The sequence below is a fragment of the Zosterops lateralis genome (assembly GCF_965231275.1).
Source record: "Zosterops lateralis genome assembly, chromosome: 3".
NCBI classification, from domain to species: Eukaryota; Metazoa; Chordata; class Aves; order Passeriformes; family Zosteropidae; genus Zosterops; species Zosterops lateralis.
In genome coordinates this window covers 26,146,968-26,218,278 of record NC_139764.1, presented here as the reverse complement: position 1 = coordinate 26,218,278, position 71,311 = coordinate 26,146,968, and the positions used below count along the sequence as shown (strand labels likewise).

General features: G+C 45.0%; 2 protein-coding genes across 2 annotated transcripts; one reads left to right on the top strand and one right to left on the bottom strand.

Moving 5' to 3' along the window:
* The first annotated feature begins 32,047 nt into the window (after positions 1 to 32,047).
* On the top strand, positions 32,048 to 46,201 carry CCDC167 (coiled-coil domain containing 167). Its single transcript, XM_083857691.1, has 4 exons — positions 32,048 to 32,103; positions 39,380 to 39,474; positions 41,859 to 41,911; positions 43,969 to 46,201. Exons 1-4 carry the CDS (start codon positions 32,065 to 32,067, stop codon positions 44,070 to 44,072), a joined length of 291 nt encoding a protein of 96 aa, XP_083713817.1. The 5' UTR covers positions 32,048 to 32,064; the 3' UTR covers positions 44,073 to 46,201.
* Positions 46,202 to 46,305: 104 nt separating this feature from the next.
* On the bottom strand, positions 46,306 to 70,618 carry CMTR1 (cap methyltransferase 1). The gene is made up of 24 exons (XM_083857690.1): positions 70,503 to 70,618; positions 69,632 to 69,775; positions 66,225 to 66,367; positions 65,321 to 65,479; positions 64,836 to 64,928; positions 64,020 to 64,091; positions 62,675 to 62,769; positions 62,499 to 62,571; positions 62,104 to 62,302; positions 59,521 to 59,639; positions 59,164 to 59,260; positions 57,814 to 57,946; positions 56,690 to 56,869; positions 56,222 to 56,278; positions 55,207 to 55,264; positions 54,492 to 54,560; positions 54,197 to 54,328; positions 53,612 to 53,734; positions 52,810 to 52,901; positions 52,140 to 52,208; positions 50,672 to 50,719; positions 49,978 to 50,090; positions 49,332 to 49,440; positions 46,306 to 47,675 (listed from the first exon to the last, which is right to left on the bottom strand). Exons 2-24 carry the CDS (start codon positions 69,759 to 69,761, stop codon positions 47,543 to 47,545), a joined length of 2,496 nt encoding a protein of 831 aa, XP_083713816.1. The 5' UTR covers positions 69,762 to 69,775; positions 70,503 to 70,618; the 3' UTR covers positions 46,306 to 47,542.
* Positions 70,619 to 71,311: the final 693 nt, after the last annotated feature.

Here is a 71,311-nt window from a genome sequence, read left to right as displayed (position 1 = left end):
TATATCTGATGAGATCTCCCTTTCCTTGCTAAAGATGAAGCTCTATAGGGTGACATCTGAGTCCAGAAAATTGAAAATCCTAAAAGTGATGGGCAATCTACAACTTGCAAGCTGAATGTAGTCTGAGCCAGCCCTTAGACTTGCCAGGACCGAGGGTAAGCCAGGCAGCTTTCAGTGCATCTGCCAAAGGCAGAGATATTTGCTGTCCCTTCTGCCACCAGTACTAGGGGGAGCATCAGAGGCAAGGGGGTGGTCTGAAGCCAGAAAGAAACAGTGGTTCTTCGTGCAGTGCTTTCTTAGGCTGTAGGACTCCTTGCCACAGGATGTTAGGGATGCTCAACATGGATACAAATGGCAGTGGACCAAAGTTAAGGAAGACAATGGAACAAAGTTAAGGAAGACAAACCTATCAGTGGCTTAACCAAGCAGCTCTGATCAGAGAACTTCTGAATTCAGATCTCTGGGATCTGAGGGAGTATTTTGGAGACTCTGCACTGCGCACTTGTCTCTTTCTCACACTTATCCCAAGCACATATGACCAGCTGGTGAGATGCCAAGCTGGACAGCCATTTATCTGGGTCCTGCCCACCCGCACGGCATGTGAACCCATATATGTGCAGGGCATGAACACCCTGTTGTGCCTCCTTCACAGCAGCCATCAGTTCTGTTCTGTTGGTTGGTCCTGCATTCAGTCTCCACAGGAGTCACACATCCTTGCAAGCCTGGGGCAGACAGGACAAACAAATGCTCCAGGATTTGAATTCAGCCAGAAGTGTGTTCTTGTTTCAGCTGGGATGGAGAGTTTTCTTCCTAGTAGCTGACACATTGCTGCAGTTTGGATTTGGGATGAGAATAATGTTGATAACACACTGATGTTTTAGATGTTGCTAAATAGTGTTTACACAGGGTAAAGGGCTTTTCAGCTTTTCACCTCACCCCATCAGTAACGAGATGGGAGGGCACAAGAAGCTGGGAGAGGACACAGCCAGGACAGCTGACCCCCACTGTCCAAAGGATGTTCCATACCTTATGACATCATGTTCAGGATATGAACTAGGAAGAAAGCTGGCCAGGGGCCACTGCTCAAGTATTGTCTGGATATCAGTCAAGGGGTGGTAGGCAATTGAATGCAATTGCATCAAACAAGTGCATCATTTGTTTTGTATATTCTAATTATTTTTTCCTTCTTTTTCTGTCCTATTAAACAGCCTGTACTTCAATGCATGAACTTGTCCAATTCTCTCCCCATCCCACTGAGGGTCTGGAAGTGAGCAAGGAACTGTGTGGTGCTTAGTTGCCAGCTAAGATCATACCACAAAAAGTGACAAGTTTATCAAACCAGCTCTGGGCAGCCCAGTTGACAGCCCTGTGGTCGCTGCTGTACTCTTCACAACATCCATGACTTACACCATGAGCAGGGAGCAGAGGACTGGGAGAAGGAGAGGCAGAGGGATGCATTTCTTCCATGCCCTGGTTGCTGTAGGTGGTACTGCCCACTCCTTGGGCTTTGTAATGATTTGCACTCCCTTCAACAGAGATACTTCCTCTCCAGCAGCCAGAGTTGCCTGTTTCCAAAGGTAGAGGTAAGGATAAGCAGGGCTATCCCCTGCATCCCAACCTTTGCCAGATACTTCATTTACTGCTAAGACCTTTGGCTACCACCATTTTAGGACAGAGCCATAGCTTTATAACAGCATCCCCGTTGCAATTGCCTGATTATTCTGAGTACCATTGGCCTCTGTTTTGGGCTCACAGCTCTGTCCCTATTCCAGGAAAGTGACAAGTGACTTGTCAGCTTCCCCAAAACACTGTACTTTTCATTTCAGGACATAAACATTGAAAAGAAATAACACCTACAAATAAACATGCCAAAATCTCATGACAAGCCATGTACTGCAGATCAGCCCCAGCAGAATCTGACATGAATACCTCAGTTCTCTGTTCCAGCTCTATGTGTTTTTCAGTCAGGGCTGTTTCTTTAAACCCATTACCATGTTTCTGTGTCTGCTTTTTTAAACCAAGGTAATTTCTCCCATGAGAATTTTCTCCTGTGTTTGCAAATTAGAGACTTGCATTAATAAAACAAGGGTGGACTTACTTGAGAATGGCATAGAAAAACGATGCAGAGCTCTTAGCCTCCATTACCCTGCACATTTCTTGCTGCAGGTCGTAGGAGAGGAGAAGAGCTGTGCAGCCTGTCTCCTTCCCTAGTTTCAAGCCTGCTGTCCCACTCCCTTCCCTCTTCCCCCAACCCACTGTGTCCATCCCATGGGGCTGAGGAGCCCCATGACATGTGGCACTGAGGGTAGCGAGTATTTCCAGACACTCTGTGTGTGCCTGGCACAGATCACATCTCAGGGTAATCATCTTTGAAAGCTCCTTGCTTCTAAGGTCTTGCATCTGTCACAAAGGAGTATTTCCCATCTGCTGGGATTTACTCCAGGTTTCTGGGACCCAGCTGATTCCTGCCTACCCATCTTCAATCAAGAGTAGTCACATCAATCTCTAGTGTGGCTTCAGCTAATATCCCCAGGGCAGCAGGGAGCACATGGGTTTGCACATCAAGAGTTTCAACTGGTAACTCTGCACGTGACTTTGCAAAGGCCATGGCAGTCTGAAGTTACACTAGGGGTTCCCCCTGCTCCAAGACCTGGTGTTTTGGAGCTAGGGGGTTCCCATAACCCGAGAGAGTGGGTACATGCAATGCAGAGAAAGCCAGGCTCTGAATTGTGGGACTCCCTGGGACACGTACTGGGAAATGTGATACCTGCAAACCTTTTGACTCCCCAGGATGGAAGGATGACATTAAGAACAGCCATGTTTCCAGACCAGGCCCAACCCACCCCTGTACAGCCACTGCTGAGGAAGCCAGTGGCACAGGCAATGCAGATCAGCAATGATTTTCAGTAAACCTTTAACTCCACCAGGTTTAGCCACAGTGACCTTTCAGCACCCATCCCAATCCTTCCTAGTTAGCTGATTCCTCAAGGCTCACTGTCAGCCATCTGAGACAGCCTCCATACCCTTATCCTTATTTTCTGGAGCCCAGGGAGGAAAGAGAAGGCCCCTCTGAAAGTGCAGCTCCCTCCAGACACTCCGGACTTGTAGGCTTCCCTCTGTGAAAAGCTACGTTGGGAGACTGTAGGCATGCAGCAACATCTACAGAAATTCAGGGTGTACTGCAGGCTTTGGGAGAAACAGAGCCAGCAGCAACAGGGAGCCAAACCAGCACTCTTTAAATATACATCAGCTTTCCACATCACCACCTTCCCATGGCAGACAGAAATGTGAGAGACACATCTCAAGCACTGAGCAGTAATTAGAAAAGGCGAAGCTTGGATTTGTTTCCATATTTTGCGTATCAAAGCTCTGAAGCAAGGGAGGCTTTGGTGCAATGAGTCTTGAAATATTCTCTACAGTCTCCTGAATCCTAAGAAGCGGTAACTCAGCCTGCTTCCTTAAAAAAGAGAAGCTGATGGGCTCAGCATGACCAGTTCTTGGCACTGGTTGGTGCTGCACTTTTCCAAGGGAAACAGAAAGAAACCTGAAGGTATCACATATCCCTGAGGAGGTTTCTCCCACTCCAATCAGCCTATATTACATGCTGTGAGAAAAGCAGTTAAGAGATTTGTGAGGGTTGTGAACCCTTAAGGCACTGTGATCCACGTGTTTTTGCTCATGGTCCTGCTGGTAGTTCAGGCTTCAAACACCTGCAGTGCCTGTGGGAGGTACCAAGCTTGGGACATCCCTTGTAGCAATATGGGCTCCATTTATCCAGCATGTAATAGCAGCCTGTTGTCTATGCTGAGGCAGTCTCCCAGCCCAGGCTGGACTCTACAGTGTAGATAGGGGACAAGTCAGGGGTGGCTTAGGGCTACAGCTCGGGGAGGCACAGACAAATTCCAGACTCAGTCCATCGAAACATGATTTGCCTGCAAATGAGAAGCCCAAACAATGCTCCTGTGTTGCTCTAGTGAGCACCAGTGAGCCTCAGGGTACATGGGTGAACTTTTGTTCTTCAGTTAAGCTCCTTCTGAGATAAGCCAGGAGATGCAGCAGCATCATAGGCTGTTTCCACAGTCTTTCTTACCTGGAAAGCTTTTGTGTGCTCCTATGCAGCAGCCAAGGATTCAGACAGCTTGCAGAGGGATGCTGAGTACATGGCTCTGTAGTGCACCCATCTTCTGAGGAGCACCCCAACAGAGTGATACCCCCCTCACCTCCATGCTGGGTGCCATGCTGCCTCCACAGGCTTCTTGGACCAAATTACAGCCCACTGAAGAGGAATCCAAAGATTGCTGGAAGGCTGTGCTGGGTGATCTTCTACCTGTCACTGGCACTTGCTTGCATTAGGGTAGCACTTTGAACAAGTCAGTCAGCAACACAGGCAGGAGTGAGCTCTGCAAATTGGAAACAGTGGGGGGGAACAAGAGGTAAATAAAGTATTTGCTAGTGGACCCATTATCCTGTATTTTTCTGACTGGGCTGGCACAACAAATGTGGCTGCCAGACCTTGCTCAGGGAACAAAAATTAGCCCAGGAACACAAGACCTCAAAAGCTCCAGCTTTTTCCAGAAAGCAAACACTGCCAGGCTCTTGGGTTGCTTGCTCTACATTCTTGTGATGCACAGGAAAGAATGATACCTCTCAGCTTTAGGGATGCATTTCCCACACCCAGCAAGTGTTTTCCGTATAGAGAAAAGTTTAAGACTCATCCCCTTAAGGTAAAAACCCCAGAAACTTCGATAGGTTGCTGACAAAGATTGGCTCGGTGCCAAGAGAGAAGCATCTATTGGATCTTGTTACCATTCTTCAAACCCTGTATCTCCCTATATTGGCTGCAAGCCAGGTAACCCCTCCTAAAACATTCAGTATTTAGGAAGGAGCACAAAAGGAAGTAAGGGCTTTTTGGAGTGTTTGTAGCAAGGTGCAACAAATTTCTCAGACACTTGTGCTCAGCTTTATCAATTTGTTTTCTGTAACATTTGTTATTTTGATATTTTTCCCTATTAAACCTTTTGATTTACAAAACACCTCCAAAGAGCAGTCTCTCTCAAATTAATATTAGCCACTTCTCTGCAAAGGCTGCTCCCTCAGAGATTGATACATTACCACGTTACTTATTAGACTCTGGCCACGTGTTAATCAGTGTCACTCAGCCCCCTCTGCTTCAATCCCAGCTTTGACAGGGTTCCCAGAGCAAGGCAAGGCTGGGAAAAGCTCTCAGCATTGACTACAAAGAGAGCTCCATCTTGCAGCATCTCTCACCAATGTGAGCCTGGCCAGGTGGGACTTTGACCAGAATAAAAAATGCCATTAGTGTCAGGAGCAACATGAGCCAGATCCTTTCTCATTTTTCAGTTTCTGTGTGTTCCCAGCAGCACTAGAAAGCTGAACCAAAAGCCATGTTCTCAGCCTCTCTAAGCCTGCCTCGCCAGCTGACCAGAACATGTACCACAGCTGGGAAAGCCTGAATGCACACAGCATATTCACAGAAAGGAGAATATCTCTGAGTAATAGTTATGAGTGCAATGGCATCATTACTCTGGGCTGCAGCAGCTTTTGTGGTGGTGTTTCTGTTTGGCTGTGGAGATGCACTGTGACATTACTGTTATCTATGATGAAGGAAGCAGAGAGGCACAGATCCCCAGCATGTCACAGATTATGGTCCTGTAGCACAAACATCTTTCTGCTGTTCTTTTACAGCTGAAACTGTCAGTAAAATACACAACAGACGTTCCAACAGAAAAAAAAAAAAAAAAAAAGAAGAAAAAAAGAAATTACCCTTCTCCACTGACAGATCCAGCAGTGTTGTGTTGTTCCCTATGGCTTGCAGTGAAGTCTATGCCATAGCTCCATCATTGGCCCAAAATAAGATGTTATCACTGACCAGCACCTGAGTGCAGGGCTGGGCACTAGGACACACTCATCACATGCTTGCCTGGATGGAGGTACATGAATTTCATCTCTCTTCTTCCTGTGTTTAGAAATTTCTAGCATTGTGCAGTGGGCTGGGCTATAGTTCATGGCAGAGGCAGGAGTGGGTATGTGCAGACCTGTCTGGAATCAGCTTTTCTCAAGGAAATCCTGTCTCCCTAATGCTCTGAGTACTGAGTACTGCAAGGCTGGTGCTCAGGAGGCCCTGCACTGCAAGGCAAACACCAAGGTTCATGTCAGGCATACACAGAGACACAGCAAGCAGAGGGAGGCACAGGACCGTAGCTGGGAGTCAGCTTGCAGAGATGTCCCTGACCATCCTCTCCCCCAGCTTCTGTCACCTGTAAGTGGCACAGACCTACATGCCTTCACCTCTCTTCCTGCCACCCTAGCCCCCTGGCAGGCTAGTGACAATTCCAGGAGAGCAGAGGCAGACACAGAGCAACCCATGAAGGATGTGAGCCACCATGACTGCGCAGGAAAATTCAAAGTGGGAATGCAAACATTTCCTGATCCAACGTGCAGAATGAGGGCCTTGAGCTCACTGTTCATGCCCTTAAACTGCTACATTTCTTAGCAGGTGTCCCAGAAATGTGAAACTGCTGAATGAAGTAATTTTCCCAGAGTGCACTGTTAAATATATTTGGAATATTATTATAAAAGATGACCCTCCAATAACAGGAAATACTGCACAAATCTCTTGTGCAGAGCAGGGAGCATCAGGGAGACAGCCCAGGCCAATTATAGTGACATATTTGACTTTCCAAAACCCAGGCTTACAACAATCTAGAAAAGCACAAAAGATTGTATTTTAAGTCTGTGATGCCTGTACTTTTTCCCAATTTAGGAAGCCAACAAGAAGAGGTGAACTTTCAGCAAGGGCTTAAAAATTATAATCTAGAAAGTGGAAGAATATATAACACTGGTCTGCTGATACCAAGGGACCCTCTGTGAAGCTTCATGTTTGGCAAAATATCCTAAAAGGTGGATTTGGCCTTTCTGGCAGTTTAGAAACACAGGCTTGCACGTGTAGTATCTGAGCCAAATCCCCTGCTCCCTCTGGCAAGCAAATGACCATACTCTTCTTATATCTTGACAAAATCCTTCTTGGATTCCACTGGAGCTTTTTCTCCCCATTATACCAGCTGAGAAACCATTCCAGAACCTCACTGCTTTCTGATGCCCACAAAACCTTTTTTCATCCTACTCTTATTTGTAAGCAGCCCATCTGAAAGCAGGAATAATTCCCAGCAGTAGTCATTCGATTTCTTTGCAGGAAATGCCTTGTTTGAGAAGACTGCCATTTGCCTTTCTCCAGACTGTATCATTTTTGCACAGATTCATGGAAAAGTTGTTTGGAAGAGTGGCCCTGGTCTGTGTTCAGACAGGTTCTAAACATCTGCAAGATAGACACTCCACCACATTTCTGGAAATCTGTGCCACTTGTTGGTCACCCTCATAGCAAAAAAAAAAAGTGTTTCCTGCAGTTCCAGAACGTTCTGTGTTCCAGCGTCCACTGCCTCTTATCCTGCCACTGAGCATCACTGAAAAGAGTCTGGCTCTGCTTTCTCTGCAATTTCCTTTCAGGTACATATGAGAAACCAGTCTTTGTTTTTGCCAGCCAGTATGATGCAGTAGCACTCCCAGGATCTCTGTCTTCAATGACTTTTTCAAGGACATAGACCCACAGCCAATAGCTGAGCTTTTCATATGCAGTTTCTCAGACTTTCTGACACTGCAATTAGTAGTAGCAGACAGTAAACTTCTCTAGACTTGAAAGTAACCTAATTTCTTCTGCATTATATTCTGATCCTCCTCTGCCCTGCTGGTTCTCCTGTCTTTCCACAAGTATCAAATTCTACCACAGGACACCACTGCTTCTGTTCATGAAAACATTAGACCAGTCCTTAGATTCATCCCTAAGAAACACCTCTAGACCCTTAAGCCTGGTCAGTACACTCTTGTGAAATACACTCTACTGTCATCTCCTCTTGAGATAGCTTTTTACCTTAATTGTCAACTCTACTGATTTCCAAATACTTCAGTTCCACTGCTTTCTCAGTGGCAGCCTATCAAATTTGTATTTGAAGCATAAATAGATCCTCCACATATCTTTTGTCTAGAAAAACAGCAGTCTTCTCAAAGAAAGATATCGGACTGCTCTGTCATGATCTGCCAAGGGCAAAACTCATATTTCATTTTATGACCTTTTCCATTTACCTCTGCTAATTTGTCCATGCTTCACAAGTAGCTCAAAAGCTTTAAATATTGCTGAGGTCAGACATGGCCAAGTACATGCCCACAGAACACTTATCACCCTTATTAACTAGAGACACTACCTTTGCTAATCTCTAATACGGTGTCATTCACAGTTTGAAGGATGTATCAAAGCTGCATGCCAGATGCTTGTCATTTGCATGCAAGTCTTTCAGTTTGGAAATGCAAAGTACCCAAACTGACCACATCCAGCATTTGAAGTCTGCTTCCACCCTGATGTGATCACTGACTGCCTGGTACCTAATGCTCTCTCTCAGCTGGTCATCTAAAGAGGGAGAACAAGCTGATGGTGTAATACAGCTGCTTCAAGCTGAAAAGCAAACTGAGAAGGGCCAGAGTGAGAATGAGATGGAAGCAGCCGCCAGTGGCTTATGCCCAGAGGGTGCAAGATGCTCAGAGCCTCTTCCAGGTGGCACCAGGACTGCTTTCCCTACAGGCATCATCCACAGGTTTTGTCTAGGGCTTTCGGGAACTCCAGCACAGAAAGAGATGTTTTATTTTATTCCCTGCATTAAGAATGGTTGTGCAGCTGGCAGATGGGTAACTGTTGTGGCAAAAGGTTGTGCTAGAAATAAAGTAGGTTAGGAGTAGTAGATCAAATTAAGAGAAAAACATGCTAGTAGCTCGGCTGAGGAACAAATGAGGACAGCATGTAGCATCGACAGTTAAAATTAAACACACTGTCCTCATTTGTCCCTTAGTTACGCAGGCAAGTTTCTTACATGTTGCTGCCAGATTATTTTCTATGCACACACAGAAAGCAAGTCCATAAAGTATCTGTGCAATAATCCATCTCTCCAGAAGCTGTGTCATCAGTATATGTCCTCAGGACACTGACTCTGTGTAGGGATTAGGTGGATGGGTATAAAAGAGGTATCTGGCACTTTGCTGAGGATATCAAAACATGACTTTATTTTATGGCTTTCCCCCCCGCCTCTGAACTAGAAATCCTGTTGAAAAAAGAAACAGATTCTGATGCTTGTCCAGTGCCTGAAAAAATGTGTTTCTACTGGCACTGATAAGGACTCTCTTTTTTAAGTTTAAGAGCTCCCTAATGTGCATTTTTTTGAAAATCTTTTCCTCTCCACATCCAAACCAATTTGACATAGTGCAGCAGGATGAAGATGTTCAGATAACGTTGTCTGAGTTGATACCCTGAGATTATCTGAATGCCTTCTGTCATTATATCAATGCCTATGACAACTCATTTTCCAATCTCAAAATCAGTCTGAACCCAGCATAAGAGTTCAAGTTAGCATGTTTCCCACACAGTTGAGCCATTCACTACTTTAGCATAATGACTCTGTGGACTTCCAGCCTCCCTCAGCTGCTCTTCAGGGGGCTCTGTGTCCAGTGAGAACATCCTGGATGCCCCAAGGTGTCTCAAGCAGCTCAAGCACCCATCCATATTTCAGCAACTAAATCTTACCTTTGCCTATGCAGCCCACAGAAATGCATGGCTCACTGTGTGGCACTTTCCTCCAGACTGTGCTGGCTGCCTTTACTCCATTTATTCTGGCTGAAATGGGATTGCTGAGCCCCTGCTTGGCACTGAACAATTGATGTCTTCTCCATCCCACTGATAATCATTGGACAATCCAAGGTGGATCAGCAGGTTGCCTCCTGTGGAACACAGCAGATGATACCATTAAACCATGTTTGCCCCATCACCAGACAGCACTGGGCCCAGAGGTTTGACACTGCTGATGATCATGGTGTGATTTAGATGTGCTATTAGTCACCACAACTTATCTTGTGCTAGCAAGACTGAGTTTATGCTTAGATGTCATCCTCAGACACACACACTCAGGTCTCAGACACATATACTGGAGTCCCTAGGTGTGACATCACCAAGAAAGGCCAGGAGAAAATTCAGCCAGAGGTCACCCGAGTCACTGTCTATAAACCACCATCAGATCTGCAATTTCTGACAGCACTTTACAGAAATGGAGAAGGCTGTTGAAAGGCAGATGCATACATACACAAAATCGGTATATTAAAAGGCAAAAGACCCATTTGACAGATAGTGAGCATGAGAAAATGAAAAGCAAATGGGATGCTAAAATATTTTATGCTACATACTCATCACAGAGAAAGGGAGTTGTGTTTTTAATGAGCAAAGATGTATCATTTCACTTACTGAGCCTTCCAGCTGATGATAAAGAGACTTGCTTTAGAGCAGCAGGATTAAACAAGGTGCAGATATGAGTTATAAATTGCTATGTACCAAATGTGAACAGATTGCCCTTAAATGTCATTCTTATGTAAATAAATCAATGCTAGTTGAAAAGAACAGTTCAGCATGGGAGGAGGTAAAAGAAAAAGCAGTGTACCTGCCTCCCCTTGTGCCTCATAAAGGATTCAGCTTTACTAAGAGATCTGCTCCAGGCTTTATTCACCTGTGAGGTTATTCACAAGGCCTCAGCATGTGTATCATCCCTTTGTAGTGCTGAGGGAAGTTGGACAACAACAGACTCTGCTAAAGCTTGACGTGGCCGATGCAAAGCTTCTTTAGCCTCCTGCACCTTGGAGGTACCATGGACCACCTCAAGCCCCCAGGAAGCAAGACTTCTGTCTTACCCCACAGGCATTCACAGCACAGCCTTTGCCCTGGCTTAGAACCCCAGCAAGCCCTTCAGCCGTTCACAGGAGTCAGGCACCAAACCCTGAAGTCTTCAAATCATGAAGACCTTTTCTTCTGTTGGACTCCTTACCTCAACTCTTGAGAACTTGGCACAACTGAAGGAAGCAATAAACAAGACAGCAGCATCCTGAAGACCCAAAAAGTGATGAAAGCAGATTATCCTCTCTTTGCTTCCATTGTCTGAAATGTAGATCCTACCTTGGCACCAGCCCACAGCAGTTCTGCTGCTGTGGGGAGCTGACATGAGGAAGTGCTAGCACCAAAAGTTTGCAGAGAACCATGGAAGTGATAGCAGAAACTTCAGCCTTGAAGAAATGGGATTTGCAACAAGGCAGTTTCCCCCTACAGCTTTTGTGCCTACTTTGAGGATGTAAAGAGGAGTAAGCAGTGCACACTGGCCACCTGAGCCTTTTATCTGCTGGGTACTGTACCACAACTGAGGGACCACAAATGTCCGTCCATGCATCAAAATGGCTGTGAAATCTTTGTTCAAGGCACTGCCAGGAGGAGGAAGCATTACCAGGAGTCAGCTGCAAAAGACCGAGAGAGATAGCTAAAGCAAGGAAAGACACTGCAGGGAAAGAAGGTGATCTCTCCTCAGCATCCCTCACAGCACACATTTGGAGGACAGGGGAGTAAGAGGATGAGGTTAGTCCAGGATCACTGCTTTTGAGCAAAATGGAAAAGAGATTGCAAAGGACTGAGAGACTCAGAGAGTAGATGTCAGAACAGCCTAATGTATCCAGAGATCAGGAAGGCACAGAGCCTCAATGCTTTATCCAGGTCTTTTAATGCTTACGATGTTTCATTAAAATAAGCTACTGTATTGGAGGAGGATTAGAGGGCAGTAAAAGCATACCTATCTTTAAAATTGGCAATTGTGATGATCCTGGGAATTACAGACCAATGAGCCTTACTCTGAACTAGGCAAATTAGCTGAAAAGATAATTAAAGCTCAAAGAATAAAACATCTAGATGACAGTGGTGATATAACAGGAACAAACCAACACTGCTTCAGCAAAAGTATTCATGCCTTACCCAACTTCTACAATGCTTTGTGCATGTCAGCAAAACAGAAGATAAAGGAAAAGTGAGGTGGTTTATTTGGACTGTCAAAAAACCTCCATCTACACTCCTCAAGCTGACTGGCACTATTTGAAAGCAAAGCAGTCAAAAGCAAGATGTAAGCAGCTATTGAAGATCAAAAACAGGTTCAAAGAACTGCTAAAACACAATCAGTGGTCAATCTGGTGAGTGATTTCACAGGTAGCAGCAGCTGTATGGGCAATAGAATTAACAAATGATCACAGCTCAAGGAGTCTTTAGCATTCTCCTCCTCCCTTTGTGTAGCTCTATTACAACAGCACCTCTGCCACCTCTTCAAGATCACACGTAAGTGTCTGTGTTCGCCTGTCCTGGAGGAAACCATGGAAAGCTAGTTGAGCCAGTGTTATCAGCCTACCTTTCTTCCATAAATCTTATACTACTCAAAGGGTAGGAAAAGGGGGAAGTCTCAAATCCTCACTTCCTGGTGGCATACCATTTCCTGAGCATCTCAGCTTGTCTCATCCCTCTATAGATTTTCAAACCACACAATTACAGAAACAGAAGCTGGAAGTTCCATTTGCTAAGCATTTTAAAAGCCCAGATAAAAGAAAACTCAACAACAACAAAGTACAGCAACATGACTTTGAAGCCAACTCATTTTGAAGCTGCCTCTTGCCTTGTGATGTGTTAGGGGGACCACAGCTGGGATGATGCAGGACTCTTAATGACAAACAGAAGTGGAGCACAGCAAGCAATGCTGACAGGAATCACCTTTCCTTGACAGATGTGGCACCCCAAAGGGTGTCCACAAGGCAAATGCCCTCTGGGCTGTGTGTTGTCAAGGTCAACACAGCATTTGGGTGCGTAAAGAATGAGATACAAAGAACAAAAACCTGATAGACTTAGACTAGCTCCGTTGGTGGAGCCTGGCACTAAAAACACCAACGTTGTTGGTTCAATCCCCATATGGGCTATTCACTTAAGAGTTGAACTTGATGATCCTCGTGAAACTTGGGATTAGTTTCAACTCAGAAGAATCTGTGATTCTGCTATGCCTGCTCTGCAACTGTGTCACACAAGTGCAGCCTTATTTGACTCTGGGGTTGAAGCATGGGACACACAAAGGTGAATCCCATTTTCTGGCATTGTCTGTGACAGCTCTGCAAAACGACACAGTAGGAAACAGAGAGTGTAGCAAAAACTATTAGAAGACAGTAGAGCCCTCTGATGGGGAGAGATAGGGAGATTGAGGTGGTGTAATATAGAAAGAAGATGAATGCAAGGGATGGGAAAAATAGGTAGAAAATAACCCCTGGACAGGCAGAAGTAAATTGTTCCCTCATATAGACTGCCCAATAATACCAGAAGAGAGGACATGCAAATAGAATGAAAGACGATGAATTTCGAACTGATAAAAGGAAAAACTATTTTTAGACAATGAATACTTAACCTGTAAAGTTCACTGCCATGTGATTTTACCGAGGACAGAGGCTTAGCAGCATTCAGAAGAGAAAAAGCTATTGATGTAAAAAATGAAAATATTCACTGTTACACTTAACAGAATAAAATCTCTCTGGAAAGGATTTTAACTCCTCCAGGCCCAGTGACAACCTCTGCTGCTTGACTAGGAGGGGACAGGAGAGATGTCTCCTGGGCATGTTTTCTGTTCTAAATTGTGAATGTCCACCACAGTGGCTACCACCTTCTTTACAACTCTCAGTGCTGGAAAGAGAGAGAGGACAGAAACCAGTCAGAGGGACACCAGAGATGCTCTCATATGATAATTCCAGCAATCTGGTAGAAGGGCTTTTAATTGCTTTTCATTTCCATTCCTGCATTGTTCAGCCATCTGCCTGTTCCCAAGGCCAAAGAAGCAGCTTAATATCTCTCTGTAAGAAAGGAGAATTCAACCTGCTTTCTGCATTCTGCCAGATGAGGCTATTGCTTTAGCTCTTGCAAATCTGACCAAAGATTCCTTCCTTGGCAGAAGAGTTGGCTGGTTTTCACCTAATCGTCTTGATATTGCCCATAACTTCAGTATTTCATAGGAAAGCCAAAGTTATAAAATAATTATGCCTACCTGAAGCTGGAGAGTAAATACTTAGGTGCTAGTGATTCTTTAAGGGATTTACAGAGGAGACTGGCCTTGTCTCGGTGTCACTTTGCATTCAGTATTTACCCTCACTCAGAAGAGCCCAGCTTCACTTACTGCTGGCCACTGAGATCAGCATTGATGGTTTCCCATGAGGCATGTTGCATTATTATCCCTTCTTTCCAGAAGAAGCAAGTGTGGCAGAGGTTTGCCATCTGTCCCAAGGAGAAAACATGTAACCAATCTTTTAGGCCTTCATTCTTCAGCCACCTTCCCGTGCCTAGAGATGATCATGTTAACTCTTTTCTCTGTGGACCATCTTCATCCCAAGAATGCAAAAGATTTCATTAAGATTGCCTCAGCAGCCCAACACACCAAGGAAGCAGGTGGGTGAAAACTGCCTCCATTTGGACCTGAAAAATTAACATGCGAATTAAGCAGCCTCTGTGAGCACAAAATGCAAATGCTTAAAACATCCCTGCAGGGCCTATAAGGAACAATTATTGCTCCGTGAGTAGCTGAGAGCATTGCAATACATCAACCAGGCAACTCTCCAGCTGCTGGCTTCCCCTTGCTAGGCCTGTTCAGAGCATGCTGCCAGAGCCAGCCACTGTGCAGAACACAGCTGGGAAAACTCTGCTCCACTGTGCCTGCAATGCCTTAGCTCAGCTCTGCAGGTACAGGCACAGCCAAGACACGACAAGCTCACTTCTGGCTTCTTCTTCTCTCCCCAGAGAAAGCCTGAGGAATGACCTATTGCCACCAGCCTTGGTGTTCTACCAGGCAGCTCCTACTGGGATTTGGGCTTGATCATCCCAAGCACACCACTAGGAGCTGAACCCATTTCCCTTTTGGGTCAAGGACTCTAAGAAACATCCTGAAACTGGCTCAGCTCCACCAAAGTCCATCTAGCCACCAGGGACCTATCCAGTTTTCTCCTGAGTGTAAGTATAGTTTAAGCATACACAACACCCTGTGGCAAGGACTTCTACTGCTAAGATACACCATGTGTGAAGAACACGTGGTTCCTCTTTTGAACATCCTAGCTGTCAGCACATCTTGATGAGCTCCTGGATCTTGCATTGGACAATTGATAAATAAAAAGCTGGTTAGAGGAGAGGTTGTGTTTCAGGCAGTGTTTCCTGCCCTCAAGGGAGGATTGCAGAGGCTGAGGTGGATGCACAAGTCCTAAAAGAAGGCTTGGTTACCTATGACCTTCCCTCCCCCTATCAGAAAGCCAAGGTGCCTAATCCAGGGCCCTGTGGGTCCAGGTGAGGTACCAGTCAACTTGTCCTTGCAGGTCCAGGTGAGTGACAGATGTTTGCTCATTCTCATGCACCATGCACAACTGCACTCAGTAGCCCTTGCTCCCAGGTATTTTTGAGAGATACACCAACTCACAACCCACAGCCACCCCCAGGGAATAAATCAAATCTATGTGATACTAGAGGGAAAAATAGGTAAGAACTGAGAGCAGAATGCAGAGCAAGTAGTAAACAACTGTTTGTGATGGAGTGCTAATAAAATATTGTAAGTGATGCTGAACTTAGCATCAAAGAACAGTACAGTCTATACCAGGCATGAGGAATAGTCTGGCACCTATGGGGGTTGTGATAAACTCAGGAAACCATTAATCTGTCTAAAGAAAAAGGAAGAAAGAGATAAAAAAGTTCTTCCTGTGGAGGATAAAGTGGATTTTTATTACCCATGAAGCAAGGTATCAGGACTGTTTTTGTGAATTACTTTAGGTGATTATATACATGGCTAAGTAGGATGAAGTCAGAAGATGGTTGATCGTCTTCTGGGAAGACATGAATTAAAGGGATTTTAGAAGATGAATAAAGAACTCCAGATAAGGCTCTAATGGATCAGAGGATACTGCAGCCATGCTGTTGCTACATTAGGGTAAGAGCTGCCTGGGGGAGGATTTTCAGCAGCAATTAACCCATAGTCAGTGAACCTTTCTAAAACGGTAGCAAAGGCATGGTGTCAGTGAACTGCTCTACGGATTGTGCCTGTCAGACCTTGAAATGCCTCTTCTTCCCTTTCTTTGTAGCCCTAGACAAAGGCAGCCAGCTGAAACGTCCAGAAAGCCTATGACTTGTCTGCAGAGATGCTGAGAAAGAACACTGCCTGCTTCTCTCCCTCTGCCTTGCACTACAATTGATTTGGCAGTTCTTAAGGTCCCAGATTCCAAAGGCTGCTGGATTCCTCAGTGGCCACAGCCAGGCAAGAGACAACTCCTGGTTTCTGATACCTATACTTTACAGTCTAGGATGTGAAATAAGCTTGCCAAACTCATTTCACACAGTAGCTGCCATGCATTCACCAGGCCTTAATAACAATAATTGACAAATATTTTTCTAAGTAGGAAATACACTCTTCCAAGAGAATCTCTTCTCACTTGAATAAAGTAGAGGACGGCTAGCCTTTTCCCCGAATGAAAAGTCACCTTTACTGAACTTAGATAAGACCGCAGAAAAGTAAAATAAATAACTTCCCATCTTCTTCCTGTGCTCAAAATCCCACTGCCCTTCATAGCAGGGTTTATGCTACGTCTTGAGCACACCCAAGCAGAATCCCTGGAGAACAGGTCCTGCAGAAGCAGTGCTCGTTAAAAGCGCAGGAGGGAAACACCAAGCCTGTCACTGCAGAGGCAAGAAAACTAAGAATAAAATGCTGGGAATGTTTCTGCAGGAGACAAAAATCCCAACTGGCAGGGAGGAACAGAGCTGAGTGGAGAGGAATGGGGGAGTGGACTTCAATGGTTAATGTGTGTGACTTTTTCCACAGCTGGACACAATACAAGGGATCAGCAGGAAGTTCTGTAACCTGTTTTATGCAGGTGGGATGAGCTACCGGCTTGGCAGGCCTAAAAATTACTGGCTGTGCCTATAAAGCTCTGAAAGACCAATCTCCAGTGTGGCCACAAGAGTTATTGCTTATGACCCATCCACACATTCCTCTCACACTCAGGCTGAAGCACAGGCTGAGTCAAACTCAAGCACACCCAGCCCCACCTAAAGAGCAGTGCCTGGCCACCTCGAGAGTAAAGTCCTTCTCCCGGAACTCTTCCAATCAAAAGCACTCCTTTTGGTGTCTTTGCTCGGTAGAACAAGGGAAAATTGACTGCTGCTTGTCTGCTGTTGAATGTGCTGGGTTTTGGCCACGTTGGCAAGTCATGATCTTCTGATATGAAAAGCTTGCACAAAAAACTCTGGAGAGGCATCAGTCACCCAGTGACAGGGGTATTGTCTCTTTCTCACTCCTCTTTTCTTCTTCAACCCTCAGCAGAGAAGCTTCCAAAACATTCTCGTAAGTATTCAGTTCAGCCTGTCTTTTAACAGACAAGACAGTTTTACTCATTTCTGCTTCCATCTTTCTGCCAGAGCAGGGCAGACAGCTACTGCAGTTCAAGCTGAGAGGCAGACAGCAAGGGTCAGGATCTCCTATTGTCCTGCAAGCTGCTCCTGCAAACCCTGGGACAGCTGTCTCAGGCAATGGCTGCAGATTGCCTTGTGCTGTCTGTCCTGTGTTCCCACATTGCCCTGCTCTGAGCAAACAGGGCTGGTTGTTTTACACACACACAGATTCAGACGCCCCCTCACTGTGTCTCCAATGTAGTTACCTGCTGCTTTGTGCCCTCCTGGGCTCTTGTAGGAAATACCTTGTCCTTCTTCCTCAGTTTCCCCAGATGTAAAAGATTAAGTTTTTGCTGTGTTTTCCTAAGGAGTTGCAACTCAGTACTAATTAGTGCCTGCAAAATGCTTTCAAGCTCCTCAAAGGGAAGATGCAAAAGAAGGACTAAATATCATTAACAGCTTTATTTTACACACAGCACAAAATTAATGAGGGGTTGGCTCCTTGTGAACTGCAACTACCATCCTGCTGAGTAAATTTTTCTTTCATAGCAGATATTGTGCACATTGTGTTCCTGGAACACTCCCGTATGGAATATTAACCTCTGAACCAAACTGCTACCAGCTCCTGTCGATCAGAGCCATGCACAGTTTTTCCATTCACATCCCTGGAGATGCCCAGGCTGCTGGTGACAGGAGATGGAGACTAGAGGGGGAGAGTCAGGAAATATTTCGAAGGGGTGAGGTGTCTGCTTCCAGGCTCCTAATAAAGGGCACAGGAAAGCAGAAATTAGCTAATACTAGTCTCTGAACTGAATTGCTTGGAGGGTTTCTCCAACAAGCTCATCCAGACTGTTTCTCTTACCACTTTGCCATTGTCAAGGCTTTCAAATGATAACCTGGGGTCCCTGCTGCTTTCAGGGCAGGCAGCCATTCAGGGACTGTGAGAGAAGTCACAAAAACACTGTTCTTGATAATTTAAAAGTCAGGTCTCCTGTTGAGCATTTTTGAAGTTGGAAGGAGCATTTCTTCAATGCAGTTCATGGAACGAGTCTTAGCTGGTGTACCTGCTGCCTTCATATGCCAAACATATGTCTGCTGGGGGAAAAGCATTTCCCTCAGCAGAGACAAGGACATAAAAGGTCCCAAGCAAACCCTAGGCTCCTCCAGGCACCTGGCACTGGGTGTTAGGGACTCCTGCAGCTAGGCTCTGCAGCACCCTCTGTTCCACAGGGGTCCTCTGCCCCTGTGGTGGGGAAGCACAGAGCCAAGGGGTTCACAGCCACTGCTGACCCTGTCCCTCTCTTTCACCCTGACATCAGGTCACCTGCATTCCCCACTACTCCCCACATCTCTCAGGACAGTCAGGGAAAAGCATCCAGGCTCAGCACAGAGTTAGAGCTGCCAAAAGCTGGATTTTCTGTCACACTGTCTCTTTCTTGCCCACACACTGGGTTATGAGTGGACACAGAGCTCTTGAACAAAGCTGTTAGCTGCCAGGGCTGCCCAACATCAGGACAGCCTGCACAGGAAAGTGCTGCCTTCAGCACACTCCTGCAGAGTGCAGGAAATGTTCATGGGGAGCTCCAGGAGAAATGGGATCTCTTCCCAGGCTCCTTGTCTCTAGTCCTCTAAAAGCTCTGCTGCTGGCAGAGACTTTCAGAGTCCAAAATGTGAAACAAGGGAACAGCGTATTTTTTTCAGTGAGGGAACCATATGACCTCCATCTTTAAATTCCCCATGTGGGAAGGAATTCACATCACAGAAGCAAAGCAGCAGGAGTGCTCTGGGACCTCACATTTTCATGGTACTTCAACATCTTCAGTCCCAGCATGGGTTCTTCTTTAAAGGAATTTACATCAATCTTAATACATCAGAAACTGGTGTTCCAGGCCAAGATCTCAACATGTTCCAGTAAGATACAGGTCAGTTTATCCATAAAGCCTTCAAAAGAGCATCTGCCAGTGCGAGTGAGGTCAGTAAGGCATGGTGTTTGCTGGGCTGCATGTCAGCCAAGAGAAAGGACTCCTTTCTTGAGTTAAACTGCAGAGATGAACATATGTGGAAAACACCCAAGTCCTCTCTGCCTGGGAGCTAAATGTGGCTAAGCCATTTTTGTTAGTCTTAGCAGCAGCTGGCACACAAAACAGCTTTGTCTGTCTACTTGTTTTCCTATAGAAGTCTCGGTCTGTTTCATGACACTTTTCTATCCTCTTCCAAACCCTGACAGTACCTCTGAAGCAACATGCTTGATGTCATTTTAAGGACTGGACATTGGAGGCTGGATCTAAATAGTTTGGCTAATTTCCTTCTCTTTCCTGGTTGTGAAATCTAAGAACAGTGGAGTTATTTTGTAAAGTTATCAAAAAGCATTCAAATCCCACTTGCACGTGCCACGCACGGCTCAAATTCCAAATGAGAAAGGAAAATCCAAACCTTGTGCTGTGGCTTCTTTCTACCATGCCCTGGTCTCCCTCCTGCCTTCCAAGGCCACTTTCACAGCCAAGGCAATGGCTGTGAGACACAACCTGGTGCAGCACAAACAGCTGTATCTGGCCTCATTTTGACGTGCAAGCTGCCCAGGTTCAGAGACATCAGAAGAGGATGAAGGTGCCATATTTTTCCTGGGAGAGGAATCAGCCCAACCAGGACAGTTGCTTTATCCCTAATAAGTGAGGCTGGAGTATCAGTTTTCCAGCTGCTCTAACTGGAAAAGACAGATGAGCTTTTGGACACTTAAAGCTTTTCTCAGGTCTGAGACACAAGCAGATAATGTCAGATGAAGGATGGGATGGAGAAAATGGTGCTGATGTTTCACTTCTTTACATTCATCAGACAAACAGTCTGTGAGGAGAAGGTAATAAGGTTATTAGTTGGCTTCACACAGCCACAGCTTCTGCTGTGCCCAGAAGGAAAACATAATGGCAAAGGGAAGTCCCTTTTCACACCAGCATCCTGATGGTCACCCTTGAAACAAGGCAGGAACACATCAAACTATTCCTGAACTACCTCCCAGCTGAGCTAAAAAGTCTCTTAGACTATGTCCACATTGCTCTGCCAGAGCAGCCTCCAGAACCAGCAACAAGAAGGATGCTCCTGCATTCCTTCAGCACAGTTTGTAGACAGGATCTCATCCAAACTTCAGACTGTGTATAACCTGTATGCACAGGTTCACCTGGTCTCCTAGGAATTCCCATAATTGAACACACTTTGACTGAGCTGAAAAATATACTGTCAACCTGGAACAAACTCTGAGAGGCTGGCTGGGATGGGCTCTCAGCAAGGGAGCTGTAAGTATCTCATCCAAGTGTGGGATCAATTCCTGTTCCCATAGTCAGAACTGTCCAGGCCCAAGGGAGGGCTACATTGTCCAGCACACCCCACAGCTGGTGGCCTGAGCCCAGCTCCCCACAAGGCACGGGAAGACAATTGTGTTTCAGAAACACAGTCTTTGGGGTTCACCCAAGACTGGTTTACCTCAGCAGGGAAAGGGAAAACACTCAGTTCTCAGCACTGGCTTCAGAAAGATGCCTATTTAGGGTGCCCCAGCCTGCAGTCTTACTTGTTGAATGGAATGGGTTGGGGACATTCCTCCATGGGCTGCTTTGATGCTCCTACTTCAGGAGCTTCCAAAAGCTGAAGGGGATGCAAGGCATCTCTAAAACAGGGACAGTATTGCATTGCCAGGAAAAGGAAAGAAGTGGGAGCCTGAGCCTCATGGAAACACGGCTGCCTCTGTCTAGCAATTTCACAAGAAGTGTCTTCATGCTGTGTAGGAACCACCCCTGTAGCAATTGACAGGGAGAATTTCAATCAGAAATACATCTCCTGTAAGGGCTGCTTTGGGGGCCAAACAGAGAAAGCAACCTGTAATCTACTTTGTATTGCTGAGCAATAATGGGACCAGGTGAGATGGAAAGCAGATAGAAAGAAAGTGAATAAGACTCCAGTCACTAGGGACAGTGGAAACAATCAGAACAGTGACTGCCACAATACAGGATGATGCTGTTTCAACCAGCTCTGCACTAATCAGAGCCCCAGCTCTCTCTCCCCTCCAAACCTGCCTCAAGACATTCAAACAGTAAGCAAATTCCTTACCACAAATTAGATTTAAAACCACTCTGTCTGCACCTTATCTCAACAAATAAAAGACCAGTGGGTGGTCTGAGTGCATGACTCCACTAAGTTCTTCCTTCAGGTAGCTTGTGCAGAGCTGCTTTCACTCTCCCTGCAGGATTAGCACCCAGAGTACTCACAGCCTGATGGATAAGATAATGTCTGACCATTGCTCTGTGTAGTGCCTAAACCAGAGACACAGGAAGCTGGTCAGGCTGTTGCTGCCAGCTGATGAGGGGGAAATGAAGGGAACATCTGCAGGGAAGAAGAGAAGTAAGTGGGTCACCATGCACATCCCACCTCTTCTCACCAGGTGGAAACAGCAAAACTTTGAATCTCCAGGCTTGCCCTTTCTGGGCTGGCCTTGGCTCTGCCATTCACGCCTGCCTTCCTGCCAGGATTTGGCTGGCTCTGACTTGTCACCTCCACCAGCTGTTTACACTGCAGGGAAACCTGGAACTCCTCTCAGCAGGTCAGCGAGGGGCAGTATCACCCAGCCAGCTCCACCCAGGCACGTTCCAGAAACTGCCTGGCAGACACACTCTTGCCCTGGAATGAAGCCCAAAGGACACAGCAGCCAATGCAGGGCAGCAAAACCTGATTTTCTCAGGCTGTCAAAGTAGAGGAAGCATTTTTTTTTATGATCTCTGCACTAAATGGGAATCTTCTGAAACTGATTTTATTCCCCAGATCCCTACCCCAGTAAGTTCAAGGTTCAAAGGGACAACCTGGAAGGAATACAAGCCATGGCTAGGTTGAAGAAAGGCTGGAACATATCAACTGAAGTAACATAGAAAAAGCTTCTTAGTGCCCAGAAGGATTTCTGACCAAAATAAAAGAAACACAGGGCAACTTAAGGGCCTGGAGTGTCTCATGAGGAGAGGAGCAGCATCCTGCTCTCCTCACTATGTGCTTTTCATTATTCTTCCCCATCAGGCACAGCACTTGCCATGGGGTCCTCCTGAAGACAAGGCACTGGCCAGACTGGACTTCCTATCTGCTGTAGAACCTCTGTTTTTCCTAAAGAACTTCAGCAGGCCACAGACACCTCTGTGAAGGGAGCAAAAGGCACTGCAAAATTTCAGAAAGTTTTACATAACTGTGAAACCATTTCTCAGGAAGCTGTATTTGTGCCATCTTTTATATTTCAAGCCTGTCCCTGTTCTCTTTTTTTTTTTTCCCCTCAGTAGCAGCAGCAGTGTACTTAGCCTGGTAAATAATGCATACTGCTCTCACTGCTATGCAGACAGACAAAGGCAGGTAGTGTATCAAAGAATAAAATTGTACAGCGAATTGCAGTGTAATAGCTATAATTTAGTGCCCTGTGGGTGATACGGAGATTCAGAAAGTATCAGAGCCCCATGCTCAGTGCTGACTGACAAGGTGACTGGAGATACAGCACAGTGTTTGACCTTTGGATTGTTTCCAACCTAAGCAGAGCCATAAAAAATTCAGGAGACCATGCTGTCTCCCAGCAAAATAGTTTGTGGGGTGGATAAATAGGTGGATTTTGTATGAATACACACACAGTATATTTATGTGGGAGCACAGAGATAATTAAAGAAACACTGATCAAGACCCAGACTACTTATATAACAGAAATGACTGGGGAAGCTGGGGGTGTATCAGGGTTGTTTTTTATTGTCTGCTTGCAAGAACAAGAGGAAGTCTTCATTAGGGCACCAGCTGGATCCCAGCTCAGGAAATCTCAATTGATTTCACATGCAGACTAGCAGCTAATGATGTGTGCGTGTGTCTGTCTGTCTGATTTCAGCTCTTTGGTCATCTCAGACTTGGGGGCATTCAGATTTCTTGCCAGGTTCCCATTTCTGGAGCATTTGTCTCCACCAATCACCCAGTAAGTCATTTGAGAAAGCAGAAATGATAGCATGAGAAATAATGCTATTTTCAGACTCCCTACTAGCCTCTTGATCAGAGGCAGTGAGCCGCATGTTCCCTTGGAGCTCAGCAAAGACCTGGAAGGATCTAATCACTCTCTTTCTACCTAAACAAGACAAGAGCATATAGGGATGCACAAGGCTGTCACCTCCCATTTGCAGACACCTTTGTGTAGGAGCAAACTCCTTTCTTCTCCCTCCTCAGGGAGCCTGAAGCACACACCCCCCCCCCCCCCCGCCCCCCCCCCCCCCGCCCCCGTCCTTACAAGCCTCTCTCCCATTACCCCAGGGAAAAAGATAAGCAAACGGTCAGCCCATGTTCTCCCATGAGTAAAGAGGCCTGATGACCACCAGGATGAACAAGAGGGGCTTTGAAGCAGGAGAGTGACTGGGAAGGACAGCACTTAGCATAAATATTAGGCACTTTCTTCTCAAAAAACATCTCACTGTCCAGAAAACCACAGGACACATTAGAGGGCAAGTCCCTCACTGTCCCTGCAGACAAGGATGGACTCAATCTGACTGCACAGCAAGGTGCACGAGCCAGGGAATACATTTACATGGCTGTCCTGTCTCATAACAACTGACAGCTCTTTTAGGATCGGCCACGGCACTCAGCAGCCTCTCTGCCACATGACAGGCCTGCAGAAGAGATGATGTGCAAACAGGTACAGATTTGGTTTCTCCTGCCTCTGTCAGCAAGACTACAGAATCCTTGAACACTTCACTACTCTAACAGCACCTGGAACCTTGCAGGACAAGTTCCCCATGGGATCTGGATAGAGAGTATGGTGCTTTTGACAAACAGCAGATGTGATTCAACTTCCTCATGCCTTTTACAGCACTGTCATCTGAAACCAGAGAATTTAATGCCCGGGGACAAAAAGATGGGGGAATGCCACACATAAATTGAGTAGGAAAGTCAAGATGGGAACAGAAGAGAATTTGCCACCCGCTCATTATCTCCAAACAGACAGGCAAGGAAGTAGAGCAGGTGAGAACAGGGTAACAAGGGCAGGAATGGAGACACTGTGCGCCAGATGACTGAACTAGAAACCAGACACCAAGCACAGGACTACAAACACAGTGTGTGAGAGCTCTGCATCACCAGGCCAATCTTGCCACCCTAAATCTCTGCAGCCTACTTGCCAAGTAAGTACTTTCTGGTTCCCTGGAGCCTATTCAAGGGTATAAATCTCCAAGAAAGGGCTCAGGTTCTGAACATGGCTGAGGGACCCCAAGTTAAAAACATTGCTATAAAGCCAAGTCACCCAATTTTGAACTGGCAGGGGAGCCCAGGGGATTCTCCTCAAGAGACCCTTCAAGACCCCTCAAGCACATCAGAAGCAAACTTGTATGGGGAGAGAAACTATGATGGGCACATTTTCCCTCTCCTGACACTTGGCAAATGTTAAAAGCAGGGCACTCTGTTCTACTCAGCCATGAGCCGATTCAGAAATATGCAGCTCTCTGTGACTTCCCCGGCAACCAGCAGGACCCTGGACTGCCTCTGCATCATGCTGCCCGTCTCTATGATGGATGCACCTCTGCTGGCTGCAGAATAAACTCAGGCACAGGGTTGTGGCCCCAATAACACAGCACTTCATAAAGCTGCTTGGGTCTCTCTCTCTGTTCTCAGATATTTATAAGGGACTCATCTCCACAATATATCCGACCACTTCACACTCAAACAGATATTTTTTTCCCGTAACTGCGCTCTTATCCTTGCTCAATAGATAGAAACCATGCCCACACAATTTCTTAGGTCCTCAAGGTGATGCAGTGTGGTTTGGGAGGACAGCAATACTTTCATAAGGCATAGAACACAAGTGACTGGGACAGGCCCAAATGAATGCCTCCAAACTGGTACCCGGCATAAGAACACTAGAGCTGATGTGCTGGGGGGAATGGGCAGGCACTAAAGCAAAAGGAAATCTCCAATTTCAGTGACCCATTTGGACAAATCTATACCTCTGTCTCTGGGTCTGCAGAGTGGGACACATCCAGTGGACCCATGGAACCCTCTTAGATCACATCTCTAAAACCCATTGCTCCAGTTTTCCTGCTTCCTCCACATTAACACAGCATGATTTGGAGTTCAGCTTCATTCAGCATCAAAGCAAGATCTGTGATTACGCTGTGCCTGGCTCTGTGAAAAGCAGGACTCCATCTGTTCCCACCACAATTACTGCACTGCATGGACAGGCGTGATCTTGCATGAGGCACACAACTCCTCAGAGCCCCTCATGTTTGACCGAGTTGTATATGACACGGGCTTTAATCCAAACAGAATCTATTGATGAGGGCAGGCATTAGCCTGAACTACAGAATTCCTTCTTGGTCCAACTCTGCATTTCACCGATGCCAGTTTTGTCTCCGGTAGGTTGTTTTGATTAATTTCATTTAATTAATTCTATCATCTCAAGCTGTTCCCAGAATCTGTGTGAAGCCCATCAAGGTGGAAGCAGAGAACATGATGCACACAAACTGAAGATGCAGTCCATTGGATTCTCAATATTTATCTTCCCAGAGGAAAAAAACACCCCACACTACAGAAGCATCTTTCAGACATCTGAAATCTGATAGTGCTTTTTGTTCCTCTTCTGCTCCCTGGCGGCATTTAATTCTACTGTCTTTCCAGGTTGGGGCAGATATATCTGCACTGGAATTTTTGTCCCCTGGTAATCATTGCAAAGAGGCAATTTCATCCCTGCTTATAGAGCTTAGAGAGAAGGCAGAGGATTTATATGCTGGTCCTACAAGAAGGAAGTGGGAGAATAATTAAGCTCCATAGCCCAGTTCTAGCTCACGGCACCTCTCAGGTCATTGTCTGCCTCATTTGCACTTAGTTTTTGTTTCCCCCAGGAGGTCAACACACAACCTCTGCCCCAGAGAAATCTACTTATTCCAATGTGTTAGGAGTCATCATCATCATGTCCCAGAGATTCCCCATTCCTGGCTGCCTTCAGCATCAAGGTGTTTCCTTCCATCTCTTCACAGGTGCAAGTATACAGATAGAGGCCAGCTCACCCTGCCTGCTCTCACCTCTGCTTTTCCTTGCAGAGAGGCTTCTCCATTGACACAGCACAGTGATTTCCTTCCTTCTGTGCTCCCAGCTGCCAGCTGCATATGGTACAGCAGAGCTGGGAGGGGAGAGGAGACACAGCACTGGCTAGAACTGGACACCACTATGCTGGGGGACACCTGTTCTCAGAAGGTTCCTGGAAGGTCCCGTCCTGTCTCATGGTCCATTGAGACATTGCATAAGATGGGGAAGGATGTGCTTGGGACACAAAGGGCTGCTCCCCATGGTATAGCCAAGCATAAGAGGTTAGGCCCCTGATTGAGTGCTAGCCCAGCTATTTCATTGCTGTGAAGATTGGGTCAGATGCTGCCTCACATCAATAAAGTGAGACATCTGGCCTCAGCTTCCTCTCAGACTTGTCAGAGGACTGATTCATTTGTCCTTACAAAGCACAGTGAATCTTGCAGATAGAGAATGCAAAAAGAGGTAGGAAGGTAGTAAATCAGAAGTGCCCAGGAATATGGTCCTAGATGCATCCTGTAAACTTGCACAAAATGGCTCACATCCATATTATTAAACTCTCTTCACCTCTGAAACCGTGACCTCATTGAACAGCCCACTGGGAATGGTCCTCTGCCTATAACTCCCAACCAAGCCTGGAAATTGTCTGGGACAGTCCTAGGGACCAAATAAAATCATGTCAGAGGGTATACTGACACTTAACTTAAATCCGATGATTGAATTTGTATTCTAGGAACATTTCCTGATGCTGCTTAATTTACTAGTAAAGGCTTAATTACTAGTGAAGACTTAATGTCTGTTCTATTAAATTACCCTCAAAGTCAGCACTGCCCTGATAAAAATCAGCAAGTGTCCCTAAACCTTCCTGAAAACTTTGATTCCTCAGTCATTACCTTCCTATCTCCTCAATAAATGTGAAAAAAATATTAAATAATCAATTTGTTAGCACTTAAAGATAATCAGGTAATACGAAAAAGCCAGCAGAGATAAAGCCAAAAACAAATCATGTAAACTGTTCAGCTTTCCCTGTCACAGTAACCGAAATAATGGAGAGAGCATGCCCAGAAATGCAGGCTATCCTGATGTGTAGTAAGGGTTTTTGAAACAATGTTTGTCACAGGTATGCACTCTGAAACTAGTTATCAGTAGTTTGTTATCAGATCAGGACTTAAAAAGAACAGATTTATCGACTGCTTTCCCCAGTGACTTGGATAATCAAATAAAGTATATTTATAAAATGCATAGTTGGCCTCGAGTCTGGAAGATCATACAAGACAGAAGGCATAATGGGGGGAAAAAAAAGATTTGGTAAATTGAAGAAATAATTCACATTCAGGTAGCTAAAATTTCATAAAACTGGTGCAAAAAAATGAGCTGAGAAGGGTAAGAAATTATGCACCAGTAAAGAAATGGGTAACACCTCCCTAGACTTCAGCACAGAGGAAACATTAGGGAGTTACAGGGCTGTGAACCAAATATGAATTTCCATTGTGAAAGTATTGCATTAAAAGACAAATTTCCTTCTCGGCTGCATTAGTAGGGCACACTGCCTCTAAGACAAAGGGGATGATTTTTTCCTTTCTCAATACACCCAAGTTAGATAGGATTAGTCTAGACCAGTTTGGACTGGAGAAAGGTAACAAACAGTGGAAGAGGTGCAAAATGCATAGGATTGAAAGAAGAGGATTGATCCTAACAGGACGAAAACAGAAGAGGGCATATGATAATCAACCTCAAATACATAAGGTTGTTAGAAGATGCTGATCAATTGCTCCACACGTGTGCTGAGAATGGGTCAACTGTGGAGTCCCTTCAGCCCCTCAGTGTAATACCCAGGGTCTGGCCTTGGCAAGACAGACCATAGCTACTCCTCCTGCCTGAGGGGATACTTCCAATGTGCTCTGTGCTCTGGTTTGGTCGGTTCTGCCCCTCCACCTCAATGACCTTGGCTTTGTGGTTCCTTCCCCCTTGGTGTGTCTCTGTTGGCTTCAGGTCAATGCCCTCGCCTGCCCTTTTGCCCTGACCCCAGACCCTCTGCTTAAGGGGAGACGGGGGTGGGGTTTTCTCTCTCACTCTCTCTCTCTTTGCCCTCTCCTCCCTCCTCGGCTCGGGGAAGGGGAGGAAATAAAATGGACTCTCGTGCTTAACAAAAGAGACTTGTCTCGTCTGTTTCCCTGCCGGCGACTGTAACCTCTCTGGACACGATGGACACTGCAGCCATGCGATGCTACAGTCAACATGCAAAAAGCTCAATTAGGTTATAGAGAGGAGGCAAACCTTCCCTGCTACCAGGCAATGAGCAGTGTAACAGGTGCTGAGGAGGTGGCAGCATTCCTGCTGTGTTAAGCACAGGTGCAGCAAACACTTTCTTGGGTGGCATCAGTGTATCTGATCCTGCCTCTGGGCACATAGGTGCAGTGTCTCTTGAACGTTCCTTTAAGGCTGACAGTTGTGTATTTTTAGTTTCTAACACCACTTTGTCACTCATTTTGGCTGCAAGGATGCAGTAGGAACAGCATCATCAGAGACACTGAGCAGGGTCTCACTAGGACCATATCCAGTCTCATTACTGGATATGTTATTTGGTGTCCACCTGTACGTCATCACATCCTACACCTTCCTCTTACAGGCTTTCTGTTAGACCATCCCATTCCAGAGCCTACTAAAAACTATTTCAGTCTTTTGCTACCACCTTTCTGGCAGGAGGTGTCTTCCATAATATGATTGCTCTCAAAGCTACAAACCTTTTGATTTCCAGCTTAGATATGCAAGTTGACAGTAGCAGCTCCTTGATATGAGTAGTTCAAATTCAGACTCATGTCCGTGAATATTCTAAAACACGGAAGCTGATGTCATTGCATGTGAAAAACTTCCAGATCTGTTCTTCAAGTTTCCAAAAGAAAAATACCATAAATTTGCAGAGAAAGTTATTCTTTCTTGCATTATCATGCAGATGACATGAATGACGTTACATAGGAAATGACGACATACCAGGGATGGATGAAGAAAAGGTGTCAGCTGAGGGGAGAACCAGGAGACACAAGATCAGGTAACAGGCAAAATGAGGTTATCAGCTTGATAGATTCAGGAGTACCAGGAGAAGTAATACACAAATTGAAAACTGCTGCTTGCAATGGTGAGAATGGTGGCTTGCTTGTGAAGGAGGAACCAGTTCCCCTTTTCTGTCTTCCCAAAAGATGTAACAACAAAGGTCACAGTCATCTGCCCGCAAAATGGTGAATGTTTGTCTCTCTGCGGAGAAGTGTATGTGAGAATTGACAGTCCTCCCCTGAATCAATACTCACCTTTGTGAAGGAGAAAATGCTTTCTGTTGAACTAATAGCTATTTCAGCCCATTGTAAATCATAACAGATGGGTTTCTCCAAACCTCTATGCATTTTTAGATTGTATTTACACTCACTAATCAAATCTTCAGTGTAAGAGAGGAAAAAATAACATTCTCCCACTTTTTCATTTTCTCCCTACCCCTGACGCTGTGCTTCCCTAGGGCTGCTGGCTGGGTCCTATTCACCTTCTTTACTGCCTTTGGACTAGCTGCTTCTGCTTGGAAAGCAGTTATCTCACAGTATCTCAGCCTGGAGGTGGGAGTTCTGGCTCCTTTGGGTTCAGAAGTATAGACTCTGTTACATCAAGTCAAGTACCACACTGGGAAGCAGAAAAGAGTATAGCTGTCCCTTAATTTCTCCAGACATAAAATGAGAGTGCTGCTGTTACCAAGACATGTCATCTCACACAGTAAGAATGAAGGAAGGGGGAGCAATGTTTGAAAGAAAAATGAAACACACAAATTAGGTATCGGTATTATCACTGCTTGTGTGACATGCATCTGCACTCCTGTCATCCTAGCAAAATTTCAGTCAGCAGAGGGTATTTAGTCAAAATAAAAATTCAGTCTGTATGTCTAATAAATGTTGCTGCTGCCCAGCCTTCCTTTTTTTGCCAGCAAATAGCACTGCTGCTCTCTGTCATGTAGCAGCCATGTCCTACCCTGAAGATAGATCATTTCAGTGATGTTGCTTTTCTTTTTTTTTTTTTAAATACAAGATAGCAGTGTTTCATAAAAAGCTTTCTTGGTCAGAACAAGTGTTGTTATGCATATGTAAGATCATGGTTAGCATCCTGCACTGAACTGGCTGGCATGCACAAAGTTCTATCTCCAGGTAGATCACACAGCTTTTCTTCTGCTTTAGCACAACACCAGCATTTAAATAGGAAGCCCCAAGGACAACCTGAATAAGACAATTACAGAATCAATTAAGTTGGAAAAGACCTCTGAGTCCAACCTGTGATGAAATACCACCATGTCAACTAGACCATGACACTGTGTTCCACATCATCTTTTCCTAAACATCTCCAGGGATGTGGAGGCTCACCACCTCCCTGGGCAGCCTGTTCCAAAGTTTGACAACCCTTTCAATTAAGAAATTCCTCCTGATGTCCAAAAAAAATTCTCATTCATCCTGAGATGCCGCAAAGCAGCCGTTCGGGGTTTGCGAGGTTTGCCTTCTTCCGGAGTGATCCCCACCCCCAGCACTACAAGACCTGGTCTGGAGTGCCCAGTGAATTATTAAAAAACTATGGATATTAATCTAATACCAATATCCAACAATGACAGACAAAGACTCTCTAACAGTTTAAAATTAGAAAGTGTATGTTTATTACGACGCTGGGCAGCGTGCGGGATAGCTCCCAAAAACACACGCGCAATTTATAGATCATCACAGGGTCCTTTATGTACAGGAGTATTGAATACACAAAACACAAATGCGTATTCATAACTCTGGTACATCCCATTCCCCGCTTCGTATGGTAATTAGCCCAAAAAGCCATTAAGCATGCGTAGTTTGTTCTTTTAAATGGGTTGGTGGTCTTTTTTTATAGGGTGGGGTCCCAAAAGGATGAAGTAAGATGGGTCTTCCTCCCTTTGACTTTTTAACCTTTAGTGTTAGTGACAGCTGAATCCTGTTTTTTTCAGGACTGTTTATGATTGTATTGTATTCATGGGGTCTATTGATTAGTCAGGATGCAAAAGCCTAGTTTGACAGCTTCCATGATTTATCAGTTCCTTCCAAGATTTATCAGTTCCTTCCATGATTTATCAGTTCCTTCAGTCTGGCTTCTGTTAACAAAAAGGGAAGTCCTAGTTACTTTATCTCAGCACTATCTATTTTGACTAAAGTCTTTAATTCTTCTAAATCAATGCTTCACCAGGAATGCTCTGGCTCCACTTGTGGGAAAACCAGCCGATCACTCCGGATCTGCCCAGGCAGCACCCGAGGGAGCCGGGGTCTCTGAGGGGTGGAGAGGGAGGCCCAGGCACGACCAAGGAGTCCCGCCTGGGCTTCCCAGCCATCCCTCACCCGCTGCCACCAGACATGGCAGAGCGGGGTGCGGGCAGCCCCGGCACAAGGCGGGAGGCACCGCTCCGGCTGCCGCTTGCCTTCGGCTGTGTCGGAACCAAGGCGAGAGGGCTCGCAGGGCCAGGGCCAGACCCGGGGCAGGGCCAGACCCGGGGCAGGCCCAGCGGTCCCACGGGCCCGGCCCGGCCGCGCCGCCCCCCCCAACATGGCACCCGCCCAGCCGAGGCGGGGGCGCCCCCGCGCATGCGCGGCCGGGCGGGCCGGACCATGGGGCGGCGGCGAGCGGGGCCGAGCGTGGCCCGGGAGGTGAGGGGGCCGGGCTGGGCCGGCGGGGGCTTGGGGCCGCGTCCTTGCTCCCGGCATTGAGCGGCCGTGTATGGTGCCCTCGCTCCTGCCGAGCCCTGGAGCCAGCGCCGTGAGGGGCGGTGGGTGAGCGTGCCCACGGCGGTGCTCGGCGAGCCGTGAGCACCAGCCCGCTGTGGGCGTGCGGCGCTGGGAGCCGGCCGTGTGCTGCTCGCTCTTGAGAGGAGCCTGGTGGTAAATCAGCATGTGAGGGGCCTGGAAATTGCAGCGAGGAGAAAGGGGAAGGGCTGGGCTTTAAGAGTATGCCTCCCTTCTAAAGCCGCCTTTTTATTGCTGTGCTTGGGTGTTTTGTCTGTCTCTCCCTCACTGGAGGTTCCATTTGTGCCCTGTGCTTGAGCTGGGAGGTTGGAGCAGATGACCCACTGTGCTCCCTTCAAACCTCACCCATTCTGTGATTCTTTGATCTCCTGCGTGGCAGGAGGGCTGCTGGAAAGCTCTGTTGAAGCTTTGTATTTTTGTTAACAAACTGAGTTGTTGTAGCTAAGGTCTCTCTGAAGCATAAATCTTTCTGTCTCCTGCACTGAGCAGTGCTGTCTGAACTCAGGTCTGTGGGTTTAAATACTGTGGGGACAGCAAGTCCTGAATGTTCCTCTCAAATGGCTGAAATAGGGCAGAATTCAATCAGTGAATCTCTCTGGCCACCTCTCTGCCCCGAAGTCTTTGCAGGTGAGCACATGCACGGCAGACCAAGGTAACCAGAATGGAAAAGCTGGTGAAATGGCAGAGTGTGTCATATATGTGTCGTGAGCTACTATCTAAAAGGTGAGTGTCACAGAATCCTTAGGGCTGGAGAGCACCTCTGGATATCATCTCATCCCACCCCCTTGCCAGGGCAGGATCACACAGGAACATGACCCCATAGATTTTGAATGTCTCCAGAGAGGGAAATCCCACAGCCTGCCTGAGCAGGCTGTTCAGTGCTTTGCCACCTTCAGTGTAAAAAAGTTTTTCCTCACACTGAGGTGGAACTTCTGTGTTTTAGTTTATGGGCATTGCTGCTCATCTTGTCACTGGGCACCACTGAAAAGAGTTTGGCACCGACCTTTTCACACCCACCTTTAAGATATTTTTATGTATTGGTGAGATCCCCTCTCATGCTGCTGTGTGGAACAGGAGTTCAGTTTATGGTTTTCTGGTGTGTTTCTTTGGTTAGGCTTTCATTAGAGAAACACAGTTTTGGGCACTCTAACCCAAATATAACCACCAGAGGGGGCCCAGGGGGGTGTGGTGACTGTCCAAGCTTCCTTTGGTGAGCCTGCCAGAGAGAACTGAACAGTGATATTTTGGGGGTTTTGGTGGGGTTTTTTTTGTTTGTTTGTTTTTGTTTTTGTTTTGTTTTGTTGTGGTTCTGGTTTGAGAGGTGGCAGACAAAAAATTGAGATAGTAGAGTCTACCTGACAAAAAAGAGAGGTGGGAAAATGGCTCAGCCTCTTAGGGACCTGCTGTTCACAGAATGAAAAGGGACTGATTTTAGCTGCCACAGAAAATTCTTGCAAAGTGTTTGAGGACTTGTAGTAGCTTTGATTAGGTTTTGGGCGGTGGGGGGGGGTGTGGTGGTTAGAAGTTTTCCTGATGGAACACACTAGTTTTGAAAGGACTGTAGAACTACTCTTTTTTTCTGTGCTACAGGTGAAAATTTCTGTGCAAAGACACTACTACAAGATAAAATTCTTTCCACTTGCAGTGATGACAACACCACTCATCACTGAGTGATGAGAGGTTAGGGAGGAAGAAAAAAAAATCTCTTTAAGCCAGAGGAAGAAAGAGCTGTGTTTCAGTTTGCATGACAACCAGGATACTCGATTGATAATTTAAACTTATTCTGTTCAGTATTACCTTCTGAGCTGTTATGATTGTAAAGAAAACTTTTCAAATTATTCTTAATATGACATGATGCATGACCAGCTTTGAAAGGCCTCATCTAGGCAGAGTCATGCTTGTTTAACTGAAGTCATGATGCTAAATGAATGCAATTTTCTATATGGACACTTATCAGATTAGCTTGCACTTACAAATTGCAGATATAATTGATATGGTCTGGTTTAAATAGATATAAATGGGTCTCCAAAATGTTGTGGTGGTTTAAATTCATGCCACTTCTTTCATATAGCTCTAGTCCTGTGACAGGCAGCCCTATTGACAATGCTGAGCTGCATAGGACTTGCTTGAGGAAACTCATCAGGAAAATGAAACTGGCAAGACTGGTCCATTTTGTACCAAAATAGTGAAAATGGAATTAAACTGAAGAGACTGACATGGATGACCAAAGGTGTGGAGAACTTCTATGTAAGACACAAGCATTCCAGGTCCTTTTAAGCTGGAAAACATGACTGCAAGGGACCCAATATAGGCCTATATCCTCTGCATGCTATTTGTAGCTTTAAACAAAGAATGAGCATACACTGTCAATAAAGTTAGGGCTATCAAATGAAACCAGCAGCTGACAAAGTCAGAACAAACTGGAGGGGTTGGTTCTTCTCACAACCTGCTATGAAACTTTTTGCCAAAGGATATTGTAACCATTAAAAATATACTTGTGGTTCAGATAACAACTGAAAAAAAAAATCAGAGAAGTAGAAAAGTGCATTACACTAAAGGCAGTGCCTGAGCAGCAAAATGTCAGGTGTGTGTTTCTAGAAAGTATTGTTACATGTGTTGCTGCTTCTGCCAGGGCAATGGCTGATCAGTGTCCATGAAAGAACATAAGGAATAGGGAAAAGGCTGACACAGTTATACTCAGTAAAGCTGTTCTTGCAGAAGCCTTCTGAAATCTGGCTCACATGCTCTGTGGTCACATCTGTGTGTGGTCCTGCAAAGCCACTGGTCTGGACTGGGGCAGGATGGGCTGACTAGTGAGATGGTCCCTGCAAGGCAGAAGGAGGAGCTGTAGGTAGGATCCAGCCTTTCCTCCTTTAGCAACAGACAGGGTTGCTCTGCAGGAGTCATCTTAGGCTTTGCTGGTGGATCATCCTCTGCTGTGAATAGCTTGTCTGGTAAATATTTCCAAACATGCTGTGGGCGGAATGTCTGTGAAATGATTTTGCAGTGTGCAAAATGATTCCAAGAACATGGAGAAAATGGAAGTGCGTCCATGAACAGCAAGTTAGCACTCAAATTTAAACAAAATTTCTCTCTGCTGGACTGATTTTAATAATCCAGCCAAATTTGTGGATGCAGGAACCATTAATTCTTCTGTGAAAGAACAGCTCAAGTGTGCTGGCAGGTGACAAGGCACGTAAAGACTGCTCAGGGAAGGGTTTATTTCTTTGCCCCTGCCTCTTCAGTTGGCTTTGATCTGTTTTGTGAGGGTCAGAAGATGAAAACCTCATTACCTAATGCTGTTGGATGTCGACGTGTGTGTGATATGGCTCTTTGCCAGTATCTTAATTAGGGAATTCATAAAAGCAGAGGGTGGATGCCAGTTCTTGAAAAGCGCTTTTAGCCTTTCTGCTGGAAAGAAAGCTTTCATTAATTTGTTACAAAATGTATTAAATGGGATCCAGCTCAATTCTATAAGCAAAGCTGCTTCCTTTTCACTTCTGTCTTTGTCTCTGCCTTCATGTGAGCCATTTCAGGCTCCCTGCCCAAGATGATCCCAACAAATGGAATTTGTAATAGGCATGTAAGTCCATTTGGATTGAAATCCATTCTAGGTCTCTCTGGTTTAAAAGGGTTTGCAAATCATGAGCAAGTGTTGCCAGAATTCAGCAAAAATAGCTGAATGCCTTGTCATACCTGTGGAGCAAAGGAGGCATCTGGTCTTTAATCCCTGTGTGCATCCAAAGCTGCTGGGACTTGACTTTCTGGAGTGTCGCCTGAGGAGCTTCAGAAGGGCAGCTCTGTGTGCCCAGATCTGCTGCCTGCATGTGAAGCACGTGTTTCACTCCCCCTTTTTAACTGGAACTACTTTTAGATGTTTCTGTGAGTGAAGTCCTGCATCCCTGCTACCATCTGTGTGACCCTGGGGGGCTGGCATGTGAGCTTTCTGCTTGCTGCATTTCAGCTCTGTCCCAGAGGATTGCCTTAAATGAAAGGAGAGCTAAAAGGAGGAAGGGTTCATCTTTCCAGCTTAGGAGGGGCACTGTGCTGAGATTGCCACTAAAGAGACAAGGCAGTGTGAGGTGCAAGGGTGGTTCAGTGAATTGAGCTTGGCTCTTTGTTTTCCTGGGGCTTCCAGTGTGCCCAGGTATGTACCCCAAGTAACCACATGTATTATGTAGTAGGAGAGAAAGCTTTCCATCCACAGCAAGCTCAGGTGAGCATCTGCTTCTAGGATTGCTCTCCTGGAGAGCTAGCTGCAGCGGGGAATTATAGCAAAGCCCTACGGATTTTCTTGTGCTACAGTTTTACAGACTATGTGCCCCTCAGGAGTTTCCTCAGCAGCCCATAGTGTTATCGGTAATTCCCAGGCATTACTCTGATTTTTCCCTGTGCTTATTTTCTGTTTCTGTCTTTCTTTTGTCCTGCAGTGAAGAGTTACTTGGATGGCTGAGTTGCCGAGAAACTCCTGGCTTGCAGGAGCAGATCCTAAATGCCAAGCAAGGCAATGGCATTGACATGTCAGGATAGTGCTCTGCCCATAGTTTGGGTCGGTGTCTGAGGCTTCTTACTCAAATGAGCTGCCTTCAGGAGGCAGATTATATTGTCTTAATTTATAAGTGGGGAAACTGAGGCACAGTGGATCAATAACATCAGTGAATCCTCACTCTTGGTCCTTCCTTATAATGCCTAATAACCCAGGCTAGCCAGCAGTAGTGAGATTCTGAAAGAAAAGTATTTTGTTCATTCAGCAATCCGTTCCTCCTTCCTTGTTTTTGTTTTTTTTTTCCTGGTTATTTTTTATCCCTTGTGCCCCCAGCTCAGCACAGCTGATGGTGCAGTTCTGGGGCATGTGGTTTATTAGCAAATTATTGCTCTCCAGCAGGGGACCCAGACTTGGGTTTTGATTTAAGAGCAGTAAAACCAGTTGAAACTTTAAAGTATTATGTGGAATCTGGAGATTTTTAGTCAGCAGAAAGTAAAAGCACTGAGGAAGTTGGGCAGAATATACTCTTGTTAAGTCTCATGAAATGAGGGAAGTATGGGCAGAGAATGTACTAGTGAGAGCAACTGCCAGCTGAGCAGGAGGAGCAGGCGTGGAGGAGAGGATTGGAGTGCAGTAGCATGGAAAAATTAGTGTTGGGGTTGACAGCTGACTAACTAAAGCTCTCATTAATTCATTAAGGTATTATTTAGCATTATTTTTAAATGTATTTGCAGAGAAGCCATGGCGCACTGCAATAGTTTAACAGGCTAAGGAGGAGGCAGGTGACACATGCTGGAGCATCTTTTCCTATGTGGGTACGTAAGGGTTTCCAAGAGCTAAGGGAGCAGAAACAGCCATTTGCAGATGGTAGGAACTGGTGAGGGAGATGGTAATTCTTAAATTTGACTGGACCAATGCCCCACCTCTGCTGTACCACACTGTGCTATTAAATTAACTTGCTGATAAGTGTGGTCAGAGCTGGCCTGGGTGAAGTCCTTTCTTGGCCCTGAAGCTGACTGGGGCAATGCATCATGCTGACTGAGTTGGGTGACATGGTGATGAGCAGCTGCAGTTAACATTCTTAACTGGCACAGCTGGAAATGGAGGACAATTATCCTCATCCAGGCAACCCTAGAGCATTGCCAAATACAGAAGTGGTATTCCCTGAGCATTGGGATCAGGTGATATGCCTTGGTGCTCCCCTTGGGCTCAGGAAGCTGTGCATGTTCCTCTTGGATCTTCAGCACTATTAGGCAGAGTTTCCTAATAACCCAGGACTTTGAAATTGCTGTCTGATAAATCAAAGATTTATTTGAGCCTTATTATATGTGTCTCCCTCCCCAGCTCTGCTGTGCTCCTTCCAGACTATTTAACTGATTGGTTAAACTTCTTTTCATGGTCTGCTTTATGTCAAGCCTCTTCTCTCCCACCCTGCTTAGTTATAATGCTTGCCTGCCTTTCCTGAGCAGAAGGTGTGAGATTGTTAATGAGCTCATTAACAGGAGCTGATCAGAAAAGAGCTGATCCCAAAGCAGCAGTAATTAGGGATCACTACCTTTGATTTTGTTTCCCTTATTACAGTTTATGAGTGTGTTTGTGCTCTGGACTGCCTCTGAGGCTGGTGTCCAGGCAGCTCATTCCACCTTTACCTGGGACTGTGCTGCCTCTTAGTGTCTGGTGTGTGAAGGCTCCTTGGCCTTCCCTGGAGAACCAGGTGCAGCAGGAGTGTTGCACTGAGTAGCTCAAAAGAGAGCTCATTGCTACCTTAGTGCACCGAGGCTGTTTTCTTTCAGGCTAGGTTGTTGTGTGCATATTGTCTGATTAGTCCCACTGTTTCCCTGCTTGAAGCAAGCTTGAAAGACAAAGTTTTCCTTGAGATGTCTATGCTGTGGTTGCCAGGCAGAAAAGAGGAATGATTCCCAAAACTGTTGCCCATGGTAGGGCTCCCTCATGTGCAGTCTGTTTGCACACAAGGAAATCAACCCTCCTGTGCTTAGCTATGGTTACTCCTCTCCACAGGAAGACACAGGGGTGGCTGTTGGGGTACTTGATGAAGAGACACAAGGAGATAACCAGTGTTTTTCTGCATGGAGACATGTTGCTGCCAACACTTGGTACAGGTTGAAGGAGGCAGTGGCGAATGCTCTCTTGAGCATACTGTGCAGACTCCTGTTGCTGTTGTAGATTTAGTTGGGTAAAAGAGACTGGAGGTATCCCTTTGTTCCCTCTTCACCCAAGCAGACAGCTGAGGGTGCTTTGTAGATTGCTGTATTCATTCACAATGCTAAATCAAGACCCCGTCCCTCAGGTTTTGGTTTAGGCCAGTGTCTCTTTTGGTCCTCTAAGCACATAAAGATACCTTAAATCACACCTTTGCTTGTGGACCCAGATGCAAAGAAACTATAACAGGCTGGAACAGGATCAGATCCTAACAAAAGGGTGCTGGCCAGCCACACAATAGGCAGTGTCAGGGCCTGTTTGGCTGTGTCTGGGATGGTGATGTTACAGTTGTCTGGGCTAGAATACAGGCTGATCTGGGAGATGATGAGCTCTCTGTGCTGTGATCTCTACACAGATCTGTGGTCCTTCCCTTGATTTGGGGAGGAAGAGTGGCTGAGCTGCCACTATCTGAATGGGAATGAGTCCTTGTAAGCTGGGAGAAGAAATGATGGTGACTAGTGTGGTGTTTTTCAGATTGATGGATTGGAGGAGAAGCTGGCACGCTGCAGACAGAGCATGGAAGAAGTGGACCTGAAGCTGCGCAGGGAGAAGCTCAGCCCTGAAGGAAGGTACCGCCAACCATCTCCTTACACAGCTGTGTATGTGCACTTCAGCTTCACTGTCATCCTGCTGTAGGACGCAGCAAAGGCTCTTGGAGGGGTGGGAATGTGTGATTTCCCCATGACAAGACTCTCTTCCCACAGCTTGGAGTTTTATTGGGGAACTTGCCTCTGTAAGCAGTGCAGTGATACAGAGAGAGCTGTCTCTTATTAACAGCCTGACTCCAACCTGTGCCACAACCAGACAAGCAGTGCCTCAAACTTGCCAGTTCATTTGCAGATCTGGCTCCTGGCCTGTTATGAACCTGCTCTGTGAGTCTGGCAAAGGTTTTTCTGCACGCTGCTGCTCAAGCCTTGCTGAAGCCACCTGGGTTCAATCAGGGAGATGTGCAGCAACTGCTACTGAGGGCCAAACCAGGCTGGGATCCAGCTGCAAAAGCAGCTGAGGGGAAATATCTGTATCTCTGTTGCTAATGTGTCTGGATGTAGGGATGCATTGATGCACTGGCTTTTCTTGGGAAAGTTAAGAGGGACAATTCCCGTGAAACCTGTGGCTGGTGTAGAGGCAGCAACTGTTGCCTTCTAGAGCTGGGACTCAAGCAAGAACTTTGGCCTGGATTTTGTAGCAGATACAGGCAGAGCCTGCTGTTTCTCTTGAGTGTGAAGCAAAAGGTTTTAGATCTCTCAGCTGATTCTCAAATCTCTCAGCTTGAGGACATTTTTTCAGTCACTAGCATTCTCTGCTCTGTTCCTAGCAAAAAAAGGCTGGGAAGCTCACTCATAGGCCCAGGGAGTGGTCCTGATGATCCTGATGTTTGCTCTACAGTACTGTCCTGTAGAACCCCATTAGAAATGATCATAGCAATAGTGATGTCTCCATCCCCTGATACTTATCAGGCTCAATTTAACTTCTTTGTTAAACTTCCTTTGCACTCTCCCCCCTCCTCCTTTAGTGGAATTTTATATCCCCATCCATATTTAGGCAAGGTCCTGTCTCTTCCTGTCCCTCATCTCTTTAGCTCTTCGTCTCAACAATCCTTTTCTGGAGTAAATTCTCCTTGTTTACTGTCTGTATTCTTTATCTGGTACTTAGGTGGTCAACAATCAAACCTACAGTTGTGATAACTCGACAGGATGGTTTCTGTCTGAAATATAGGGCCTAGAGCAAAGAATTATGAATTAGGGCTCTTGGGGCCTTCTATGAATTTTACGTATTTTATGGAAATAGAAACAGAACTTCCATTGTGCTATTCCAGACCCTTTGAACAACCCTGGAGGGAAGATACCGCGATCAAAATTATTGATTCAGTGCATAGCACACGAAGAGGAGTTCTGCTTTTCCACTTTGAAATTCAGTTGTCATGGTTTCTTCATGTCTCATTCTCAAAGCTTCTTCCCTTGACACTCTTCACAAGGCAAATTTCTAAGTAGCAGCTCGGTCATGTTGGTAAATCTGTCTTCTCACTTCCTCCTGGCTGCTCTCCACCTTGGCTTTCCCCAGTTTTCTTTAAGCGCCCCGCTGCTCCTGATGTAGCTTGCTTTCTTGCACTGCCTTACACTTAACTAGCTGTACACATAGATTTGGATCTTTTTCCTCCTACAGGTTGTTCTTGCTGTGCCCCAAGGGGAGCAACAAACTCTGTTGCACTTGCTGCCTTCTCTGAACCAGGAGATAATTTGTTAGTGCATGTTTATTTATGCACAGTCTGAAAGGACTGACCGTGTCCTCGCTGCCATAATGGAAACACTACTGCTTTCAGGAATTCTATTTTGGGGCTATATTTTAAGCTGTATATTAATCATCTTGTGCAGTTTAAGACAAGGGCTGGGTTGGCCTGACTTAGTCTTTACTGTTATGATGAGTCTTCAGTCTGTGTTGGGTAGTTTAACTCATTAGTACTGGCCTTGGATTCAGCTTGTTTCCTTGAGTTCCCCAATTTCTGTAAATTGGATACCTCTGACAAAGGGATCCCATTTTCAAATGGTGAGAAGAATTACTGTTCCAGCAGTAAGCCCAGTGTGGTGGAGGGCTCCAGAGAGCATATAAGGACCCTGCCCCATCCCATAGCTGTGTCAGAACTCCCTGCCTCACCTAGGGGGGAACTGGAGTAGGGGACTGAACCAAGAGCCCTTTCTAGCTGTTTGCCTACACTGCTCTTCTGAAAGGAGAGATAGGAAGCAATTTAGGGGAAGGAAAAAATAATTTTAAATGCTGCATCTTCTCTTGCACAACTGGCTATTTCTAAAGTGTCACCCTTCCAACAGGGAGGGGTGAGGGGCTCATCCTCTGAGCAGATATCCTCAGCAGTGGGGACAGTCTCTCTTCCATCATGTAAGCAAAGAAATAGGCTGTGTTGTGCCTTGCAGGTAATGAACTCCTCTTCTCATTACAGAAAGTCACTGGAGAGAGAGCGAAACTTACTAATGACCAAAGCTGACAACTATGGTAAGAGCTTCATTAAAAATGGTCCCTCTGGGCAGGATGGGATCAGTACTGCAGCTTAGCTTTGTCTTCAAGCTCCTGCCACCTCTGACTTCTGCCTTTGAATTTAGCTTCAACCAAAGGGAGCTAGACTAATGGAAATGTAGTCAGCATATTATAATAGGAGTCTGCATCCTCCTACTTGAGCTGTACTTCCATAGGGAAAAAAATAAGCATCAGCTAATGAAGGGAAGAAAATGTCCCCTCCACATACCCCAAATTACCAGTCTTTGGATAATCATAGCTAACAGATTGGCTCAAGTAGCTTTCAATATCCCTCCCCCAATCTTTTTTTTTTTTTTTCTCCATAGTAGAGGCTTGCTAGGCAAGAAGGCAAGTGCTATCAGGAGAGTAGCAAAGTATACCTTCCTTGGGGAATGTTCTTACTGCATCAATTTATGAGGCCACTCAGCACAAGGGTATAGTGATTTGCACTGATGTGCTGCCTTGCACTTCTAGAGAGCCAGGGTCTTTTCCTTGGTGGATGTCCTGCTGTAGGCAATTAGAATGAAAAGTATCTCAGAGATACCCACACTTGACAGCACTTCCATTCCACTAGAGGTGCTGCTTTGCACATCTTCAGGCTCCTGGTACTAGTCAGTGTGTTACCTGCTTGCCAGTAGTCTGCAGCTGTGCACAAGTATTCTTTTAGGTCTAGAGCATTGAAAGTTGGGGTATAGCCAGCAAATTTGTAATTATAACTCATGTTAAAGGACTGTTTCCAGAAGACTAACAGTTACTTTAAACAGACTGAAAGCTGTTCCCTAAGGGCCTACCACTAGGGACAGCAGAAGACGGAAAATTGCTGCCACCTTTTTACCAGCCAGCCATCCCTGCTGGCATCAGCAGAGCAATCTGACAGCAGCAACAGCCTCACCTAATGGTGACATCACTGCTATGGCCTCTGATTAAATATTTCGTTATTCCAGTTGATGCACTTGAGGCCATGAACTGCAGCTGCTGACAATGGCATTGTCAGCATCAGTTTAAACTGGCACTGCTGTACATGAGGTTATGTGACCCCTCACCTCCTTTGTGGCCGTGCAGATTCAAGCAGATTGCTCTGTGGTTGCATGAGAATGCTTGTATTAGGTGAAGAATGGGGCAGAAAGAACAGCTAAAAGTCTCTTTTGATTACCAACACCACTTGGGGAGCTGCTGGAGGCTGCTTGTGCAAACTGTAGAGGCAGAAACTTGTGCAGTCTCTGCAGATGAACTCAACAACAAAAGCAGTCTGTCGCTGGAGACAGTCCACGCCCAACCTTGCCTGCCGAGCACTCAGTGCTGTTCGGCCATGCAGTGTGTAAGGCTGGAGGCCTCACTGCTTGCCTGTACCAGCCAGCAAAGTTTTGTGGAATGGAACCAGGAAGAGTGGGGTTCTCATCTTTGGTAAAGGGAACCAGAGATGGAGATTGGCAAGACTCCATACTTGAAGTAGCCACTGTCTTCCTCTCTCTGCATCTGTGGTTCTTAGGTTTCTTTACCTATCTCTAAAAAGCTTCAGACCTCAATAGAGTAAGAGTGTCCAGGTTGACCTTTTCCACACTGATCCTTCTAAGGTGTAAGGAAACACAGATTCTGCAATATTTGAGGGTGGCCACAGTTGTATTTAAATTTTTGCACTAGAAAGAGCTGCCAGGCTGTTACATCTAGAAAACAGTAGAAATAGCTCTCTGCCCTCCAGTCTCCTTCATTCTTCTAGGGAACAAGCCATTATTCTAATGACACAATCTGTCCTTAGTAGAGGCCTACAGCAATGTCATTTGCCAACAGGAACTGCTCTGGCACTGAAGTATTCCCGAGCACAGCTACCACAAGTGTCAGGATGAGAGCAAATGAAAGGGTTCCTGCTAGCCTGGGTACTTCCCATTCAGCACATCCTCTAACTGGCAGCATTGCATACTGTTCCCAAAATATTTGCATGTGGCCAAGGTAGCTTTGTTCTTCTAAGAAAGTTTTGAAAGAAGGTGTAGGTGCAACATGAAGAACTTTCACAGCCAAGTCTTCTGTTTGTTTCCCAGAGAAAGAACTGAGTGTGCTTCGTAAGGAAAATCGCAAGAATGCTGCCCTTGCTGTGGCCATGGCATTGCTGATTGCTCTTATTTACGCCTGCTGGACGATGTGATTGCACTCAAGAATTCTCCCTGCTGAACAAATGACTCCTGCAAGGAGCTCTTCCTCTTCTCACTCTTGTGCCTCCCCCAAGGGTGAGGATCAGCATTACAAATTACTGTTCTTGTTTATTGTCTCCCAGCCTTGTTGTAGGGAAGATTTTTCTCTGCAAATTGAGGACAGGAGACAAACCAGAAATCACAGCACACTTGCACATGGAAATCAGGTCAAGCAGAGCTCAAGGTGGTGCCATCTTAGCCAAAACAGAGTCAGGACCACCCAGCCTGATCCAGGAAGGCAATACATTCTCCCTTTCGAAGACGACCTTTGTGATTACAGACAGGCACTTTCTGCCCAGCTGGAATACACACCTTGAGTCCTGTGACACAGTCATAAACTGAAGGGACCAAGCTCTTGATTCAAGGGGTAAGCTGTAGATATTGTGGTTTTATATGTTCCCAGAGCTGAGCTAAAGATGCTTCCTCCTCCACCCTGACTTCCAGGACCAAAAGAATCCTACCTCCACAAAAGCAGATGGGATGTAGGTATCTCTGCAAGCAGGTGCCATCCACATTGAGATCTGGGTGCCTTGGCTGTGAGATGATCTGTGTTACCTCTCCAGTGCATCAGAGCTTGGTAGCCATTTCGTGCCTTTGAGAATCAGTGTTTGCAGAAGACAATTTACCATCAACTCTCAGAGATGAAAGTGCTTCTGTAGAGCTTTAAATAAAATAATTTGACCTTTTAGTTTCCTGTTTTGTTTATTTGGTTGTTGGGGGTTTTTTGCCTGTTCTGTCCTGTTTCTCAGCCACTGCTTTATTCTCATCCTCCTGTCTCACTACTGGCACACACTGCACCATGGTAAGCCTAGATTAGGTTAGGCACTTAAACTCCCCAGGTCAGTGAGCTCTCAACAGTAGGTGACTGGTCTGCTGTGGCCTGGAATGTATTTCCTTTGAGTGGAACAGGAGCCTACCCATGCTGCAGGAGTGCCAGAGACTTTCCCCTGTAATGCCCTCCCATTCCAATGCTCTAAACTTGCCACAAAAACCTTTAAAAGAGACTGCCTTGAAAACTTAACACTGCTGGCATTTCTCTGTTGCTGCACTGACAGACACTGCTGGCCCAAATTTCGTGGGAAGCAAAGGAAAGAGGCACTGCTGTGAACTAAAGGGGCTGTATTGGTAATAGAACAGGAACACATAGAAGTCAACGCAAAATGATGCAAAGCCTAATAACAATACATTGCGCAATTAACATACACAATCACTCCCTTCAGCAAGACCTTCCTCACCCGCCCTTCCCAACATAATCTCTCAGCAGGGAAGCAAGTGGCTTGGTGGCTCATGCTTGCCTTCTTGAAGGGAGATGCAGAATCAAGGTTCAGTGCATCAAAAATAAAAGCAAATTAAAATGAGGAACTAGAGACAACTGAGTAAACAAAGTATCCATTCATAAAAGCTAGCTTGTAGACTGACCATGTTTCTTTGTACCCTCCAAGGCCTACACTGATCCTAGTTCCTCGTCAGTCTCTTATCTGCCAGCCCACAGGAGTCAAAGCTCTGAGCTGAGGACACAACACTCTGCAAAGGCGCCTGGCAGAGGGAGCAGCATGCATTGCTGGCACTGGCACAGCCTCAAGGCAGTCCACAGAGGTCCTCAGAACTCAAACTGCTGGTTGGTTTAAAAAGCCAACTGTGCACAGGCCTGGACACCAGAGGTTGAGGTACTTTATTGCCCACTGGGAGAGATTCCTCCCTGTCTCTCATGGAAGTGCCTTTGCCAAGACAAAGCTACCACTGACACACTTCTTGTTTAGGGGGAAAAGCCACCATTTCTTTCATACATTTTTTACCTATGTTTGGGAGCAGAGAGGGTCTACAGATCAGCCAAGAGGATGCATTAACAGCCTGCAGTCCTTCAACTGCTTCAACAGAACCTGTGTCTAAGTCAGAATTTCTATGTTTTACTGCACAGTCTTGTTCAAATCATTCATATGGATGTGGAGAAAAAGACAGTCTAAACAACTGCTATAGATTCTAAAACTATAGCTTTCTTTAAGGCACAATTCAGACAAACCCCTAAATCACTTTTCTCCCTACTGCCAATTTCTGTTTAAAAACAAGCCAAGAACAAACAAAAATCAATCAAACAAACAAAAAAATCAAAAAAAGGGACTATTTTGCTGCTTGTACAAAAGCATTCAAATATGTGTTACTTTCTGATTTATGTGGAAGACTTGGCCAAGTGCCATGGAAGCCAGAAGTGAAGGTAAAACATGCAACAGAAGCCAACTTTGAGCCTGGCACAGAAGAGCATGGAGAAGTCTTGACACAAATGCCATACTGAGTTTCCTGGCTCTGTGCCTTCACCTCAGATGCAGTTCCAGAGCCAAATGAGATACAGAGGATTTCAAAGCCACTCTGATATTTAAAAAGGAAAATCTGGTAAACTTTCCAGTGGGCACAGTCAGGGGATAGGATTGCTTCTGATTAACCTACATGGTTAAAGTCAAGGTATCTTTCTACTGAAGCCCTGGGTCTTTTTAACTAAATTAGACATTCCCATCATTTCTTCCAAAGATTTCAGCATCCTAGCTGTTCTGTGTCTTCCACATCTACTTTCTTCCCTGAAGGTTTAGGTAATAATGTAGAGTACCAAGAATCAAAGCACCTTGGTCTCAGAAGTACCATGAAGCACATACACCAACCATGGTACATTTTCACAAACTAGCCCCAGGCTGCTGGCTTCGCATCAGTCCCTAACCTGGAGAGGGGAAATCCTTGTCACGGCAGCTTGCAGGGGCGTGAGCACATCGGATCTGTGCCAGGAACTGTACTCATCACCTGCACTGGCCTTTGTCCAACAGGGAGCCATAACATAAGAATTGCCAGTGGCTAGTTGAGTGCCTTGATAAACACAAGCGTTGGAGACACCGACAAGAATATTTAACTTTTGCCCACAGCTCGCCAAAGATTTAACACCCTCCACTGGACAGTGTAGCCTTTGACAAGGCCAAGGAGACAGCTACCACGAGCAATGCAGGGCTGCTTCAATGTGCTGGTGCCCAGCTCTGCCATCAAAACATCTCTGCTCCTTCCCACATTGCAAGAGAAGCAGAAGCCTGGGGAGTTCTGGCACACACAGAGCTCCACAAACCTTGCTGAATGTTTGAATAGGAGCAAAGAAAGCTGCCAGCCCCTTGGCCTCATGCATGTCAGGACAAAAGGACATTAGGCCTTGGCTCCAGGAGTCACCTTGGGTACTCTGGCACCAGGTGCTACCTGGGCTGTACTCTTATATACACTACCAGGGTAAAGCCTCATCCTGTGCCTTCTGCATACCACCCTCTGCTTCAGTCATCTCCAAGAAATCAGCTCTGGAGAATACCGGGATAGAAGTTGTGGAGCCTTCCCAGTCCCATCAGTCCCTGAATAATCCAAGCTGGGCTCAGCCCCTCCCTGCACCCTCAGGAGAGCAGGGTTAGGGGTAGTGTGCTTGGATGAAAGAGAGGACAGTCTCCTTTGATAGCTTCTCTGGATCTTGTCTTTTCTGAGAGTCGTGCACTTTGACACCTTCCCCCCATTCCCAGAAGAGGCGGCTGTAATGGCAGACACTGTGGGCAGAGAGGAGAGCAAGATTAGTTTGGCAGAGAAGGGAAAGGAAAACACTTCCATTCCAGAACAGGTGCCTTAGAAAAGACCAGTGCATTCATTCATTCACCTTACAAACTCTACAGCCCTCAAAGTACAGCAGTAGCCAAGCCTAAGAGATTTCCATGGAAACAAACTTGTTAATTCTAGCTTCACTCAAATTCAGTTCAGTATTTGCTGGAAGAAGTCAGGTCACTAGGGGAAAACCCTACCTCCCCTCAAGTTTCTCAGAGGATGAAACTGTCATTGCAGGCAATGGAAAGACATTAATGAAGAATTTAAAAAGTCTGCCAGGAGCAGCAACCTAATCCCTCACCACATACCTACTATAATCAGTAACAGCTGTCCTATGGAGCTTTGCAAACAAACAGCACCTCCCACTGCACAAAAGCAGTTAGGATCATTCCCTCTTTCCCCTTACGTGAAATAATTGAGCACTGCTTAGCTGCTGAGAGTTCTGGTCCTACAATACCATCTCCCACTCCATCCATCAAGCACAGCCCTCCCTCACTGTATTAACACAGTCCCAGCCATAATGAAATCAGAGCTGCTAATTACTGCCAACACACCAGCCTTTCGTTTTGTACAATTACTGACACTTAATATTCATAGCTTATTTAGTGCTTCTGTTCTAACAAAGCAGCACTAGCACAGCAACAAGAGCACATGTCAGTGGCTAATTATAGACATATTAGTACTCACTAACCACAACACATCCCTTCTGGAGTCCCACACAAGCAGTTCCTCTACCACCTCAGCCATTGCTGTAGGTTCATGCTGACCTATTTCAGAGTACATAGGCAGAACTAACCCCATCCTGACACACCGGAGAAAAAGCATCATGTGCCTCTACTTTTAAGCCTGTTCTGCCATTTACCACATGAAGAAAAGCTTAAGGATTCTTGAAAGTGCTGCTCTAAGACAGGTAAGGAGGCTCAAAGCGAGAAAATCAGGAGTGCTATTCCATATCAAGTTCTCACTCAGAGGCAGAGTCCTGGGTAATGGTGGTAGTGCAGAACATCTCTACTCAGGAGCCCTGAGAGATCAGACTCAGGTTTTGCTGTACTTGGGTAATGCCCTCAGCCTAGTACTCAGTAGATACAGATGGTTTTCAGCAGCCACTATGCTAATGACTGTCCAATGACAAGCCCCTCCATCCTTTCCCAAGGAGCCACTGTTTTCTCTCTGTTTAAAAAAAGCTCCAAACTTTCCACAGGTTATTCCAGAGCCTGGGCTAAATTAACTGGGATTTGCTTTTAAATTAGCAGCTTCCAACCAAACATGTTAAATACTGAGGTGCAACAAACTACAGTTTCTGGGCTCAATTTCTACTTCCCCGAGTGCAGGAGGTTCAGTAACTTGTAGTCTGCTGCAGACACAGAACAAAGTTGTGAGAGGTTTGTTATTCATAGCCATTAATTGCAAAATCCATGATTCCACATCAGCAGTTTCCTGAAAGCCTGAGAAGGTGCCGGCTCCTGCAGCACACCCTGCTGGTGACCAGCTGCGCTTGCACTGCAAACGAGTGCAAGGACACAGCACTGCAGAGTTCCCTTCCAAACACCCAGGCACACGCACACAGATACCCATCCATAGCCTCAGCTCTGGCTCATACTCACTGAAAGGGTGCAATGGCTTCAAGAGGGAGGTTGTATGTCGCTACATTGGTCATTTTGTTGAAGAAGAATTTCTTCTTGAAGTTTTTGCTGTATGCCATCGTCCAGGGATCTAGCAAAAGGGTTAGAGGTAGAATATAAAAGGGAGGAAATATATCACAGAGGAAATGCACATACAGTGCAAGTAAGGAGGAGGAATCTATAGGAATAATTGTGATCCTTCCATTACTCCTTTTTCCTTCCTTCCTTACTCCAAAACAACCTGCTTCCCAAGCTGTTATCTATTCACTGAGAAAAACCCCTTCTCTCTTGCATTTAGAAGTTGACATTTGAAACAGGGTATTTCTATGTCCTACTCTGGAAAACATCTTCATGAAAAATTATCCTCTCATTAAGAAAGAAGGTAATCGGTCATGTAAATAAATGGAATTACCTACACGATGCCTCATCAACCCACAACAGAAAACCATATAGAAACACCCTAAACCTCAGCTAAATCCAAGCTACCCTCATTACATGCAAACACTTAATCTCTAGCCATTGGAATATTGCCACTGATTTTTTACCAAGTTACAAGATAAGCAAGCCTGGTCAATACTTTTGACTTGGAGAGACAAAGAAAAGTTGAGTGGGGACTCTCTCTTCCTACCGCTCATAGTCCGTACGATGTAGAGTCCCGTGGGCACAAAATGCCGGTCATCTCGGCCAGTGTAGGACAGCCGGGGCATTCCCCCTGAACTCTTGATGACTTTCATCTCTAACCTAAATGTTGAGAGAAGGCAGTGATAGAGAGTGTTTCTTCCTTTACTGTGCTTGTACACATACCATACCACCTGCACCCCTTTGCCCAGAGTGTCACAGTGAGACCTAACAGCATTGTACAGGACACGATCAAACCATCACATCCTGAAGAATTGGATTTTTTTGCTTTCCCACACAGGACACGAGAAACCAGTCAGACATGTCTAGATGAGGCTGCAAATTGAGTGCTGTGGTGAAAAATCTGTGATGAGCTACCATAATTAACCAAATGGAGTTCCTGTTTCAAGTGTGAATTCTTGACCTTTCAAGCCACTGAGAAGCCACTGATAGTTCTGCACCCAAACTCAGGCATTGTTGCTACTGCAACTGTTATGAAGTGCATTGGCCACATCTACAGCATTAGAATGCAGCAGAATGATGCTCTGAGTGAGCAGCATCTCAGGAACAGCAGCCACCATGACCTCTAACAGCTCTTTCTCCATGACTCCACAAGCACAGATCAGAACATCCCTCCCATTCCTGTGCACCAGTGACTGACAACCTTAGTGGGCCCTGATGTTTCATTTGCACCAATCACTTACCTCACAAAAATCTTGTCCATTTCTTCCAATCTGTATACTTCCTTCACTCTGGGAAGTAAAGACAAAAACATTATTTTAAAAAAGTTTAAAGAGTGCTTTTTTTTCTGCCCAGCTACAGAGAGCAGCCAAATGGTTGATTTTATACAGCATGAGGTAGTCAGTCACAACTGAGGTTCACTCTTCTCCTCTATCTTACGCTTCAGTGCCTAGTTTTTCCTGCCTTGAGCAAACCTGACACTTGCGTGCTCATGGCTAGATTGCTGTAAGCAGCAGGTAAATATCCTTGCTTCTAAGGAAGCTGTGCATTTTTACCTCAGGCTGACTATACAGAAAAGTAAAAACAGTGAAAGTCAGGTGCTTTTGTTTTCCCATCAGATAATTGACCAAGGTCAGTCCCAGGCAGGTTCTGGCCTCTGCATACTCTGGCCTCACAGTAAAATTAAACAACCTGATCTTCACCATTATTATCCTCAGAGATGCAACAGACTCGTTAGTCATCCTGAGGTAAAAAGAGCTTTTTTTTTTTTTTAAATCAGTAAAGATTATTTTGAGTCCTCATTCTGTCATTACATCAAACTGGTTTTGTAGTTTTGAGACACAGAAAAACCATCAGTAAGTTAAAAAGCACTTCCTCTGATTGGACACCCCAATATTTCCCACATACTGCTACAAGCAGCAGGCTTCAAAGAGCACAGCAGGAACACTTTAACACCTTTCCACGAAAGCAGCAAATGACCTCTCTACAATCCATTTCCCCAGCTCTCCTTCTCACTTTACCTTCAGCCTTCATCAGCATTTCGGGCTCCTCCAAGTTATTACAACTGTCTGTTTGTCATTAGGCAGAGATTCCACTCATTACCTTTCATTAAGCCATCAAGGAAAAGATCCTCTTTCCCTTCCTCTAGATTCTTTCATGATATTACTGCACTTCAGCTTGTGAAAAAGAAGCTGTTTTGTCCATAATATCTATCTGATGCCTTCACAGTGGTGCTCTTATGCTACACTGCAGTAGAATTAATGAAATGGAAGGCGAGGAGACAACCAAAGCTGAAGCCCTTTGTCAGGAGCTTTCCTGCGGGTTGTAATTAAAACCTTGTCCTCACAGATGCTGGTCAGTCCTGCATTTACTAACAGTCAGCATCACTGTACTGCTGCTGACCCTTCAGGGCAGACAAGGACAGAATTCTTTGCAATGATTTAAGCTCACTGGGTGCTAGACCTACAATCACACATATTTGGAATCAACACCAGCCAATCCACCTATGATGAAAACACGACTGTTTGACATGTGAAAGGAGGGCACAACTTCTCCATTAACAATATTTACCTTAAATACATTAAAGTTAGTCTCTTTCCAAAGAACATAACAGAACAATGAATTTCAGCCTGAAACTTAACTCCCCTCCAGGTCCTCCAACAGTGGAGGACACCAAAGCAAGCAAGGCTGAGGGAAGGAGGCGTCACTCACCGGATGGGGTTCATATCTGGCCGGCTGGGTTTGGAAACAGCTTTGACAAACTTCTCTGCCAGCCGAATCCTGAATGAACATGGAAAGAGAATCCAGCAATTTAAGGAGACTTTTGGCACAGCAGGTAAGTAACAGTTAGTGATTAGACAACTCAGGACATGCAGACTGCCTCCACTGCTAGCCAAATGGGTCCAGAAAGACTTTTTTTCACCTTACCTTCCCAGTTCAGTGCCCAGTGATACTGTCTATTATCCATTAGGAATGAGTGTCCATACCTTACTCTGTAAGTACACATGCTGTTGACCACTCATATATTTATCAGGCTAGCAGGACTACCAGAAACATTATATCCCTGAGGAAGGAAACAGAGGGGCTTGTTCCTTCTCTCTCAGCTCATTTATATTCCCAGAATGGTCAGTTTACCCCAGTTCCTGGCTCACCCTACACTAAGAAAGAAGCTAGAGCTGCCCTCATACACTGAGAAGATACAGTTGGAAAAGCCTATATGTACTTCGGTTCAGAGCAGCTTCATTCACAGATCACCTTTATAGCAGTGTTTCAGCTGAATGCACTTGTCTCCCTGTGCTCAGCATTCTGCTTTTTGTCTAAAAACTGTTTCCCAGTCACTCCTACACATGTACAGGAAAAAGCTTCTCCAGACCCTACATACCTCTGGTTGAAATGCTGCGTTCGAACATCATTGCCATTCAGCACCAAGACATCAAGGATGTGGATGGCACTGATTTTTCGCTGGGCTTTCCCCTAAGGAGGGCAATACAGAGATTTATTATTCAGACTGTTGATATTTCAGCTTTGTTTTATAGCCTGTTTTTTGACAGGACACTTCTTCTAGCAAGAAGGCACCTTTCCAGATATTAGAAGCACACAAATTCCCTACTTCCCATTATACAGAGAACATGGCATCCTCCAAGAATTGATGTATCTCAAATACCCAGTTCTGTCTTAGGGGAGAGAGAGAGAGGGCAGGACCACAGCTGCCATGACCAGCTATCTGTTCCTTATCAGGTATCAAAAAGCCCAGCACACTGCAGTACCCTCATCTGAGTTGCAAGAGGACAGGGAAACTCCCAGGCAGCTGGGATTTCTCACCTTACACTGCAAATATACCATGAGGGCCTTCTCCCCACAGCCTGCAGTCACTACTGAGCAGTTATGTACCCAGAGAGCCATAGGCACATGAAGTCACGGTGGCAATGTCATGTGCAGCTCCACTTAGAATAGCAACACATCAGTCCAGAGTGTTCTCAAAACAATGTTGAAAGGTCGTATTTCTAGCACTGGACAGAAAGAAGGAACTTAATCCAAAAGTTACTCTAAAGATCATTTACAAAAAAAAAAAAAAAATCCCTTGGACTCAGCACAGATGGAACATTTATTCTGTAGTATTTACAGAGATTAGGTGAAACTGCTCTTTCTATTTGCAGCAATGTGGTAAGAGAGTAGGCTCCTACCTCTCCTTTCAGCTCATGAACAATCTCCACAGAGAGAAGAGTATCTCGTGGCAGCTCAGTTTTCAAATCCAGCTTTGTCCAGCGGTCTGACTGGCGACCACCCCAGGTGTAGATCTGTGATTTCTGAACATAGAGACAGAGTCAGATTCAGCCAAGGCTTCCTGAGGGCAGAGGTGGAGAAGAGACCTCTAACTGCAGAGCAACCCTCAGAGAATGTTTTTGTCCTAGGCTGTCACAGGCAGTTTCTTTGTCATAAGTTTTAAGGAAGAACCTTAACCTCTACAGCAAAGGAACAAAAACACCGATTCTAATCTACCAGTGACTTTTCACACCCACACAAAGAACCAGAAATAGAGCACCTTTAAAAGGACAGTGAAGATAATTAGAGACACTAGCAGGAGTGCAGGTCTCTGCGTAGGCTGAGATTATAGAAACAGGGTTAATTAGTGTGAAAAGCAGTGACATCAGGAGAAAGAAACATAAATAGCTAGCAGTCTCAGGTACTGCTGATGGGATGAAACTGCAAGGGAAAATAATAGCATTAAAATGAATAGGCGAAACTCCTGGACTGTTCTTAGCACTTACCCCTAATCCCAAAAGGAACTTCTGCTCGCTTCCAGACACCATACACCGGTAATCTAACACTTGGCGAATTTTCTCCAGTGTGCTGGAATTCAGAGGAGTGGGTTTGTAACTGAAGGTATCGATGTCTGTGCCCTAAAGAGAAAAGCATAGAAAAAGCAAGATAGACACAATACATCAACAGGCAGGTAAAGACAACTTCTGAAACAATAATCCTGGACTAGCTTCTTTGTATTTTAATTCCAATATGAAAAAAAAAAATTGTATTTGTATGCAAGGACTCTAGGCTAGGTCTCACCTGAATCAGCTCAAAAAACTTGGACTTGGGATCTGAAGATGAAGGAGCAACACGAGCCTGATCAGGAATCTGGAAACAAATCCAAACAATTGATATTGAGTGTTATTCTTTGGAACATTCTTGGTTTCAATATATGACAGAACATCCTGCCTCTGAAACTCCTGCTCTTGGGATTTGATATGAAGAAGAGATGTCATGTGGCAAATAAAATGTTTCATGTGTTTTGCAATTTTAATGTAGGCACACCACATCTCACAGAAACCAACTGGCAACTCCAGAAAGATGTAGTCTAAACCTTTGATGACATGCATGTTTTCATGAAATACTCTTTCACCAAAGACACACCATGAGCTTGTGAAACTAACTGCCATATCTACGGTCCCACTGTACTCAAAAGCTCAGGACACAGAAACTGCAGACTCATAAAATAAGACCTTTCAGAGAGCTCTGCTGCTTGGGATCTAGATGCTGAGTTCACTCTGTGTACAATGAAATATTCTCAACTCCAAAGAAGCCTGCTCAGTTAAGCCATACACAATAAATCAGGGACATCCTGTTTGATTGCATAACTGCTGGAAACACTTTCTGACTTTCCCACAAGACAAGATACTAAACCTCCGTCCAGAAAGTCCTATCTTTACTGCAGCTCCACTCTTATGGAGCTCCACTACAGCAAGGACACCTTCACAATCTGCCTGCTTGACACCTTACTTACCCCCCATAGCTGGAGACACTCCTTTCGGATTTCAGCCTGCCGTGGCTCAACCAGTGTTCTAAAGAAAGACAGCAGACTGTTAAGATGGTGAAACCTCCTTGATCTTACAGCATGATATATCCCAGCCTTATAAAACTTGGAACTTTCAGAATCTGGCTTGGGAACAACAAACATGAACTGTTCCACAAAGGGTTGTGTGAAAAAGGATGCTGCCTTCCCTCTCAACCCTCCAGTTCCTGTGTTTAACTTTGTTTCATGGTCTGCACTACTGACTATCAGTCATCGCTTCATTCCATGAAAGTACCATGAGGTATAAATATTTTCAATAAGTTATGTATTTGTACAAACTTAGGCTAATCTCCAAGAGCTGAGTACACAGTTCTACTTAAGAATAACAGTGAAGACCTGCTGAAGGCCATACAAAAAACAGTGTCAAGGTAGAATCAGCTCTAAGACAATTTCTAACTACCATATTCACTCAACTCTCTACCACGTATTATGTCTGAATAACACCTGAACAGAGAAGCCATGGCAGGGAAACATTGCAATGGCTTTAGTTTTATGCAAGAAATTAACATCAAGCTTTAGGTAATTCTAGGTCTGTAACACAGACATTTTGAATTGCCCCTGGAAAAATGAACAACTATGAACCACACTCAGCTTGGATGGTTACTGCTGAATTGAACATACCAGCTGCAAGTCACTTTTCTGCTTATATTCCTGCTAAGAAGCAAGCTAACTTATGGTAACTGGAAATCATGCAATGCATGAAAGCCTTCTCAACAGGGGTGATAACAGATCATCAATTTTCAGGACTCCTTCAGCTACCCACATGTCTCTGAAATAACTCAGGTAGAGACACAAATGGAGCTACCTAAAAGTACTTTTCACTTTCCTGGCTCCAAAGGCCAAGACAAGTACCAGCTCAAATCAACAACTTATTAAACAAGGGCAAAACAATTCATTAATAATAGGTTCATTTAGTCTTCACCAAAAGCCAAAGGAATATACTCACGTGTCTTGAACAAAGGCACGAATTTTGGCTAGTGCCTTTATCTGAACTTTGCAGTGGCTAAAAGAGAAAGAAAAGTTTTAGTCAGGGAGCAAATTAATCACCACCAACATTGTTCTACTGTTCAAAACAAGAAAGAGTGCTGGGACAACAGGGGGAAGCCAGTCTGATTCACAGAGCAATGAGGCATCTTAGCCAACATGATTCAAACTGACAGGAAGATCACTGGAACAAATTAGGTAGTACTTTCCTTTCTTTTCTACCCAGTACTCAGAAGCTACACAGTCACTTACAGTAATACAGTATTTCTGTCTGCAGTCCCCCTGCTCTGCTCAGCCTCTCAGGGAACAAAAGCAGAGCAGTGTGGCAGCATTAACACTGTACTTCCATGAGTGCAGGAAGTTACACCTGAAAGCCGTGCTAAACTAATTTGCCTACAGCCAGCAGCCCTCATCACCCACAGTAACTCACTTTTCATTGGACTGGACGATGTAATTGTAGAAATCCTGGTTGTCTTTGAGCACATTCAGTGGGACGATGAGATTCACGTCCACGTCAGAGTTGCGCAGCTGGTTGAGTCTGATGTTCACTGTGAAGAGGTAAGCCCGCACGTCTTCAATCCCTGACTTCAGGCCTTTGCACACCACGTACCTGCACAGCAAGGCACAGAGATCAGTGGGCTCAGTCCTTTCATACAGCCAACTCTTCTCCCACACTCCCATTATAAGGACAGTTTCCCAAATCCCAGGAACTCCTTCCTCCTGGATATCCTTACGAAGATGCAAACTCACCTATTACTGAGTCATCGTACATTTTCTAAGCTCTGGAAAGACAGGGAAATGCAACCCTATGTAAACCCCCCCCCAGATCTCCCTCAAGTAGTAAATCAATTCTGCTAAACTCAACAGGTACAATGAAAACACAGATAATATCACAGAACCATAGAACCATTTGGGTTGGAAGGATCCAAAAGATCATCCAGTATCTTCAAGTACTGGAAGGCCTCTATTAGGTCACCCCTAAGCCTTCTCTTTTCCAAGTTGAACAATCCCAATTCTCAGCCTCTCCTCACAGGAAATGTGCTCCATTTTTGAAATCATTTTGGTGTTCCTCCTCTGGACTTGCTCCAACAGTTCCATGTCTTTCCTGTGCTGGGGACCCGAGAGCTGGATGCAGCACTGCAGGTGGGTCCCACCAGAGCAGAGTAGCAGGGCACAGTCCCCTCCCTCATCCTGCTGGCCATGCTGCTTTGGATACAGGCCAGGATACAATTGGCTTTCTGGGCTGTGAGCAGATAGTGCTAGCTCATGTCCAACCTCTGATATATCCTCTGGCTTTACTGAAACCATCGTTATTTCATGCAAAACAATATTTGTTACATATTCAGTTCCACAGCTTTATCCCCATAAGGGCAATTTGGCAAACATCATCTTTACCTTGTCCGTAATTTGCCAAGCATCTAAAACGTTTCCTCCTTCAAGACAGCTGCTAATTGAGGCAGGTTACAAAGCTTTCACTAGGTTTACCCAAATCCATCTATCACTGTATTTAGAGGACTGTTGTCTTTAGTAGGCCCTCATCCTCAAGCATCTCACCTCTCTGAGTTAGCAGGGCGGCTTGTCACAGGTTTAAAGATGCAAATTCTCTCAAAGCAGCAATACAGCAGATAAACAAGACCCACACTGAATGGAGTAAACAGGTCAAAGGTTTTGCAGACAAAATGTCCTCCTGGAAAAAAAAAAAGGAAGTACACCAATGCCAGCAGATTATAAGGAAACAAGGAGATACCGAGACCTCAGTCCTTCTGCAGAACTTGTAACAGTGTTTTTGTGCAATTAAACAGCATCCAGAACACAGTTATGAAGTGAGCCAGCAAGGCTTCACGAAACGTCTTCCCTATGTCTCTGCAGCAAAGAGAGAAAAGCATTCCTTTGGCAAGAATCTAATCTGTATGTAGGCTGTCTCACAAGCAAATCTTCTATCTCCCTCCCATGCTTCCCTTCCAGGCCCAGACTGTGCCTTATGGCCCAGCAGCATGTTATCCCAAAGCCTCTGGGGAAGAGGAGCCCTGATATATGCAACAAGGAACCTCAGAATAGAAGAGAAGACTAATAGATGCTACCTAAACAGAACAACTTGCCATTTAGAGAGCAAGGAGTCTGTTTTGCCCCTCTCCTTCAAACAAGATTCCCAATTTCCCCAAGCAAAAAGCCAGCCTTTTTACAGAATTATCATCTACCCATGCAGGAAAGACTCAAAGAAGGCTGCCGCTTTTTTCATATCACATTTGAGACTACTCCTTAGTAGATCATTGCCTCAGGTTCTTCGAAACATGGGCACAAGACAATAATTATAATTTTGTTACCAATTGTCTTCTGTATCAGTGCCAAAGGCTAACTAAACTCAGTGGAAGACAGGAGCCATAGAATCAGACAGTGTAAGGTCCATCATTTAGCAACAATGAGGTGCAGCTAAGACAGGGTAAGGCATCATTTGTTCTTATCTCACAGACGGCAGATTTAAAAGAGAAAAGCCTTCAGAAGCTAGAGGAAAGGAAGACCTAGGGGATAAAGGCCACACTATTCCAATCAGCTGGGATATTGAGGAAGTTGGTCCAGCTAGTGCCATAAAACTCAGACAGACTGTCCAGTTATTACACTGCATGACCTAACCCTGAGACAGCTACATAACCCAACAAATTAAATAATTAATTTAATGCATTTTAGCTTACGCTTTTAATTAAAAGCAAAACAGACATAGATTAGCTTATTTTTCTGACCAGATCTCTTAGCTTTGTGACAACCATCTCTTAGGACTTAAGTATACACATTCAACTCTGCAACACACAGCAGAGCAGACTTCAAGGCACTAAAAAAATTGTACAGAAACATTCCCCACTGCCACCCACACCTTAGAGAAGGGGAATATTAATGGACAAAACATACCTGTTCGGACAATGGACAGTGCTGTAAGGAACTGGCAAAGCATGAGTTGTTTGCTTAGGATTTCTTGCAGATTCTCCTGACCCTCCACTGAGAAACCCTGCAATGTTCATAGCATCTGATTAGTATCTCCACAAATTTGTTAATCAAGCAAAGGATTCTGAGGAACTAAATCATGGAATAATGATAATTTCTGTTTCTTTAAGGTAAAAGAATCAACACCAGGAATTTTAATGGCAAGGCTTGTAAAATTTCACATTATAGCTACAGACACACATCAAACACCCTATTTGTATGCAGATCAAGGTGTCAGTTTAGTCAGGATTATTTTAGTGCAAGAAGAAAAAGAAATTAACCTACCCCATCAGCCATTAAGAAATGCACTCCCTTGCGATCAGTATTGTCCAAAACAAAATTCTGGAAAGCAGTAATGTTCTCTGATCGAGTGATGTCTCCGTCTCCATCAATCCCACCCTCTCCTAAGGAAAAAAAGGAGACAATCAATAACACATTTGCAAGTACAAACAAAAGATCAGTATGTGCAGATGATCTATTGTATTCAATCAACATTTAGTCAGAAATTACAAAGACCTTGATAGGTGAATAAACATTAACAAGGTCCCTTGTTCACCATAAAAGATGCTTTTTAATTCAGAAAAATTATTCAGATTGAGTGGTCAAGCTGAAACAAGACCACACAACGACCATGCTCAAATGATGAGTTGCACATTAGTCTCAGCAAAAGATAAATGAAGACTATATGACAACATAATATTCTCATCCAAGCAGGAACGGCACACAGCTGAACCTACTGAATATGTAAGATTCAACCTCACTGCACAGCTCACCTGTTAAAAACATGTTATTACAGACAAGGCAAAATTCTTTATATTGTGCATGTCTGACCTTCTACTAAGAAGTCAAATCATTCCAAAGAATCACAACAGTCTATTTTCAAACACAGTGTAACCTGAGCTTTAAAAAAGCAACACCTCAAAAGACTGTGAGCAAGTTTATAAAGGGAGTAGGGAAAGAGACAGAGTAGGGTTTGTGCACAAACACTGAGACAGTTTTCACCTATGGTTCTTTTAAAAGAGAGCTACATTGTCCCTCAGATGGTGTTTTAGACAGATGACATAAGGCGTATTCTAGAGCTCACCAGCTGTGCCTTAAGGAAGCCTGAACTTCTATTTGGTATTAGTTCCTGTAAATCTTCTACAGCTACAGATTCTATTACCTCAGCTGGAGGACTACAAAGCAGAAGAGATCAGGATGCATAACATGGTTTTGATAACTAAACTCCTCACCAACCATCCTGTCAGTAAGTGAAATGACAATGGAATTTGTTGCCATTCTTCACAACAGAAATATCACAGCAGGCTACTTCCTTCCCATCAATGGAAGAGAGTCTGTACACACCTCATTAGACCTTATAGCATAACAGAAAGGGATCGAGAAAATTAATCAAAATCATTGAACTATTCATTTCTCCAGGTATCTCTTCCTCTTTGTAATACCAGTTTGCCATGAACTATGAAGATCCAAACACTGCAACCATTAGAACAAGATGTTTATCTGCCTTGCTGCCCTTGCCATGAACTAAGATCTAATCCTTAAGTGCTACTAACCATTCTCTTAGAGTTCATCAGGGGTCAAGAGTGGCAGCCAACAAGAGTCAGTGGTGGAGAGAAAAAAAAAAAAAACAACCAAAAAAAAACCACAAAGGCAAAACAACACAAAAGCAAATCCTCTGCTCTACAAGGCAGTCATCTTCCAGTTTCTTTTATATAGCCTGAAATAAGCCCAAATACTAGCAATCCATGCATTTCCCCTCCTTGTTCTAAAGGCAAGGCAGATAGAGGGCTCAAACACATCACAAGATTAACAAGTTACAGTGCATGAGATGAGATGCAGCAATTGTCTGTGTACACCAGTTCAGTCTGTCTCAAAGCAAGGTAAAACATGTTAACATAACAAACCTCCTTGGATTAAGCAGCTGATTTAGTCACAGTGATTCAGATACAGCCTCTAGCCTAAATCTGTTTTATTTATCTTCACTAAGAGCCCACAATCAATTATCAGAGCACAGCTGGGAAAGTCTGATATAGAAATGAGGCTTCTGGCTCTGCTAATAGATTTTTGGGCACATTGGGAGGCTGGTGCACCTCTCCCATGTGGATAGACTGAAACACTGAGGCTGTTTAGCCCAGAGAAGAAAAGGTGCTAGGGAGTCTAGGCACCCTTCAGTACCTAAAATGGGCTACAGGAAAGATGGGAAGGGACTTTTTTATCAGGGACTATAGTGATAGAATAATACATAATAACTTTAAACTGAAAGAGGGTACATTTAAAATAGATATTAACAAGAAATTATTTACTCAGAGTGATGAGTCACTGGGACATATTGCCCAGACAAGTTGTGGATGCCCAGTCTCTGTTCATGGACAGCTTGGATGGGGCTTTGAGCAATCTGGTCTCATGAAATGTGTCCCTGTTCAAAGCAGGGGGTTGGCACTAGATGATTTTTAAGGTTCCTTCCAATCCACACAATTGTATGATAAATCATCTCATTCACCAAGTTACAGGCTGAGATCAGCAATGTGAGAAAAACACTGCCATGCAATCTTTAAGCACTCTACAATGTTCAGATGAGCAAAGTACTCAAGTATCAACTGCTGCAATGAAACATATTCCCAGGCCAGACTGGTAATGAATGCAAATTACTTGAAAAAATGAAAATTACTTATCAGAAAAATGACTTGATATGCAAACTCAGTAATCTCAACACTTTTCTCCAATGACAGTACCCTTCTACTTTGCAAAATGGTTCCCTAGGTTCTTCCTAGATCCTCCTGCTGGTATCAATACCAGTCCTGCCACTGATACAGAGGTTGCAGCATAAGCAAAAACATCTGGTAACAACATGATGGGTGCACTACATACCATAGTAAGGTTCAAAGAGCTCACTGGAAGCAGAATAGAAGTCCTCCAGTTTAAAATCATTTGGTCCTTTCAAGGTCATGCCAAATCCTTTCGCATGCCACTTCCGCCTCCACAAGACATATTCAGAGAAGCCTCCAGGACCAGCACACACATCAGCGAAGTAGAGCAGCTCTGCATCACACTCCTTTATCAAAGGCACCTGCAAAAGGAAACTGAGGAAATTCTACTGGCCTGTAACAGCTCCCGTCAGACAAAACACATACACCATAAACCACTCTGCTCAGAGGAATCTTTCACAGACCTGTTTTCCCAGCTAGTATCCTAAAGATTCTCCTTTCTTCCCACCTTCCAATTCTCTGAGAAAGCACTGCTGTTTGAAAGTTAGAGGCACTCACCCCTTGACAGTCCTTAGGGTTTGTAAACATGTAGTCAAAGACGTGGTCCATATTTGCCATCTTCATTGCAGCCCTGTGAACACATAAATAGGGTCTTGTTAAGTTTTATCCTTGGCTCCCACAACTGAAAATAGACATACATGGAAAGGGACTACACTACCAGACATTCAACAAACCTGTTCAGAAAGAAAGCTCCACGGATCATCTCATAGGGGTTAGACCTTGTTCGGGCTCGACGCATTTCTTCTCCATCCAGCTCATCAAATACACTCTGCACAAACAGAAACAAAGCTCAGATGGACCTGGCACAGGGCTGGAGGGACAGGCAGGCATCAGCATTTCCTATTTTCTTGCTTCTCTCTTCTTTGACAGCAAACTCCATTCAGGATTTGGTTCACCAATACAAAATGTTTTTCTGCCTCATAACTATGTCTGCTCTTCTTCTAAGCCACCTCAGCTCTTAAGCAAATTCAATAACACTGACAAATTCTGTACTGATAGCTCCAGAGCCTGATAATCTGGTTAGCGACCTCAAAAGCAGCCCTAGTCTAAAGTATTTATTTCACATATATATATATACACACACACACACTCTAGTGCAGTATACAAGGGCATGATAAAATCTAGGAGGGAAGATTGAACAGACAAGAAAAGAAGGAGAGCTTATTTCTTTAGCTGATTCAAGCCTTCAGCCTTACAGCCTTAAAGTGACTGCTTTCTATTATCTCCGCCCTGGTTTTGGCTGGGGTTAATTTGTTTCACAGTAGCCAGTACTGAGATACATTTTGGATTTGTGATGGAAACAGCGTTGATAACATAGAGATGTTTTTGGTACTTCTGAGCAGCTTTTGAACAGCATTAAGACCTTTTCAGCTTCTCATACCACCCTGCCAGCAAGTCTGCTGGGAGTGCACTCTGGTGGAGTTTGGAGGGAACATAGCTGGGACAGGTGACCCCAACTGTCCAAATAGATATTCCATACCATACCCCATCATGCTCAGTATATAAAGCTGGGGGGAAAAGGAGGAAGCCAAGGACATTCAGAATTATGGTTTTTGTCTTCCTAAGTAACCCTTGCATGTGATGGAGCCCTGCTCTCCTGGAGATACACAGCTGAACACCTGCTTGCCCATGGCAAGTAGTGAATGAATTCATTGTTTTGCTTTCCTTCCATTGAGTGGCTTTTTTTTTACTTAATTAATTGCCTTTATCTCAACCTACAACTTCACTTTTCCCCTTCCCATGCTCTCCCCAATCCTGCTGGTGGGGGAGTGGGTGAGCAGCTGCAGGGGGCTTAGTTGCCAGCTGGAGTTAAACCAAGACAACCTCTTAGAAGGCTGAGGTTCAAGACAGGCTGCTGAACAGATAGTAAAAAAAAAGGATGATAGGTCATTCCAGCGACATCGAGGTGACAGAGGACATTCTGAGCTCTTGTCAATTACCTAACTACTCAATCCTCTTTAATTATTTGTTTCACTTGCTTCCCCAAAATTTCAGTTCCTCTCTAAGACGGAGACTCACCTTGCACTGCAGGACATTACGTAAGAGCTCTTCATTACAGAACTCCGTTTCATCTTCAATAATCAACTTCCTCTGCAACAGGACAAGAGCACAGAGAGCAATTAGCAAGCATGATATTGTCATTTCAGAATGCAGCATGTACCAAAAATGGATGAAGGCTGCCAATCACATACTAGGCTGTATCAGCAAAAAGCAGGGCAATTAGGCTGAGGAAATTTCTCTCATTAGGCACCTTGAGACCACATATGAAATACTGTATCCAGTTTACTGGAAATGACCACATATGAAATACTGTATCCAGACATACTGGAACAAAAACAGCAAAAGGGCCACCAAAATGAGAGTTAAAAAGCACCTGGTATATGAAAAAAAGTTGAGAACAGTTTGTTCACAATGCAAATAGGGAGATCCTATTGCTGTACCTAACAATGGGACAAGTCCCTAACAGAAGACAGAAAAGATTGACCTAGGCTTCTAGAGATGGACAGTGATGTGACAAGAAACAATGGACAAAAGCCACATAAAAAAAAGCCGATTAGCTATATGTAAATTTTCTTTTGTCAACTGGGTTGTCAAACACTGAACAGATGCCCAGACAGGCTGTAAAGTTTCCATCCTTGAAAAAAATCATAACTCCATTAAACAAGGCCTTGAGCAACCTGATCAGATCTAGCTGGATCTGGTTTAAGCAGGAAGCTAAACTATCAACCTCAAGAGGTCGTTCACAGTCTGCCATTCCACAGCTATTTGACATGGCAACTGTCCCAGGCTGAGTACTCCTGCCTGTACCAAGATATAAAAGATATAAAAAATTACCTTCCCCACAGTCATCCATTCCTTCAGCTCCTGGGCATCTGGGATCTCCGTGGTACACTCAGGGCACCAGTCCACCTTCTCGTAGGCACTAGGCTGCAAACACAAGTCCATGGGAAGAGCCAAAGATGGTTTTACTAGAAAAATATAAAAACTAATTGCTCCCCAAAAGTTTGCCTCCCAATGCTAGCATAGGCAGTTATGCCATGACTTTAGTGCCAACTGTAGAGTTTTTCCTCCTGGACTAAAACATGAGGTTTTTGGGGTTTTTTAATTAAAAACAACCCCAAACACCTCTACCACAAAAACAACCTCACCACATTCCCCTTTATTAGAGTCTGATAATCAAGACAAAACAGAACTCTAGTACTCAAAGTGCAGTTTAGAGACACTGGAAAAGAGAAAGCCACACTTGCTGTACATATTCTTTCTCCCAGTTCTTGCTGAACACAGCAAGAGAAATGGGACTTAAAACAGAAAGTACTTACCTCTGGCTCATCCTGCCAATCAATATTGAGCTCCCCATCAAATCCTTTGAGGGTCAGGCCAAAGCCTCTCCTTCCCTTCTGATTGGAGGCCTCAACAATATCCTTCCTGCCTTGGCCGTATTTTCCCAGACCTTCTCCTTCCCGGAAGCCCATCTTGGCCTATAAAGGGAGCACAGGGAGCACTCTGAGGCAAGTGGACTTGAGTTTATGTACTACTGCTAAGATCTGTAGGGGGGAAGTACAAAGAGTAGTGGGGAAAATGGCACATCACTCTGAAGTGACTTGAAGGCACTGAGCATTTTTTAATCTCAATTGTAGATTTCAGGACTTTGAAGTGAGTTCACTTCACTGAGGCAGGATACAAAAAAAACTAAATCTGAAGAATGATGTTTGAGATGACAGCAAATTACAAAAGGTTCAGTAATGCAGGAACAGCCTACTCAGAGAGAAAAGTAGTGAGGAGCCTGGAGCCATTCATCACAGGCTTCAGTAAGCATGGATGGTTCATAAAAAAAAGATGTTAGTACAGGAAAAAAAATCATGTTGTGATGATATTCTTTGTTGTGAACATGCATTTCAAGTATCAGTCAAAACTTCACATAAAACTCAGAGGAGGAATGCAAGACACTGCTCCTGAAACATACACAACTCTTAGGTTAAAAGAACTATGTTCATTATCTGCTAGTTCTTCAGGCTTTTCTCTCAGTAAATTTTAGCAATAAGAGAACAACAACAAAAAGCAGGGATGCAATCAATTTCATGTATATACGAGAGAGTAAAGAAATAAAAGACAGAGAAACCTGCTACAAAGAGGATCAGAATCAAAGTGGTTTTTATAACAAACTGGTCTTTTCACTTCACTCATCAGTTCTTAATAGTTTGGTCCAAAACTATCTTGACCTACCATAAGCTTTTGGGAGACACTGTTATACATGGAGTAGCGAGATGAAGTACCCTCCACAAGAGAGTCTTGTTTGAACTCATTGCTGAAGACAGGTCTTTTTTCATCGCTCTCACTGTCAGACCCACTGGTGCTACTGGAAGACTCTGAAAACAAACAAAAAAGTGAGAATGAAAATAAAACGGAAGAAAGACATCTCAGTAATCATATTAGAATACAGTGAAACTCATTAAATCCTCCGAACACACTCAGAGGACACTTCAGTATCTCAAATGTGTTACAGGAAGCATGCAGGTGTAACATAACACACCCTGTGCAACCAACACCTGGTTATCTTCCCTGTTGCCTCAGGGACACACACAACCTCTCTGACCCCATGGATCCCAGGCCCCACAGAGGGCTGGGCAAACCCCATTACAGCAGCAGAGCAGCCACAGCCTGACCACAACGGTACTGTGGTGTGCCTGACCTTTGCAATGATCCTGAGGAACTGAGAAGGTCCACAGAGATTGACTCCCAAGAATAGTCACAATTACACCTTGATGAAATATACTGAATTTTCCTCCATATCCTAGCTAACTACAAGTGTAAATCCATTCCTAACATAGCCAAAAACTCAGGCTTGGGCTTTACACAGGCTCTACCAAATGGCCAACAATGCAGAAAGAAGAGAAAGTTAAATTTATTATACTTCAGTTTGACCCCCCCACTATCCAGTTAAATAGCAAGAATACCCAAGTTCACTACAGCATGTGAGAGTTTTTCACCTCTCGAGTTTATTGCTACATACAAACTCAAGTGAAAGACCTAGAAAACACCAATCTTTTCTGAAGTACCTTGAGAGAGGTTTGAGGAAGAATTTCATCAAGTCAATGGTTCAGTCAAGGTAGTAAGTATCAACACACAGAGCAAGCACTCAAAATAAACCTTTCTCACCAGAAACTGATGCACCAGAACCTTCATGGGGCACCAAATAATGAAGCTCTGTCTGTGCCCAGTTCCACCCACTTGGGATCTAGTTGGTAAGAACCTGTATGAGCTGTATAGTTCTCACTGCTGCTCTCCACCTGTGAGATGCCCAAACCTTCTTGTTCCAGGCAAGATGTAACTGGGATCTGGGCAGGAATCATGGTAGTTTCCTTTGTCTCAGCCTGCTCTGTACCAGCTGGGTGCCAAGGGAGGCCCTACAATCCAACAAGTCCTTCTGTTTTTCCTGGGGTACTATCACCATGAGGATGAAGCAGTGGCACAAGTTTCTTACTACAGCTAATTCATACAGACTACAGGAGCAGCAATCCACAGCAAGCACAGCCATGCTCTGTGTTGGCCCTCTGCCTCTTGAGCTCCCTTGTTTGCCAAGGGCTACAAATCATTTTGTGTTGCTTTGCACAACTAGGGGAAGTTGAACTACAAAAGTTGCCCTGACATAAAACAGAAGATTGTTAGCAGAGTTGATCTTTTTCTGTTCATCTCTTAAGAAGGAATAATTTAGCTCCACAGAAGTGCTAAAAGACCCAAAAGGTATTATAATGCTTAAAAAGAAGGATTGAACTTCTCTTACATTTTTCTAATTTAAGAAAAAACATAGACTATTTCTCTCTCAACTCACAGGTCTCTGTATTTTCCTGTTCTGGGAAACTGAGCATCAGTGAAGAAACAGGAAACAACTGAAAAATCAGCAAAAAAAGGCCATTACAAGAAAGTGAAGTAAAAATTAAAGACACCACAGTAAAATATACAACTGTAGTTAAAATCCTTTCAATGTGTCCTCAATGCTTGTTGCTGAGCAATCAGTTTTTAAGATTCAGGACTTGTGTCTCCACATAACTACTACACTAGAGTTTTACAATATCAACATTGGAGGCTTACAGCTCCAGACAAGGAAGGCTGTGATTCAACCTGTGTTTAAAACATTCTATAACTACCTTGATTTTCAAACATCTATCACACAAGATCTGTTTCTGTTTCTTTCACAGAGCTTTTAGCTAAGAACACATTCACAAAGGATTTTTGGTTTAGAGTCAGTTACTGCTTTCTGCTTCTTCAGTACACAGCTTCAGTTAACTTTGCTACCTGCTTTTGAGCTTTGTCTTACTTTCTAGAGACTCATAAAGTGCCTTAAATACAATTATCCACTGCATAAGTGTCAGTGGAGTCCCTTTACAACTCTTCTTGTTTTTAAGATTTCCTAAGCCATGCTCAGCTGAGATTAAATCTTGAATAACTTCTTTCCCCAACCTCCTTTCTTTCATTAGAAACCACAATGGGTGTAACAGGCCACTAAACAATTAACTCTATCCAAATTATTGTCCTTGAACAGTATCAATTTGTTTCTTAAACGTTAAGGCCTACAGCCTATTTTGACTAACTCAATAATCAGAAGGGGGGGGAAAAAAACATTGGTTTGAATTTTTTAGCTCAGCCCTGAGTGCACAGAGCATTCCCTACCCCAGCTCTCACATTCTGCACCTCTGGCCTCCTCACTCACCTTGGGCCTTATCAGACAGGTACACACACTATACCCTGCAACTACAGCTGCTCCCAAACCAACCCCCTCATCTTCCACACACAACCCTTCCATTTTCACAAGGGAAGGCTTCTTTATGCATTCAGGCACTTGAACACTTTATGACCATGAGAAATCCTAAAACTCTGACACAGCAGGCATGACAGTGAGGCAACCTGAAGTACCATCCTGGGAGAGTTTAAAAGCGTCCCACAACAGTGATACCAACTGTGTAGGTCGCATGCCTCATCTGTGGTATAACCCAACTCCAGGTGAGAAAGCACACTCAAGAAAAAGTAGGCAATTAGTTAACTCTGAAATAGATCTTCTTTCTGAAAAGAAACACCCATGAGCTCTCACAGCTCTGTTCTCCCCCGGAAAAATCACACTGAGGCAGCGTAAGAGATGATCCTACAAAGTAGAAGCCACAACCAACTGGCCCCTTTGTATTCATCTCAATTTCCCCCAGCCACAGAAATGTGTTAAGAATACTGATTTCTTTCTTCCTTTTTAAACAAAATTATGATTATGATGCTTCTTTGTGGCATAACACCCACGATGCCTCAGTACTGAGAGTTTCCAAACCAGAAATAACTGCTGAGACTGAAAAGATCAATATGACAAGGATGTTTAGAGCTTTGGATCATGCACGTCATCTACCTCAAACACAGTTTTCTACATCTGAATTCATACAATTCCCAGATGAAAAAGTTTATGTAAGATTTTTAAAAAGCCCAAATGAATTCATCCAAGGTTGTGAAAAGAAATAATGTAGCTTTTTTTTTTCCTAAAGAGAGAGTATACCCTTGAAATTCAGGCTATCAATTAGGACTTAGATGTAGGTTCAATTCCTGGTTATTCTTTACATTCCCTGCAGCAGCCCATTCCAGATCTCCAACCTTACCTTGAGTAGCATGATTGCTAAATTGATTTTCATCATCTGAAGCAGAACTGAGGGTTAATCCCAAGTCTTCGATCCTCTTCTTCTGTTTATTTTGGGGGCTGCTAAATTCGGGTTCTGCCCTTCTCTTCATGTTTTCCTGAAATGCTAGAAGAAGAAGATCACACTTGGCAAACATTAAGCAAGTTAGCTTTCTGTAATGCACAGCAGCATGGTGGCACAGATCATACTATGCTGTTCAGTATCAGGCTCCTGAACTTAAATGTCTTTAGGTAAAAGTCTTAGCTGTTTGTGAACTCACCTTTTTAAACACCTAGTCTAACTAATCAAACAGGAAACTGATATGGAAATTTCCCTATAGCTGATGAATTTCAAATCACTTCTACAACCTACTTATCCTCAAATGCAAGGGGATAGTTTGCTTATCTCTAACAAACTAGCCATTTTATATTTGTTCTGAGAGAGCCAAATGAGAAACCAACACCCTCTCAGCTCACCCCTGCCAGCTCTCTGTCAAGACCCCCAGCCTCAAACCCTGCTAAGGGTCCCTCAGCGCACCTGCCTTCCTGACAAATTTCAAGCCATACAAAATTAGGCACAAGTTGGAACACCCACTCCCTCAGGAGCCCCGCAGCTGCGAGGGAAAACCTCTCCACATCCCCACCTATGCCCCACAGCCCCCCTGCACTGCACTGCCGGCCTCTCACAGAATCAATCAGGTTGAAAAAGACCTCTGAGGTCATCGAGTCCAACCCATGACCAGACACTACCATGGGGACTAGACCCTGGCACTGAATGCCACGTCCAGTCTTTTCTTGATGTCTAATCACCCTTTCTGTAGAGGAATTCCTCCAGCTGTCCAATCTAAACTCACCCTGGCGCAGCCTAAGCCTGTGTCCTCTTGTTCTGGTTTCCGGGGAGAGGGGGCCATCCCCACCTGGCTACACGCTCCTTTCGGGTGGCTGTGGAGAGCGGTAAGGTCCCCCCTGAGCCTTCTCTTCCAGGTTTAACACCCCCACTCCTCTCAGTACTTACCCTACAGACCCTTCACCAGCTTCGCTTCCTCTCTGCCTCTTCCTCCACCTTTTCTGCCTCTCCTTCGTGTCGCACCGCCCTCCGCGCAGCCCGCGGTCCCCGAGGCCGAGCGGACCCTCCGGATGCGGAGGGCGGGCAGGCGGTGGGGCCGCGCCCCGCGCTGACCCGCAAACCACCGGGGCCGGCGGACAGCGCCGTGCGGGGGCGGGCGGCACTCCCGGCGAAAGCGGGGCAGGCGGGGGGCCGCGGCCGGCTCCGAAGGGCGGGAGGTCTCGGGGCGCGGCGAGAGGAGGAGGAAGGCGGGAGTGAGGACGCGAGGCCGCTTTCGTTTCCCCGCTCGGACGCGGCGTCGGCCCCGCCCCCGGCCCGCCCCTCGCGCGGGGCCTCCCGCCCGCCGGCGCGCGGCTGTGACGCAGCGCCCCGCGCGCCCCCAGGGGCCGGGCCCGCAGGCGGGGCACGGGCAGCCCCGGCGGGCCCGAAACGCCGGAATTGCCTCTAAAACGCTACACGGGCGTAACCATTTGTATATATGGGGATGTAAAAATGCTTAGCGATCGGGTAGACTTTAGGCTGGACAAGAGAAGGCTCAGGGGTGCCCCTATGGTTCTCTACAGCTCCCGAAGGGCCGGGACAAGAGGACTCAGCCTC

Excerpts from the sequence above, each read along its gene's own strand:
- CCDC167 (XM_083857691.1), top strand. The coding sequence starts at position 32,065 with ATGGGGCGGCGGCGAGCGGGGCCGAGCGTGGCCCGGGAG. Across the intron at positions 32,104-39,379 it reads GGCCGAGCGTGGCCCGGGAG|ATTGATGGATTGGAGGAGAA; the intron begins GTGAGGGGGCCG and ends GGTGTTTTTCAG. Across the intron at positions 39,475-41,858 it reads AAGCTCAGCCCTGAAGGAAG|AAAGTCACTGGAGAGAGAGC; the intron begins GTACCGCCAACC and ends TTCTCATTACAG.
- CMTR1 (XM_083857690.1), bottom strand. The coding sequence starts at position 69,761 with ATGAAGAGAAGGGCAGAACCCGAATTTAGCAGCCCCCAAAATAAACAG. Across the intron at positions 62,303-62,498 it reads ACCCTAAGGACTGTCAAGGG|GTGCCTTTGATAAAGGAGTG; the intron begins GTGAGTGCCTCT and ends TTCCTTTTGCAG. Across the intron at positions 52,902-53,611 it reads TTCATGAGCTGAAAGGAGAG|GGGAAAGCCCAGCGAAAAAT; the intron begins GTAGGAGCCTAC and ends TGCCCTCCTTAG.